The sequence below is a fragment of the Macaca thibetana genome, chromosome 2 (assembly GCF_024542745.1).
Source record: "Macaca thibetana thibetana isolate TM-01 chromosome 2, ASM2454274v1, whole genome shotgun sequence".
In the NCBI taxonomy this organism is placed as follows: Eukaryota; Metazoa; Chordata; class Mammalia; order Primates; family Cercopithecidae; genus Macaca; species Macaca thibetana.
Window position 1 is genome coordinate 86,040,431 of NC_065579.1, and position 72,089 is coordinate 86,112,519.

Below are 72,089 nucleotides of genomic sequence, written 5' to 3' on the forward strand. Positions count from 1 at the left end.
GGCAGGTCATTTCAGCTCTCTGGGCTTCAATTCCATCAGCTGTAAGATGGAAATAAAAATAGGATCTTCCTCAGAGGTTGTGAAGATTAAACATATTCATATACGTGAAGTGCTAAGAATATTGTGAACTCTTACTACGATGATTAGATAGTTTGCTGCTGGTAGAAGTCATGATAGTGCTGGTGGGGAGTGATAGTTATAATAGTCTGTGCCCAACCACAGCCCCAGATCCTTTCTGTTTATATTTAATTAACTTCTGGCTAATTATATTAAAATTTGAAGAACCTAAATTACTTGCATCTTCCCTAACTTAGTAATGACACTAACATCTGTCAAGCATTTTCCATGTGTCAGACGTAATTCTAAGAACATTGGAAGCACTGGCTCACTTAATTCTCACAATAATGTCAGGAGGTAGGTACTCTGATTAGCTCCATTTTACAGAGAGGGCAAATGAGTTAGTAAATGGCTTGTTCAAGAGTACATGGCTAACTGCTTCAGTTAGCTCACATAGTCACTCTTAATTGATAAGATAAACCCAACCATGCTCATTGCTGAATCTTACTAGGGCTCGATTTCTTCCTGCAAATAGCCAATAGCTATTGAATATTATTTGAGCTTCCAAATGCCTGCTGTTCTATGTAATCGCAAGGTGCTATTCTACAAAGCACTTACAAAATGACCAGAGTTTTTACCACTGAAGATCACGGTATTTTGAGAATTTGGCTGAGCATTTCTCTCTGGCCCCTGTGTTGGGATAAGAGGGAGTGCTCCTGTTTGCATTAGCCAAAGGACTGTGAACTATTATCTTACCTTGTTATCTGAGCTGCTGGTGCACAAGGAAGTTTCCTTTGCTAATGGTTGAACTGCTCTTCAGATAAAGGCCTCCCCTAGATCTCTGCAGCACTAATTAATCAGCTGTTAAAACAGTAGTTGATAAAGACAGGCTTACTTAAAGTTCGAATTGCCTGCAATCAGAGATAACGGGTGAGTCCCTTTTGGCAGTGAGATATGAAAACAGGAGAATGATCTGTTATCAAAGTGAACATGGCACTCAAATGAAAAATGTGGTTCAAAAAATAGTTAAAACAATGTTCAAACTGGAAAAAAAATAAACAAATAATTGTTTCTTTTAACCTGTGTCGGGAAAGTGAAAATGATGCAAAACACACACGCACAAGTAAATATTAAAATGTGATCCACACTGACGCTTCAGTGTGAGTCGGGTGAGCAGAACTGGAGCAGGTTCCATCAATGTGGTCACACAAGAATGTGTGACATGTGACCACCATTTCCCTTTGATGGCTCCTTATTTGCCTATACTTATTATTTTTAAAAATCAAATTTTTCTCAGAAGCAAAGGACATGATTTTTAAAAAATAGTTTCTAAAGAGAAATCACCTGACAAAACAGGTGGATGAATGAAAATAGACTTCCCTGAGAAAATGCCTAGATGAAAGGGGGAAAAAAGGCATGTAAGTTGGTAGATGCTAGTAACATTTTTCCAACAGGTGTAGCAGAAAGAAAGGCTCTAACTGGTATAAATGTAGAGGGAAGAACAATTCCACCTCTGGCAGTGAGGTCTAAGGAGGTTCAGACTGGTAGAAACAAACAAACAAAATCCTGTCTCTGAAATTTAGATTTCAGAGTATGCAGAATTTTTAAAAATTGCATATAGACCCAAATCTGAGCCATGAGCAAAAAAAAAAAAAAAAAAAAAAAAAAAAAAAAAAAAAAAAAAAAAAAGCCTGAACAATAAATTATAACTTTCCTAAGTGATGCTGTGTTAGCACCATCACATACATTGTCATTCTGAATTTGCTCGGTTTCATAAACTTAGGATGGCAAAGTGGAAAGATTAGTGGATTTGGAATCTGGTAACCTAATTACAGAATAATAGTTATTATAAAAACTAATAATCAATATAAACTTGAGTAAATAATCTCTCATCCTCAGTTTCCTCATATATAAAATGGGTGAGTACAGTGCGGGGAGGGGGCACCAAACTATATTACTTTCAATATCTCTTTCAAGATCAACATCTTATAATTCTAGATTTTACCATGTATTATTTGTATTCAAATGCTATAAATTTTATTGACAATTTTAAGCTACATACCCAAGAGCATCCCAAAAGTTTAAAAATGCTTGGGTTTCAAGAAGCAGTATGAGCTAAAAAACACAACTATGAATGTGGAAGGCCTTCCTAAAACTCTCTTAGAAATGTTGATCTTTAAAATGCAATGGTAATTCATAATAGCTAAGAACCTTTTGACAAAATTCCACTTACTTACATATTTACATAAGGCTGGCATAATGGGAATTAGATATCATTGATTTTCCATGTCAGTGATCCCATTTTGCATGCTTGAAATTGCCTTTTGCCTTCTGGATGCTTTTTTCCCATACCACTTGATATGTGTGTAACATGATCACCACTGTACCCAAGAGCTTTACCGAATAAGACAGAACTCAGTCATTATTACTGTAGAATGTGGCAGTTCAGGAAGTGCACGTGTGGGCAGCAGATGAGGCAGGTATGAATTGGGTGGGGAGCAAGCTGGGGTCTGAGAATCGGAGCATCAATATCCTGTACAACCATGAGCATGCCATTCCACAGGCCGTCTGCGAGCCATAGTTCTCTCACATGAACCACCGATAATAATAACCTAGCCACAGTCACCACATGCTGCTGGCTGTCATTCAGAGGTGCTTGACCTGATCTACAAAGCCAGAGAAACGAGTGTATAAATTCAGGAAACTATTATTGTTCTACTATCTAAACTATTATGATGTCTTTGCAACCTAAGAAAGAACCAACTGTGGCAAGTAATAATGAGAAAGGAAAAGAAATATCCCTTAACTAGTTACCAAGAAAGTAGCATTTGAGAAAAAGTAAGTGCTCATGATTATTTCTCCGAGATTGACTATAGAGAACCTGCAAAGTAGGATGCTATGCATAAAAATAGTTCAAACCTGACAAGCTTTTATTATATGCCAGGTATCATACTACAAATTTACACATGGCACCTCCTCGAATTCTCAGAAAAACTCTATTTTATAGAATGGGAACTGAGGCACAGAGAGGTCAAGTTGCTCACGGTCACACAGCTGGTATGTTGAAGTCTAGATTTAAACCCAGGTGGGCTGGCTCTAGGACCTGCACTTTTAACCACTACACTAAGTAAAGTTTTGTTTGTTTGTTTTTCACTTTTGTTTTTGTTTTGAGATGGAGTTTCACTGTTGTTGCTCAGGCTAGTGTGCAATGGCGTGAACTCACCTCACTGCAACCTCCACCTCCTGGGTCCAATCAATTTTCTGGTCTCAGCCTCCTGAATACCTCTGATTACAGGTGCCCACCATCATGCCCGGATAATTTTGTATTTTTAGTAGAGATGGGGTTTCACCATGTTGGCCACGCTGGTCTCAAACTCCTGACCTCAAGTGATCCACCCGCCTTGGCCTTCCAAAGTGCTGGGATTACACTGCTGGGATGACCGCGTCTGTAGTCAGAGATAACCAGTGAGTCCGTTTTGGCAGTGAGATATGAAAACAGGAGAATGATCTATTAAAGTCAACATGGCATGAAAGTTTAGAATAATAAAATATAATACTTTACCCAAGATCCCATGCCCTGTAAGTGGCAGACCTTGCAGACAAAAGCAGGTCTTCCTCCAGCAGGAGCCTTCCAGTTGCTAGCACTCTCACCTCAGCACTGTCTCTAGCCCTCAGTCTCCATTCTCCTGATGTGTTAAGCTTTTCCAACCCCCATCAGTGGATAGGTGAGGAAAAATTGACAGGATGGTTAAACCCTCCTCATCTTCTATCTAGGGTAAGTCAAGGCTGAGCCTGACAATGGTATGGCCAGCTAACTCCAGAAGAAGAAAGAGAAGAGAAGAAAGGAGGAGAAAAGAAGTTCCAGGCCAAGAAACTAGAAATAGGAAACTCATTTTGTCAAAGGCCTCCATCATCTCTACCACCCTTTTCTCCCCTCACCCCTTCCCAGACAGTGGCTAGCCAGCACCCCAAGCCATGCCTGGCGCATAGTAGATGTTTAATATGTGTTTGTCTCCCTCTTTCCTTTTCTCCTGCCCTCCCTTCCTCCCTCCGTCCCTCACTCCCTCCCTTCTTTCCTTCCTGCCTGCCTGCCTTCCTTTCTTCCTTCCTTCCTTCCTTCCTTCCTTCCTTCCTTCCTTCCTTCCTTCCTTCCTTCCTTCCTTCTTCCCTAGTGTGGCCACGAGGACTGAGTACTCACAAGTAGACTCATCTAGATTTTTAATATGATCACTATTGGTAGCGGAAGGGCACCCTATGCCAGTTAAAATAAATATTGAAGCTAAGCAACAGCTCCTTCCCTTTTATTCCTGCCACCCACCTGTTAGATGGATAACCCCCACAGAGGACTTGGGATGACTATGCTTTCCTAATCTATTTTTAATTCTCACTCATATTTGCAAGTAGAAGACTCTTATCCAGATGCCATGCTCAGTTTGGGCACATTGTGATGCATGGTAGTACTCAAGAAATGCCATAGAGGCTGTTGTGATTGCTGTGAGCAATTGCCATGAGCAATTAGCTCTTTCCTGGACTGCTCAAGACTTCTCAGAGACAAAAAAGTAAACTGTTTTCTTCTTAAATTCAATGCACAGATTCCACTCATTCACTAATTAAATACCAAAGAAATCTGCCCTTATAAACTACAGAGACACGAGTCATACTTGCCTGGATTAGTTTCCGGGCTCAGATCTCTTAGAAGGATTTTCTTGGCATTATTTGCTACATTTTTGCTCCTGGTGCTCAACAATAAGTGATGAGTGAAGCCAGATCTTCACATGATGCCCTGAATCTGGTTGATGTCTCCTTGGTCCCAAGCACCTGCTTAAACAAAAGGCATGAGTTCCCCTGGCTTTCCACACTATTCCAGTGGCATGCTGTTCTAGCCAGTTTGGGGTTGAGTGCATGTGTGCTTGTGTGCATATGTATCTGTCTGTGTTCATTAAAATATTTACTTGGTTTCTTTCTTTTTTATTTTTGTGTTCCATCTAAATGCTTAACTAATAAGGAAAAGAAAACCAAGAAAACCAAGGTACATGCTTTATGTCAGGGAAAAGGGGAAAAAAGGACTTAGAAAGGTCCTGTTGAGAACAAAAGCCTTTTGTTATCAAGGTGTCTTACTATTAGCATAATGACTTCAGAGGATGAGATAAGGTAAGGAAAGGTAAGATGGAGTGAGATAAGATAAGACTAGGTGGTAACATCAATAAGTAATACAGTGTTAAGGTACAAAAGGTGAACACACTAAAAATGGTTGAATCTGAAGAGAAACTGTAAAATTAACCTGGGTTTTAAGTGGGTCCAATGATACTCTAGTTTATGCTACAGAAATTCAATAACTGACTCTACAATCTCCAGAACGACTTGTTCTTCAGAAAGCTGCTTAAGGAAGCATAGGTTTGGAACCACCTATTTTACTTATGCTATTATAAGGAGGCTGCTTCTATTGTTGAGAAGTGTGCCAACTCCCATTTTGAGGTTGTGCATTAACTCTTCCAAATGCTGCATTGCTTTAGTAAATGCTGTCTCCTATTTGGGTCTAAAAGATCAGTGACACATTGCAAAATTAAAATCAGCCACATTCCAAATTAAGATATGCGTGTGTCCAAAATTTTGTTAGTGTTCCACCTGCTGCTCTATGCCCACCCCCTGCTCCGCCCCATCCTGGTAAAGGAGTATAAATGGCAGGATAAAATGTCTTTGTTTATTACAGTGTTGATCTTGGACTCAATAATGGTTAAAGCCCCAATTTTATGGGTGAAAATACTGAGGTAACTTCCTGAAGGTTATATGCTGCAGAATCAGAGCTGAAACCCAGCTCACACAGGCCAGTGATGGTTCTTTGAACCACACCATATTGCCCACTATCTCTTTGGATTGTTATTGTTAATGGTGAAACTTTTGTTTCTTGGACATGCTATAGTCTAAAGTGCTGCCCTGAAAACTTAGAATGCAGTTCTCTTTCGTTCTACATGAAACACTTTTCCAACACAAAAGAAACTGGATTTGCATGAGATTAGAAGAGGGGATTCACTTGCAACAACTCTTTGCAAAATTTTTCTTGTGGCTAGAGCAACAGCCTGGATGTTTTGTGAGACTGAGGTTGCTTCCAATGTTCCAATTAAATCTACACACTCAATGAGTAAGAACTTAGCTATACTTTTAGAAAAATACCCACTAAGTGCTTAGTTTTGTTGTATTAAAAAATACTGAGCATTCAACTTCATTTTGCAAGGTGGAATATACCCATTTTTAAGAATATTATAGTTGTCGAGATTTGGCTCATTGGCTTACTTGCAAGGCCTTTGGGTCTTAAAATAAATGAAATCTTCCTGAGGCCTCCTAAAGACTTTGTGGGGTGGAAGGACAGCTTTGAGACAGCTTTTTCCAGCTCTTAGTGGGCAACACATAGCAGCAAAATGATTCACCCACACTTTATTTTTACTTAGAGTTTCAGTGAGTTCAAGCATGAGAGTTTCCTGCAGGTTCCAAGACCTGAAACAAGCAGTGAAGCCCCTCATTCATGTCCAGGCAGAACTTTATTTACTTATTCATTCATTTATTTTTATTTCTTTTATTAAAGTTCTGGGGTACATGTGCAGAACATGTAGGTTTGTTAAATGGGTATACACGTGCCATGGTGGTTTGCTGCACCCATCAATTGGTCATCTACATTAGGTGTATCTCCTCATGCTATCCCTCCCCTAGATCCCCACCCCACAACAGGCCCTGGTATGTGATGTTCCCCTCCCTGTGTCCATGTGTTCTCATTGTTCAACTCCCACTTATGAGTGAGAACATGCTGTGTTTGGTTTTCTGTTCTTGTGTTAGTTTGCTGAGAATGATGATTTCCAGCTTCATCCATGTCCCTGCAAAGGACATGAACTCATCCTTTTTTTATGGCTTCATAGTATTCCATGGTGTATATGTGCCACACTTCTCAAAAGAAGACATTTATGCAGCCAACAAACATATGAAAAAAAGCTCATCATCGCCGGTCATTAGAGAAATGCAAATCAAAACCACAATGAGATACCATCTCATGCCAGTTAGAATAGTGATAATTAGAAAGTCAGGAAACAACAGATGCTGGAGAGGATGTGGAGAAGTAGGAACACTTTTACACTGTTGATGGGAGTGTAAATTAGTTCAACCATTGTGGAAGACAGTGTGGCGATTCCTCAAGGATCTAGAACTAGAAATACCATTTGACCCAGTAATCCCGTTACTGGTATATACCCAAAGAACTTTCCTTTAAAAAAAAAATCTTCAGAGAGTGGGAGGTAGGGTAAGAGATGAGCAAGGACTGAAGGAAGTCTCCCCAAATGAGGTTCTGTTTTTTGTGTGTGTGTACTGTTTTTTCATGAACAAGTTTATCTGAATACAAATTTCCTCTGTTTGCAGTCCTTCCTTTTGTGGCCCTATTTTCTTGCTTGGAGTTGGAAGAAGGAAGGGTCTTGGGCAAGTGAGCAGCACTTTTAAAGAAAGAGCAGCTCCTGATCTGTTTTCTTTGCCATGACATTTGGTGATTTTTACATTTCCAAGTCTGGTCTGCTGGTCTTTTTTAGTTTTACACCCTATTTGGCTTCATAAAAAGAAAAAAGAGAGAAAAAGAAAGAAGAAGGAAGGGAGAAGGAAGGAAGGAAGGAAGGAAGAAAGGAAGGAAGGAAGGAAGCGAGGGAGGGAAGGAGGGAGGGAAAGAAATGGAGGTTGGTTGGTCCAATTTCCCAATCTGTATTTACCTGTAGAAATCATGAGGCCATAGTATTTATTTATCAATAGATGATTAATGTATAAAGAGCAGATTTACATGGAAAAGTTCCTTATTCAGTTACACATGGTCAAAAGGAAAGCCAAAAGATCATAGGGAGAGTGTATTCTGCCCAACGCCCTGTAAATTATGTGGTTTTCCAGTCTGGTTGTTGGAATAGGCACTAACCTAGGACAGACTCCGACATGCACACCTAACCCATGACAGTACTGGACACTGTTACTGCTAATCCTTTCTGGTGGTTCCTTCCCAGGCCTCTGACAGCCTCCTCACATGCATGTCCTGATTAGTATTCTGCTGAATATGTGAGGCAGAGCCTCTGCAGATATCCAGCCCTCTCCTCTCTGGTACTTCATCTTGTGAATTCTAGCCACTTTGGTCATCCCAGCCTTTAAGCACTGCTTCCTCAACTCAGGGAATGTACAGGACTCCACCTGTATTCTCTCTCCCTGCACCATAGCCTAGAAACTCTCTCAAGGCAGTAAGATGAGTAGTTTTCTTAGTGTGTTCATGCTTCTATAACAAAATACCTTAGACTGGGTAACTTATAAACAACACAAATGTATTGCTCTCAGTTGTGGAAAGTCCAAGATCAAGGCATCAGCATATCTGGATCCAGTGAGGTCACGCTCCTCGTAGATGGCCCCTTCTAGCTTTGCTGTCACATGTGGAAGGGTGAACAAGGTTTTTTCAACCTCTTTTATAAGGGCACTAATCTCATTCATGAGGGCTCCATCCTCAGGACCCAATCACCTCCAAAAAGCCCCACATCTGAATACCACATTGGAGAGCAGGTTTTAGCTCATGAATTTCGAGGGGGACACAAACATTCAGACCACACCCATAGGGTTTACACCATTTGTTTTCCATCTCACCAGGATCACTGCCCCTCATTACCTAACGCCAGTGTCTCAAAAACTGGGATTTTAAAGTATATTTTATCTGTTTTTAAGTTCCTTCAGGTGGAAAGGTAAGTCTGGTTCCTGTTAGTCTATCTTAGCTAGAACCAGAAGTGCAAAGGAAGCTTTGAAGAATGACACTATCTCTAGACAGATCCCGATAAATCCAGATATGGATAAGTCACAGCTTCCTTCTTTCTTCTCTCCTTTACTCTCTTTGTAGACCAAGGAGATTAAAGAGAGAGTGCCATTTCGGCTGGCTGTAATCATAACATTCTTTTTATGATACTTCATGTGAATTAGGGACTAACATTTACTTTGCATTAACTATGTGCCACGATATGCTCAATGTTTTGTGTCACTTACCTCTTAAATCTTTCTAACTATCTTCCATAGCATAGATAGAAAGACAGACAGATAGATAGATAGATAATGTGTGTGTGTGTATATATATATTTGTATGTGTGTATATACATATTTGTATGTGTGTATACATATGTGTGCGTGTGTGTATGTGTATATATATATACACATATAAAATTTTCAAATAAGAAAGCGGAAGCATTGAGAAGATAGGTTAGCTTACCCAAGTTCATATAACTGATAAGTAGTGGAAGTAGTGGAGTGAAGATTCAGAAACACAACTGACTCCAAAATGAGCATCCTTTGCACAGTGTAATGCTGCCTTCATGGATCAAATTCTGTCTCCTAAACATAACTCCTGCAGTGGGTATTATTCTCTCTGTTTTATGTATTTAAAAAACAAGTTTCAGAGAGATAAAGTGTTTGGCCTTAGAAGGCCCTGCTGCAATGGAACCCAGGCCTTCATCCACCGCCTATGCTCTTTCTAAGTCACTTGACTGCTCCTGGAGGGTTCTGAGGATGCAGAAGTCACCTGCCCTTGGTTTGCTATTATACAACCTTGGGGTCTTATTTAAAGCAATTTTTAAAGATAGTCTCTGTTGTTCAAACTGTAAGGTACATTACAAAGAATGGTGAGAAGTCCACATTGCTCAGCTTTACTAAGACTAGGAATCTACTCTTCTTTTCCTAGACTCATTTGAGAAGGTTATTACTATTAGCTTTGATCCTGATTTCACAAATTCAGACATAAAAACAAAAAGGAAGTTTCCCCCAGGCAAACTAGAAGAATATCCATTTACATTTGTTTTAATTATGTCTATAGTATTCATATCTATGTATAATATATAGGGTAAAATTATGGGAATATGCTTTTTGGCTTCATTCATGGATTTCTTTTTTCAAAAACTAAGTATACCAGTAAATTTCCTTATGTCTTTTTGAAATGAATTTTTATAACGACATCAAGCTCATTTTTATGGCATATTTTGGAAACTAGTTTTAAAATTATAACTGTAAGGTATATAGTCTTGCAAAAACAAAAATTCAGTAGAGCAGAAGAATATAAAGTAAAAGAGTGAAATGCCCTTTTCTCCTTAATTCTTATCATCATTCTCCAGGGGTAGCCACTGAAAACAGTTTCTTCTATGTCCTTTCAGAAATTTTTATGTATAAACATGCTTACAGAAATACATATAAATATGCTTCTTAGTTTTATGAAACGGGATCATACATAAATGTGTATCTATATTCTGTATCTACTTTCTTTTAACTTGATATATCTTAGAAAGCTTTTTGCATCAGTTTATACAGTCCATTGCATTTTTTATCACCTGTATAATGTACATCATACACGCATGAAATGTATAAAAATACCATATTATATTTAAGTAATGTCACCCACTGGAGAACATTTAGATTGTGTTAAATTTTTTGCTGTTATAAGCATTGCAGCAATAAATTCATTTGGTAGATACATCTTTGTTAACATAAATTCTTAGAAGCATAGATACTGGAAAAATGTCTGCTTTTAAAATTTTGTTAGATATTTCTAAGTTGCCCTTCTTAAAGACTGCAACAATTTGCTATTCCATCGTAAGTATTTTAGAGTAGAACTCAGTAAACACCCGTTTAATGTGCATGTGAATGAGCACCCACTTCTCCATGTTCTTGTCAACAATTGACATTGTTGGACTTTAAAAACCTTTATCTGGTAGATGAAAGTGGTACATTGTTGCTTTCATTTGCACTTTCAAAATTACGAGTAAGTTGAACACTCTTTTTAGTTTTCTGCTTATTCACTAGCCATTTATATTTTATTTTCTATATTTGTGCCCTTTGTCCTTTTTCTGTGCAGTGATTTGTCTTTTTCATATTCATTTTATAAAGGCTATACCGTAGACTGAATGTTGTGTCTTCATCAAATTCATATGTTGAAGTCTAATCCCCAATGTGATGTTATTTGGAAGTGGCACCTTTGGGAGCAGGTTAAGTCTCAAGATTGGAACATTCATGAATGAGATTTGCAGCCTTATGAAAGACACCCCAAAGAGCTCCATTTGCCCCTCCCACCATGTGGAACACAGAACCAGAAAGTAGACCTTCACTAGATACCAAAAATCTGCCGGTAACTTGATCTTGAACTTCCATCTTCCAGAACTGTGAAAATTCAATTTCTGTTATTTATAAGCCTCCCAGTTTATGATATTTTGTTATTTCAGTCCAAACTAAAACAAGCAGTTTGTATATTTATTACACTGGCCCTTTCTCTGGCATATATATTGGACAAATTTCTTCCTAATAAGTTGTTATATTTTAACTTTTTCTTTGTCTATACATGAATTTAGTACTTTCATGTATCAGATTTATCAGCCTTTCCTCTATATTGCTAGATACCTGATATCAAATTTACACTTTACACATGGAGTTTTTGTGAAGATATATTTCTAAAACTGTTCTTCTTAATGTTGCAAAGGCTATTCGAATAATATATTAGCTACTTAATTAGCCAAATTAAGAATGGATTTTGCATAATATATTTTCTTTTTTCTGAAAGGTTAAGGACACTAAAGAAAATGAAAGTTCTGCTATTATGATATAAATAAGGAAACTAAAATACATTGAGTTAAAAAATAACTTGATCAAAGTGAGAGGAATAGGGAGCTAGGTGGGTAACTGACCTCCAGACTCAGATGCTAAGGGCATGAAAGTAAAATGTGAAAGCAGAAAAGATTTATGAAAAGAAATATTAGAAGAATAACTGAGGAATAGAAGGAGATAATCCAACAAAGAAGGGAGGCTCTGTAAGAGTGAGAGAAAGGAGTACTGAAAAATGAGGCCAGGGGCAGTAGCTCATGCCTGTAATCCCAGAACTTTGAGACACCAAGGTGGAAAGATCGCTAGAGGCCAACCTGGGCAGCATAGTGAGACCCCATCTATAAAAAATAAATAAAATAAGCCAGGCATGGTGGTTCATGTCTGTGGTCTCAGCTACTAGGGACGCTAAGGTGGGAGGATTGCTTGAGTCTAGGAGTTTGAGGCTGCAGTGAGCTATGATGGCGCCACTGAACCCCAACCTGGGTGTCAAAGCAAGACTCTGACTCTAAAAAAATAAAAATAAAAAATAAATAAAAAGGAAAGGTTCAAAGACAGAGGAAGGTATTTAGTGAAACTTGAAAAAGAGTAATAGATCTGAAAGAAGCGTGGAAGGGGAAGCTCCAGCTGAATACCTCCCTTTCATTTCATTTCTAAGATGTCCCTGCCTTCCTATCAGTACCATTCTTTGGGCCCAGGTGAAAACCGACTTCTAGTCAGCATTATCTGTTACCACCTCCAAATGCACAACTCTTTTATTTATTTATTTATTTTAATAAAAGAAACAAAATTCTTCATCTCATATGCCCCCATAAGGACATTGCTATAGTCTGGACATTTGTCCCCGCCCAAATCTCACGGCGAATTGTAATCTCCAATGTTGGGTATGGGGCCTGGTGGGAGGTGTTCGGGTCATGGAGGCAGACTCCTCGTGGCTTGGTACTGTCTTTACCATAGTGAGCGAGTTCTTCTAAGATCTGGTCATTTAAAAGGGTGTGGCACCCCTCTCCTTCCCTGCTCCTTTCTCACCATGTGAAGTGCCTGCTTCCGTTTCACCCAGCTTCCGCAGTGAGTAAAAGTTTCCTGAGGCCTCCCCAGAAGCAGATGCTGGCACTGTGCTTCCTGTACAGCCTGCAGAACTGTGAGTCAATTAAACCTCCTTTCTTATAAATTACCCAGTCTCAGGTATTTCTCCATAGCAATGCAAGAATGGCCTAATACAGACATCTTCAAGGAGGTAACACTCAGATTAAATCTTTATTCTGTCAATTTTAATTTGGCTGGGTAAGAAAAATTGGAGCATAGAGAAATGGAGTGACTTGATATGGATTTTTCAGAACTAGAAGAAAAATTTTAGTTTTCCTCTGCATATTCTTTTGGACCTCACTGGGCTCAATCTTAGTTGTAAAATGAATCAACACAAATCAGCATTTTCATCTAAAACACTTTTATGAAACAATTCTTAGAAGAGACCCTGATACAGGAAAGTTAAGGGCTAAGAAATGAATCTGATGTCTTATTCCTTTCTTTAAAGATCTTAATTAATTTAATGTTTTTATCACTCTAAGGAAAGTTTTAAATTCCTTGACATTATCCAATCATATATTTAAGGAAAAGAGAATTCTCACCATTTCTGTGGGGTTTTTTGTTTGTTGGTTTGTTTGTTTGTTTAGAGATGGGGTCTCGCTATGTTGACCAGGCTGACCTTGAACTCCTGACCTCAAGTGATCCTCCCATCTCAGCCTCCCAAACTGCAGTGATTGCAGGCGTGAGCCACCACGGCCAGTCACCATTTCTGTGTTTCAAAACAATCCTGCACATTTGAGGTTTGGCTAGACCTGGCATTAGCTTTGTTACAATAGCATAAGCTCTTTCTTTTAAAAATGGAAATACATTCTGTTCCTCTAATTCTTTTCAATCCTCCCCCTGTCCCCTCCCTCCCTGTCTGTTTTTTAACTGTGGGTTTTAGACACTAAAAATATATCAATTTCTCCATTTCTCCGAGGTTCAGGATTTATGCAGTTGAGTCTTATGTGATTTTTGAGATTCTATTTTACTCTTGTCCCCTCTGCACATCCAAGTATGTCTATTTCTTAGCGAGTGATACCTACAAAATATGACTAGTTTCGAAACTATTTCCAACTTCTTTGTTTTGTCTTGTATTTCTATTGTGGCACTAATTACTAGCAATATGATTAATGCACTACTTACTGGTGGCTTTGTTCTTTTTGTTTTTCTGATAATGCTAATTAATCCAATTTTGAAAAAAATACTTTCAGTTCTGCTCATACATGTCAGATTGCTGGTGCCTTGGAAATCATTTTTCTCCCCTTTGGTTTTAAATTAAAGTGAAAAGTAAGAGTAAGCCAATTAGTGATGTGACTGAAAAAAGTGCTCTTACCTAAGTTGTTCATCCGGAATGTCTAGGGCCAGCAGTGTTAGAAATGGCTCTGAAGTAAGAAAGTTTCAATTCACTAGAAAGCTATTTTGGCTTTTACTCATTTCTTAATTGTTGTGTGGGAGGAGGTGGAGGAGTTACTTTGGTTTAGGTGCAACAGACTTCTTCCCAAGTGGAAGCGCGGTTGAAGATGGCTGCCTGAGATATGAGCACCAATCAGATTTAAACCAGAACACATCTGCTCCTCTCCTATCTAAATGTCTCAGTCTTCCCGCAGCTCTCTCTTAGCAGGGGCTCATTAGGTTTAATGCTGGGAGACTCAGTTTTAAACCTGTAGTTGTTACTTGCTGTGCAGTTTGGTTTATGTGCGCAGCACTCATTTTCTTTGACAGATCAATAATACCCAATGGACGCCCTCCATTAAACTTCTTTCAACACTTTTTAAGGGCTCTGCTAAATTACGCTATATATATTAAAATGTGAGTGGTGCCCAGCTTTCCCAGACGCCAAAGATGCAGTTATTTTTGCCCTAAGACATAATGAACTTTTAAAAAAAAATAGATTTCATTTCCCCTCCTTTTTCTTTTTTTAAAAAAGAACTTCTTAGAGGATTAATTTTGTATCTACTTTTTAATGGATTAGGATTAAAAACCTCCCAGAACTTCAGAATCATTGCATAAATAACTACATTTTTATTCATGCTCTTTGATTCAATGTATAGAATTGTTTATTCTGCATATATTTTCAAAAATTTTTAACATGAAGTTACAATGTTTATGCCCAATATGGAATACAAAAAGTGACTGCTGATTTCCTCTTAGATTATGTCTCATTTTGAACCTGCATATTCTAATCTATGTGTTTCTTATAGAATGCCAAGGAGGTTTTCCCAAATGCCTTTAAAAACTGCAGGAAGGTGGGCTATTCCCCTGCCACTACCACCTTTGTTTATTTGTTTGTTTCCTTTACTTCTTCTAAATAAACTGGCAGAGGAAATCTATATAACCTCTCTTATTCACTCAGCAGGGGTAGGTTAAAAATGCACCTACTGCAAATAGTTAAATATTTCTGTTGAAATTCAAGGTTGTGCTTTTAATTTTTAAAATTAACTTTGAAATTGAATTCATTCCAACAAAAGGCAGGAGACTTGGTGAAGTCCCCACCCCTAAAAAATTGGATTAAAGTGCTCATTGTTTTATCTGAAATATCACTTTCAACTAATTAATTCATTTTGCCCTTCACTGAATTGGTTGGAAACCCCAAAAGATCTTTAAGGAAAGAAAGAGAGAGCTGTGTGCCTTGACCTTCCCTCACCCCCCAATCACATCTTTATTTACTACACTAAAACATGAAGCTCTGCCATAAAACAAAAGGTGGGAAAATTATGTAGGCTGAGGGAATACTTCTCCCTTATGATATGCAGACTAATAGATTTTCTTTTTCAATAAGATTCAGTTTATGTTTTTGAATGGCTCTAAAGAAACTATAATCGCATTAATCTAGACTTTCATTTATGAAGCACCAATTCTTCCTTTGTTTTCCAATTGTCCCTGGCTTGTATTTTAGTGAATTTTGTTGACAGATTCCATGCCACCCAAAAGTTGTCAAGTAAGCTTGGCATTTCATGGTATAACACTTTGGAGTTATACAATGGAAGACCCTTTTTTTTTAGGTCAGTTAGAAAGATGGGTGAAATACCCTTATAATTTCAGCATTATACCTTTCTTTATATTTACTCATTATACCTTTACTCATTATACCTTTAGTTATACTACAGAACCGTTCCACTATCTGTTATCTATTTGCATGAGTCTCTTTTAACTGATTTTCAAAAGTGGTTACATATACTAGGTGTTACACTTACCGGTTTGTTTTGTTTTGTTTTGTTTTAATGGAGTTTTCACTCTTGCTGCCCAGGCTGGAGTGCAGTGGTGTAAGCTCGACTCTCACTGCAACCTCCGCCTCCCGGGTTCAAAGGATTCTCCTGCCTCAGCCTCCCGAGTAGCTGGAATTACAGGTGCATGCCACCATGGCCAGTTTTTGTTGTTGTTGTTGTTGTTTGTATTTTTAGTAGAGGCAGGGTTTCACAATGTTGGCCAGGCTGGTCTCGAACTCCTGATCTCAAGTAAAGGTGATCCTCCCGCCTCGGCCTCCCAAAGTGCTGGGATTACAGACATGAGCCACTGCACCTGGCCAACACTTACTTTTTAAAAAGGACTTAAGTGAAATTCTGTTAGGTAGTGAAATGCCTTCAAAGCATATTAAACATCTGAAATACTTTCATGCAAGGGCCCTGAGTATTTGGTAAAGTGTTTTGTGAACATTTGTGTGGGTTTGTGTTTCATAGCTCATTGATTCTTTTTTAGTATTTGATTCCTTTTTAGTTCTTGAGCATATTTAACAAATAAAATGTGTTTCATAAAACTTCGAATTTTCAAAGTAAGTTTCAAAATGCATTCTTTATTGTAAGTTCTAGTTTTTCAGGTATAATTGCTTGTCTTCCTATTTCTGTAATTTATGTATAATGACTAAAATCAATAATGACATCTGTGAATTAAATAACACTGTATTTGTCCTGACTTCTATAATGGTCTCTTGGTTACCTAGTGACATAACTGAGCATTTGAGCAATCACTCCGTGTAGTATGAGTTAATACTGTTTGTACTGAGCATACAAGGAAAAGATATATTAATTTTATTTAATTAATAATATATTCTAAGATCATCAGCTATTGTTTATTGAGCACTTATTATATGCCAGGAAGTCTGCCAAGGGCTATCCAAATGCTGTTTCATTTCACCTTTGCATCAATCCTCTGGGAGAAGTATTACTAGCATTTCCACTTTACAAATGGGGACACTGAGGCTCAGTAAAGTTAACCCAATGTTACACATAACACATTTGTCAGACACCAAAGCACCTGAGAACTGATTCATCTCTATTTAATTCTGGAACAACGCCACTGCTCATTTTGGAAATTCAAAAGGTATTTTTGTTAGGAATTGATTGTTTTGTTACCAAATCAGTGAGGAGTATTCAAACGGCTCGTCTTGGAATCCCTGTTAAGCATGCTTTCAAAAATTTTCAGAAGACAAAGTGAAGAACAATTTAAATTGTCTATAATCTGACTACAGGACCCTGGAACATTCAAGAAATTTCATGAATTCAGTTAAAAATAAAAGTAAAGGAAGGAAAGACGAGAGAAAGAAAGGGAAGCAGTAAGGGAAGAAATAAGGAAAGAAACAAAAAAAAGGGGACAGAAAAAGGAAAGAAAAGCATCAAATTAAAACCAGGTTGATAAAATTTTTCACTTTTCCCAACTGCTTGCAGTGGTACTGTAGAGATCACAGCTTGAAATGGCCTAACCGCTTTAGCAGCCACACAGAATCTTAGATCTTAAAATGTTCTGTTCTTGAAGAGGGACTGGTTTTATTCAAAAGCCACAATCATTTGTAATCTTGCTTTGCTGGAGAATTAAAACAAATGCAGCGGAATTATCCAAACCTTTTAAATTAAATAGAACTATGTAATCAGTTTACTAGACTTTTAGAGTTTTTAAAAATATTTCTATTTTCTATTTTCACATATATAGGTTATCAATTTGGTTCATATATATTAAACACATAAGATAGTTTGTATATTTGTGTGTATAAACTCATTCACTATATACACATTATATATATAATTATATAGAAACACTTCTTAAATTTTGTCCATTTATTTGATCTCAAATAATTATTACCTTACTTTGATTGACAATGGTACATCTGAGAAAACAGGAATGATTTCAGCAATACTCCTTCCATAGCTGATTATCACCCCATTTTTTTACATGGTTATTATCTATAAAACAACATGCATGCAAAAATAGTCCCACAATCTTTTCTATATTTCTTCTTTCATTATATACAATACTTCCTTATTTAAGGAATGGAAATTTTCATGTAAAAGTTAGCCCCCCTCCAAGTTTGTTTGTTTTTTTTTTAGATGGTGTTTCGCTCTTGTTCCCCAGGTTGGAGTGCAATGGGGTGATATCAGATCACTGCAATCTCTGCTTCCCGGGTTCAAGCAATTCTCCTGCCTCAGCCTCCCGAGTAGCTGGGATTACAGGCATGTGCCACCATGCCTAGCTAATTTTGTACTTTTAGTAGAGACGGGGTTTCTCCATGTTGATCAGGCTGGTCTCGAACTCCTGACCTCAGGTGATCTGCCCGCCTCGGCCTCCCAAAGTGCTGGGATTACAGGTGTGAGCCACCGCGCTCAGCCTATCCTCTCTCCTTTTTTTAAAAGATGTTCTTCACAAATACAGAAACTTACTTAAAAAATGGTGGCCAGCCTTTCATACCAGAAATCAACACTAATAATTGTATTAAAAGTGAATAAGGACCCACAATTTTAAAATGAGTTATGAAAATATAGTACATGTAATTACTATTAATGTTTATTTAATAATACAATACAAACCATTGGTAATATTTACTTATCTGTAATTTTTTAGAAGTTGGTTTTCCTCTTCCAGATATTATATTCTAGGGTCACTTTTCCTTTCCTATATGAAGGTAAGTGTTTGAGAAATACAAAACATCTTTCATCCAGTCTAAGCAAAATTCAGAAGCTAAAAGGAAGGAATTCATTCTAAAGGAAAATAAATTTTATTTCCAATTATCCAGTCTGTTCATATTTCCATTAGAGTTGGAATTAAGAGTTGACTATACTTGCCTACATAATCTTGCATTTATCTTTCCTACCTCAAGAATTTTGTAAGCCTGGCAAGGTGGTTCACACCTGTAATCCCACACTGTGCGAGACTGTGGCAGAGAATCTCTTGAGGTTATTGGTTCAAGACCAGCCTGGACAACACAGTGAGACCTCGTCTCAAAAAAAAAAAAAAAAATTAGCCAGACCTGGTGGCACATGCCAACAACTCCAAAGTACTGTTCCAAACCCCTCAAGTAGGACTCCAAGTAGTACTCAAGAGTCCCAGGTAGTCTCAGCTACTTGAGAGCCTGAGGCAGGAGGATCACTTGAACCTAGGAGTTCAAAGTTGCATTGAACTATGATCATGCCACTGCACTCCAGCCTGGGTGACAGAGCAAGACTCCATCTCAGAAAAAAAAAAAAGAATTTTTGCATATATAAAAGTGTGCTACCATCCACCTGATGGATTATTGTGCAGTCACAGAAACTTAGGCTTAGGAAGTATTTATAATTAAGACTTTATAAACATGAAACATGTTTATTTTAATTATGTTGAGGCAAAAAAGTAAGGTACAAAATTACGTATGCAACATGATTACAGCTACGTAAAAGAAAAATAATAGAAGGTAATATATGAAAATGTTAACAGCGATCGTGTTGGGTGACAGAGTTATGAGTGATCTTTCTTCGCTTTTCTCTGTATTTTCCAAATTTTGTATAGAACAAGTATATGTGATTTTCATAATATAAAAAGCCTCATTCAAACTGAAATGTGTGTGAATTTAGTCATATTTTCAAGTGATGTTTAAAAGCATTCTTCCATTTCACTGGAATTATTTTACATCCAGGCAAGAAAATTCAGTTTGTGCCAATAAAGAAGGCTTACCCCCAGTTGGTAGGTGTGCTGGTAAGCATCATCTGGATGCAAAGCAATTGTGTGTGGGAAGAAATAAAAAGAGAGGGAATGGTTAGAATAAAAAGAGAGGGGGCTGACAGGGCACCCTCACCCGTTAGGCTGCTTTCAATCAGATAATAGGAGTAATGGAAGAGTACTCTATTTAATATAGGGGTCCTATTGACTGACTTTAGTTTAGTCCCCACAGATGCTATCACTGAGTTTTAATAATCATTATTAGTAATTGGTTCATAAGTTTTTGTCTCCGTACCCCACTAAATGAAAATGTTTTTCCACCCTATAACAACAATTTTAAAGAATGAGATTAAAAAATAAAACAAAAACATTGGTGACCAAACTACTGTGTTTTTATTTTATTTTTTTCTGGCGGTAGTTATGAGAAAAGACCAACTGCAAAAATGAGAGTTACTAATTGTAACCCTCAGAAACTTAGTTTCTTTTTCCTTGTCAGTGAAATGAAGACGACAAACCATATTTTATAAGGTAGTCTAGAGAAGTGGCCCCCAAAATCAAGTATGCTCAAGCTAGTGGGTGAAACACCACACACACACACACACACACACACACACACACACACACACACACACATGTATGTGCTATGCATTATAATTTTATATACACATACATTTATTTATCTACCACTCTGCTGACTTCAGCGTTCCATGGAGTGATTGACCTGGGGCCACTGCTTGTTGCGTGTGTCAGATGACCGTGTCCAGGAAGGACAGTGAGGAAAGGAAGGCAGATCGCATCAGGGGGCTGACAGGGCACCCTCACCTGTTAGGCTGCTTTCACCACATTGTAAAGCATTATGGTTTTCTTGTGTTCGGCTAAAAGGAATTGTGGATTATATTATCTGGTGTAACTAAAGTATCCTTTACAAATTGAATGAGCAGCTTAAAAAGATCCCTGTAGTAAAACCACATACTGAAATTAATAATAATAATGTGAATTCAAATGAACAAGGAAATGGAAGGCCAGCATGTCTCCTAGTAAAATCGCCACTCTAAGTTAAGGATAATGATAATATGTTTAAGCTTTGATATCATTAATAGCAAGCATAAAAACAAAGTGAACTTAGAGCTAGATCCTATTATAAACTGATTAGTCAGGATTTTCATAAAACATGAAGCATACTCAATTGTCCTTGTTAAAATATTATTAGTTGTATATTTTGAAGGCAAAATATTATAATAAATAATTATAAGCAAAATATTCTAATTTATTTAAAATAAAATTTGTTTTATATTTATCAGATTCTTTTTAAATCCCTGTTTTTGTGCACATTTTATAATGTATGTAATATAGTGGTAGTGTCGAAAATATATATAATCAATCAATGAATATGCATATTTTGTGGATACATGTTCCAAATTGTGAAACTGCTGGGGTGTATGATCAAAGAAGTTTGGCAACCACTGGTTTCAAGGACTGGATCTGAAAATATGTATAAAGTCCCAGGAATAGCACTTGTCACCAGTGGTTGTCAATCTAATGCACTAAGGAAATTCTACTGAGGTGACTGTCAGTGAGAACTAAGAGATATTTTTAAATTCACTTCAGTTTATACCAAGTCTTTATGAACAACCTCATTCTTGGTAGGATATTTATATCACATCTGAGGGCACCAGAGGAGTATCCAGTGATCCATGGGCTAACCCCACTTTTCACCAGTACAGAGAGAACAGAAGGAGGCATGGTAACATGATGGGCTTGAGGCTGGTTGATTTCTGACTCATCCAGATAACTTATCCAGAGAAGTGACGATGATTTCATTTCTAGTAAAGAAAGTGACAAGTGGTATAAAATAAAAATATAATGTAACAATGCTTAGATAAGCCCAATCAGTGTCCAACTCAGAGAAATTTGGATTTTGGCAATGAAAAACTTTAAGTAAATATAGCAATTGGCTTATATAGTTATATAGCAAAATATTTTTTCTCAGATGAATTAAAAATATCATTTATTGGTCCTACATCTTCTCAGGTCAAGTAATAAAAAATTTTAAAAGATGAGCAATAACAGTTATTTCGCCCTCCATTATTAGATGGTTTCAATACAGGATTAGAGAATTTAGCATAGTTCTTCCCCAGCTTTGCTGCAGAACCCCTGCATTCAAGGTTCTGTTACACTGAGTGAGACAGACTGTTGTGAGAAAGAGGGAGGAGAAATTCACAGCTAGAGAATATTCAGGACCCACATTTCAGCTCCTGAAGTGTTATCTCATTTAAATGTTTTGTATCTGTTAGGCATTCGTATTTGTAACCTGTTAGGTAAATTAGCAACCTTGTTTCTTTCTTCCCTATCGCCTCCTTATTTCCCCCTTCAACATATGGACATTTAAAAGAAAATCAATAAATGAACAAACACAAAGAAAAATGCTTGTTTGGAAAATAATTTTGACCCTAACTCTTATTCTTGAGGGATTAAATGATACAAGAGCGAGGGAAGAACTGGACAAATGTGTCTCTCACCTTTTCTCACTTTCCGCCTTTCTTGGACTCTCCTCTCCATCTACTGGAATGTTAAAGAGAGAAAGTTCTTTGGCCCATACATGGCTGGCTCATTCAAATTCCATATGCATTCAGCTGTGCAACTGGGAGAGGCCCTCTGTTTCCTTGGCGCGTTGGGGAAGCCAACATAATTGGATCAGCAAAATTATTGAAGGTGATATTTGAAATAAACAAAAAGCAGAAAGGCTGGGACCTAGAACAAAACAGTGGTTGAGAGATTTCAAAGAATTTCTTCTGACAGATTTTAGAGGGATGTGTTTTCTAAAATCGTAATTCACCCAATGCTTCTAAACACAGCACAGGGCAACAGCAGCCCCTCTCCCTGTCCAAATGCCTGTGCTGCCGTGTGACTAAACACAGCTCCTGCCACTTTCCCAGTTCTGATTTTCTAGCCTTGTGAGAACATCCAGCCATTTAGGGGGTGTCACTCAGGCTTATCCTTTTAATCGGAGGCCTTAGAAGAAATGCCAGTTTGTTTTTGGAGACAGTTAATCTGACGGAAGTAAATTCAAGTTTTGGCAAAGATCTGTGGTAAGATAGAGTGAAAAGCTGCCAAACAGTATTATAAGAAGAAGAAGAAAAGGTACGACCTCCCCAAGTCAAATGCCAGCACACCTACACCAGTTTCAATCAAGCCGTAGAAAAATAAGATATTTTTAGATGTATTAAGCCTTAGTGCTTCTTTGCCCTGAGGGCTGTTTTATTACCACAGAAAGAGCCTGCAATCGCTTTTCCCTGAGGTTTTTATAATTTAATATGAAATGAGCTTTTAGAAAAACTACAAAACAAATCTGAACAGTTACTCCTCCACCTCACCCCACTGACCACAGAGGCCACCATTTTCTCTCACTTTGCTTCATCTCTGAGCCCTTTCCCGCAGCTCTTCAGACAGCTGTCCAGTTCTGCGGGCGTCAGATGAATGAATGCACCTCCTGGTTTGGGTTGCCTACGCCCATCATACTGGCTGAGTTATTGTCACACTGCTGAGCTGATGGCTAAACTGAGACTCCAGACGAACTTGTGGCATCCTGGAGGCAGAGCTGAGTAGCAATCGAAGCCTCCATTGTCAGAGTTACCTGTGGTTGGGATCTAGTTGATGCTCTGGCCTAAGACCCGCTTCCTATAAATAAGGAGACTGAAATTCAGGATGGCTGTGGTGGACTCAACATCATGTAAGTCATTAAGTGTTAAGTAGAGAGTATGGGTTAGAGCCTGGGTTTAGCCCATGGGTTTTCCCATGTCACCTCTCTGGACGTTTTATTCATACCAGAAAAATAAGAGTGCTCATTCAAGGAACATAAAGTGCTTCTTTTTCCTTCTTCTGCCTCTTCATCCACTGACAGGTCACAGGAGCCCTTCTCATGCCACACTGTGGTTTGTGATATTTCGCTCCCTGGAATGCCAAAGAGAATGCTGCCATAAGCATCCCTTTACCGAATTCACTGTGGTCATGGGGCAGAGGGGAGGGAGAGGGCAAGGAAGTTCCGAATAACACTCCCTCCGGCAAAGGAGGAAGAGTGGTGAGTATAGGTGATTGGATTTCTTTAATCCCATGTTACAACTGAAGCCACCAAACGGAGCGGGGTATGCTCACAACAGCAATCCCTGTTTGCCAGGAACTATAATTTGAGCCATATGAAACTACCCACATTCAACCATTTTTGACCTACAAAAACAGCAATCGCATATAATTCGACCTAAATGGTACTGAGCAGCCAACTACATGCCAGGAACTCTGTCAAATGTCCATCAGTAACTCAACCCTTCAAATCACCAGTGAGTTCAATGTTTTGGTTCTTCCTAAGCAGATGAGGTAACAATGGCTCAGCAAGGCAATGAGATTTACCTAAACCGTAGGGCTGGGAAGGGAGCATGGCAGGATTTGGCCAATTTGGGCTCACTCATTCCTTGTTCCTTCATGTTTTCCCGGGTGGAGGAAAAGAGTGTTCCTGCTGCTCACTCCTCACTTCCTCTCCCTCTCACCTCCCCTCAGTCCTTCCTGCTCTTGGCACCAGCCTTTCCTGCTCAGGGTCCATGGTGTTCTGGCATGGAGCCCATGACCCTTACCTCCATAACCCTGCACCATCCATCAAGCCTTCATTGGGAGGTCCCCCTCCCCATTCTCCCATCGCTCTCTTGGGTTTATCCATTCAGCCCTCTGATCCCAGGTCTGGCTCTACCTGAGAAGCTCCCTGCTAGAGAGTTATCCTCCTAAACCCTAGGCATCCACTCCGTTCCTTCCACCTGCTGGCTCCCAAATAAAGATGACCTGGGTCTATGCTTAGGACTGGGCTTCACAGACCTTGCCAGTCAAGTCCCTGGCCACAAGACAGTATAGCCTGGCCCAGGAATCCTTGCCCAAGGGTTACTAAAGAGAATTTGAAAGTTAGGTGGCTTTTAAACTTGAGTAGAAATGACATTTTAATTTTCATGAACTTTTCACTGAAATTTGGCATTTTCTTCCATTTTGAATGGAATAAAACAGTAGAATTCACATACCTATAACTTTGTCACCAACAGAAGTCACGGATATTTTCACTTCCAATTCCAGTTATTGCTGAAATACTGTTACATTCATCACAACTTCCAAATCACGACCTGCCACCAGCTGTTATTATTTTATTTATCAACAAAGAAGCACATCTATTTTAACAACAAAAATTTGCTTTTTAATATTTGGTCATTAAATCTTAATGCATTTGGGTTTTTTTTCCAGCCTATATATTTTATTTTATATATTTTAAAGCAATTTTCTGAGAAGGGATCCATGGGCTTTGTCAGATAGCCAAAGGGGTCTGTGGCACTGAAATAGTTAAAATCCCCTGGGCCACAGGCTAAAGGGGCAGTCAGTTAGGGTTGCATCTGAATCCTGCCCCCACCAGCTGCGTGGCCCAGGAAGTAGCCGCTGAGCGTCTAAGCCTCACAGGTCTGTTGTGAGGCTCAAATGAGATGACACCTGCAACACACAGAGCACAGCACCTAGCAGTCAGGCTCCCAGATGCTAACCCTTCTTATTGTTGGGCCATCCCACCCTGTGGTGTCACTGGCCTTACACAGTCCTCTATAGCATTCAGAGTTGGATCAGAGGCAGTTGGTGATTTCAAGTTCACTCTTGGTACCCAGTGCTCTTAAGGTCCTTCTCCGTACCCACAGACTCTCATGGAATGTTGACTCTCTCAGAAGCAAGGAGTGATTCTTGGGGATTTCCCCCCATCCAAGCCACTGGTCATCAATAAGCAATCCCTGCTTGATTTCCATGGGGCCATTTCTCTATCCAAAAAGGGAGTTTTTACCAGTGGACTTGGAGTCAGACTTCAGTTCTACCAACACTCACATCCTGTCCTGGAATAGACATTAGTCTGGGTAAGTCCCTTCACTTCTCTGCACCCCCGTGGAAGCAGCCAGGAAATCTCTGGCTTGTCCTCTTTTTATAATTTAAATTTTATTTTTTAAATTGACACATAATAATTATACATATTAATGCATAATGTGATACATAGTGATGTATACATCATAGTGATGTGTAGTGCATCATCATATACACTACACATGCATATAATGTGTAGTGATCAGATCAAGGTTATTAGCATATCCGTCATCTAAAACATTGATCATTACTTTGTGTTGGGAACATTCAATGCCCTTGTTCTCTTCAACTGACTGTTGTGCAAAATAAATGAGAGAGAGAGTGCAATGGCCCTTTGAAAACTGTGAAGTGGGATGTAAATGTTTGCCACGCACACCTCCCTCTTCCTCCTCTATGCCTCTGTGTTTGTTTTCTCCTCTGCCAGCAGTACTTTTCTCTAACATATTTCCAGGCCTGACTCAGATGGTGCCTTCCCCAGCAATATGCCCTGATGGAGTCATCTGGGAGATACAATCGTCCTCCCCTTTCTCCTATCACCCCTTTATTTACATCAGTCATTCAGCACTCTTCACTTTCTACTTTACAGCTTGTCTTCCCTGCCAAGTAAGCATGCTGAGGGTGGGATCATTGTCTAATTCCACTTTATATAAACAAAGCATTCTGAGGGCAGAACCATTGTCTAATTTCACGTTGTATAAACAAAACCTGTTGTATTATAGGTCCCTGCCTAAATTTATGAAAAAATATATGAAAACCTTCTTAAAAATATATGGAAAAAAACCATTAAAATATATGAAAAAACTCATTAGAAAACATTTTTCAAGATGTTGAAGATAATTCCTACCCTACAGGAAGGTTAATGGGGAGATAATAAATAAAAACATGGGATAGCTCAAGTGCAAAAGCATTATCCAAACACCATACTCTGAGCTCTGAAGGAAAGGCAAACAGTGAACTCCATGGGCTGGGGATGGAGATATGATATTGTAGGGAGGGCTTGCTGGAGGAGGTGACTATTGCCAAGAGATGAGTAAATGCTGGACTGATAATTTGAATGAAGCAGGAGGGACAGGTGAGGTACTAAGCATGGAGAATTACACAAAGAGAAGACCGAGACTATGGTGCATCTATTCACTCTTTCATTTTCTCTTTCCATCAACAAATCTTTAGCGAAGACCTGTTCTGTCCCAGGAAGAGCCCTAGATAAACTCAGATAATGGAGGGCAACTGATGTGCCATGACAATTATTACTGTGATAGTAAGAGTGTAGCTGTGTCTGTAGTTCCTACCAAGGGCACCACTGATGCAGGAATTCTGGATTGTCGAAATCTGGCAAATGCCATGTTTAGTGGGGGCTCTTCATGAGCAGACCATGTTTCTGCATAGTGATAGGTGGTCATGAGTGACACCAACAGACTTTTCATCCCTGGGTGACTCACAGGACACAGGGACACTCTGGAGGTTAATGGTCACTGCAGCTGTTACCTTTGAACACCTATGGCAGATGGTTTTAGATCCCTCTGAAGAAAGAAAGGCTCTTTCCTAATACACTTGTTTTGGGATCCTTAAATATGCATTTTCGTAACTAGCTGTTCTTTTGTTCCAACTATGCACCAGACATTTTCTGTTAATCATCTCATTTAAAATGCTCAGTGACCCCATGTGAGGTGAATTTCTTCCCCCCACAGTTTACCAACGAGAAACAAAGACAGATGTTAAGTAGCTTTCCCAAGGTTACACAGTTTGTAAATGTCAAGCTAGGTTATGGTGCAAAGCTAGTGTTTTGTTTTTGTTTTTTAACCACATAGTTCTATATCCATGCCTTTTCATGTTACACTACTTATGTTAAAGCTTCTGGACATATGGGGTTGGTTGGAGACATACTTCACATGTACATACTTGTCATACCCAGAGAAAACGTTCCAAAACTGAAGAAGAAAAATGCTGATCAGGTCTATGCTGGGAAAAGTAATATGAACCTAACATTTTAGAATGGATTCTTTAGAATTCAAAAGGACTAATAATAAATATGATGTGGCCATTATTTTTGGTGAGCAATTAGAATAGCATTATCTTGACAGAATTGAATTTCCATGAATGGAAGTAGGAAGAGTACTTCAGAATCTGGCACATCTTCACTTTTATGTTTGAAGTAGGCACTGGAAACAATGTTTTCCTAAAAACTTCAAAAGCCCACTTATCGTTGGAAATTTGTTCACGGATATATGTAGCTGTTCTTTGGCACTGTTTTGTAGAATGCTTTAATATTCCATTTCAGAGGCTCTCTAGCACAATCATACCAATTCAGCCTTCATTCATTCACGCATTTAAAGAATTAATTTAAAGTTGCGCAAAGAACCATTTGAAATCCATAGGACTTGTAGCTCCCGCCAACTGAGTCATGAATATGCTTATGTTTCTTCTCATAACGATGTGTTTGTTGAGCACAGATGTGTGTGTGCACAGGATAGCACAGATCTAAGTCTATGTGCATGCCCACATACACATACACACTTTTGCATTCATAGGTACATGTGCTGTGGAATTGCCTTCTAGAGGTTGATTCATTCATTAAATACGTATTACCTGGCACACTCCATGTGCATCTCTTCTAGACAACTGCATGGCATTCAAAGGATCCTCAGATCCAGTCTATTGATGGAAAGAAGCCAGAGGAAAATAAAATACTAAGTACCCAACTGAGAAGTGCTGTTACTTAATCTATGGTAAGTGAGTGGTCAGAGTTGTAGAAAGAACAATAATAGTACTCATGGCCTCATACCAGAAGAAGCCACGTCTTTAGCTGCTAGTGCTAGCTGCCATCCCCTGAACTCTTATCATGTGCCAGGCACTTTACAGACATTATCTCTGGTTCACATCCTTCTTTCTAAGGTGAGAAAGCAGACATTAAGGGACATACCTAAGGATACACAGAAGCTGAGGACAGAAGCAGAATCCACACCCAGTTCTGCAGGCTGCAAAGTCCTCACACTTTCCACTCCACCCATTGCTCCTCTTCACTCCTTTACTTCTTTTCGCTCCTCAGAAAAAACAGGAGGCTTTCCTGTAATGGAACAAACCGAGGCTCATGGCTGGGGCTATGCTTTCCCTTCTTGCGGCCTCCACAGGACACACACATGGGTGCCAGGAGATGGAGCAGAGTGGCAAGTTTGGGAGAATGCTAATAAGAGGGGAGAAATTCCAGACTGGGAATAAGCTGAGCTAGGAGGGGCTGGGCAGGCATTGCCAGAGAAGCCTGTTCGTGTCAGGGACTTTGCTCTGTGCAGGCACACATGGTGGGTAACGAGGCACTCCCTCAGCCTTGGAACCCTCCATATCTCTCATGGCCCCAGGAAAGACCTAGGCTCAACACAAAGTAAAATAAAAATGTAAGGCCCTGTCATAGGACCTCTGGGGCTATGAGGGTGGACCAGCAGCCTACACAGCAATAGGTGGCTCTCTGATATCCCATATTCACACCTCCCATAGATAGTACTGTCTGTGATTCATAATGTTATATATATTGATGCACACACATTTTCATATACATGTTAGAGATAAGAGTGGGCGACATCATTAGAAGACAGCTTATTTATAAAACAACATCCTTCTGATAAATTTTCAGTGGTAAAAACTGGTGTTGGGAGTACAATTTATTATTTCTATTGTTAAATCAGAATAATGTTAATTTTTCTTGCTAAAGTCCTTAAGTGCCCTTATTTTGTTTTTACTAGGCATATTTTGTTGTTGTTGCTGTCGTTTTTGAGACAGAGTCTCGCTTTGTCACCCAGGCTGGAGTGCAATGGTGCGTTATCGGCTCACTGCAACCTCCGCCTCCCAGGTTCAAGTGATTCTCCTGCCTCAGCCTCCCGAGTAGCTGGGACTACCGGCGTGTGCCACCACATCCGGCTAATTTTTGTATTCTTAGTAGAGATGGGGTTTCACCATTTTGGCCAAGTTGGTCTTGATCTCCTGACCTCAAATGATCTGCCTGCCTCGGCCTCCCAAAGTGCTGGGTACAGACATAAGCCGCTATGCACGGCCTGTTGTTGTTATTTTTGAAGGAGTAGGAGTTGATTTTGTAGGAGAGATATTAATGGTGTCCTTCATATTAAATGATGATTGTTTGATGCCTTAGACCTCAGAAAATTTAAAGTTTAATAATCCAACTTAACACCTCACATCATAAGGTGAGAATGTTTAAGCAGTTTGCGTGAGTGCCCAGTGAAGCAGTGGCGGGACCTCCTGACCAGCACAATGCTGGTTGGGCGTTATGGCAGCGCAATGGTGTGAAGAAAACATGACGGAGGAGTGCTTTTCTCCTCCTCTTTCTCTTCTTCCTTTGCTTTACTCTTATTCTCCAAGAAAAGTGAAGTACTAGGCTTTTATTTTCTAAATAAAATTTTTATTTTAGAATAGTTTTAGACGTACAGAAATATTGCAAAGATAACAGTTTCCATATACCCCACACTGTTTCCCCTATTATTAACATCTTACATTAGTTCATACAGTTGTCGCAATTAATCAACCAATACTGATACATTGTTATTAACTAAAGCCCACACTTTATTCAGATTTCCATAGTGTTTTTTTTTTTTTTTTTTTTTTTTTTTTGAGATGGAGTTTCACTCTTGTTGCCCAGGCTGGAGTGCAATGGTGCAATCTCGGCTCACCGCAACCCCCACCTCCTGGGTTCAAGTGATTCTCCTGCCCAAGCCTCCCGAGTAGCTGGGATTACAAGCATGCACCACCAGGCCTGGCTAATTCTGTATTTTTAGTAGAGACAGGATTTCTCCATGTTGGTCAGGCTGGTCTCGAGCTCCTGAACCTCAGGTGATCAGCCCGCCTCGGTCTCCCAGAGTGCTGGGATTACAGGTTTGAGCCACCACACCCTGCCCAGATTTCCATAGTTTTTACCGAATGTCTGTTTTCTTTTCCAGGCCCCCATCGGGGACACCATATTACATTTGTTGGTCATGTGTCCTTAGGCTCTCATTGGCTGTGATAGTTTCTCAGAATTCTTTATTTTTGAAGACCTTAACAGTTTTGAGGAATACTGCTCAGATATTTTATTGAGTGCCCCTCAAAAGCGATAAGATTTGTCTGATGTTTTCTCATAATTAGAATGTAATTGTGAGGGGAGGGAAACCACAGAAGCAAAATGAAATTCTCTTCATATAGTGAGTCTCCATTTTTAACATAAGTAAAACACCTGGCACATTGGGTATACAGCAAGTACTCACTAAATATAAAGAAATGTCAATAAATGTCAGAATTCTTCCTCTCCTCCCTTTCCCGGGTCAGTTTGGTAACCAGAAAATCATTTGTATATGAAATATCTTTACTATGTGTCAGTTCCTCTCCTCTAGGAAAGGTGAGAACCAGAGAGAAGGCAGGCTTGACCCCACTGTGTGCCCCCAAAAAGGTAATCTCTGTGGTATGTGACAACAGGCAGGCTCTTTGCTGTGTGTTCTTAGTGGGTTTGGTCTGTGGGGCAGTAGCAGGAGTTCAGAGGGCAGGAGGAGAGTGAGATGGGGTATTTGCTCTGAGCTGGGAACCCCCTATGTTTGGTCGACACGGGCTGGCTGCCTCCCCCAGTGCAGGCCCTTGCACTCAGCCCTATTCACAGCAGCAGCCCTCCCTGGTTCTTTCCCTGCTCCTCTCCTTCCCCTGCAGGCTGAGGGGCATGATGGTGCCTCCACGCTGCCTATCCAGGGATCTGCATTTTCTGTGACTGGTTTCCACAAATCCTGCTTATAACCCTGTAAACTGTTTCTTTATTTAACTCTCCTCAATTGCCCATTTTGAGTCATTCTCTCACCAGGGTCTTGACCGATAATGTCCCCTATATAAATTTGGATACAGAAGAATTGAAGGGGCTTCTAACAGGTCAGGTAGTCAAATAGCATCTATTGAATTGTGACCTAATAGGATGGTTTCATATGTTTAGAGGATGAATCACTGGGGCAGAAACATCTATGCTACTGTTCTCTGTCTTTCTAATGCTCTTCAGAATGACCTTTGCAGGCTTTTCCATTTATTTTAATGATGCTGCCATTACACAAAATATTTTTGGAATTCTAGAATCTCTGCTTGAAAATTATATTTAGAGACAGTTTAACTTATAGTGATCTTACCAAACTTGATTCCTCCTTTCTTCACCAACCTGAGTTTTGCATCACTTTCAACTATTTCCAAAATCAAACTCAACTTCAAAGAGTGAAGATTTTGCTGGTGATATTTAGACCAACACGGCATAGTTTCCACAATATTTTTTTTAGAAATGAAAGAAAAGAGAGGGTTCTGGAAGTGTTAAGCCACGGCAAAATTTGAAATAAGTATAGAGCATACATAGGTGGCTACTTTAGGATGGACTGGATTCATTTACATGCATAGATTCTTCTGTGTTTGTTTAAAAATTTGTCATTAGACCATAATAACATAGTGTTTTATAATTCAGGTTCTGAGGTCTGACTGTCTAGATTTAAATTCTGGCTTCATCTTTTATTATCTGTGTGTGACCATAGGCAAGCTGCCTAACCTCTCTCTGCCTGGAGCTTCTCATCTGTAAAATGCAGACAATAAGAGTACCAATGTTGTAGGGTGTTCTAATAATTAAATAAATTAGTATTTGTAAAGCATTTTAAATTGTGCTAGAATATAGGAGGAAATCAATTATTAGCTATTGCATCATAAGTCTTGATTAATGACCATTAATTTGCAGCAAATTGGTGCTGTAACTATATTTTTATATTCTTAAATCTTATTAGTTTAGTTGATGGTAGTTATCTTCATTAGCCACTACTAACATGTAAAAGCAAGATTTGTTCAGAGATGAATAAAGTGAAGAAATATACTTATATTTACTTTTTTGTTTTTACGACCAAAAATTGAGTGTTCTTTAAAAAGAAAAATGTCTCGGAAGAGCTAAAATTTCTGACAACATTCGACTAAATAAGCCCCAAGGCTGGGAAAGGAATTAGCGTTGGCTAATTCACCAATTGTTATGGACCTCAGTCCCCCACATATGCCCATGCAGAGGGAGAAAAGTGAGAAATATCATTAACAAGTGTATTTGTTACAGTAAAATGACATACGTAGAAATTGATTTTTTTCTAAATATTTCAAATAAACACAACATTTTATAATTACTCAATGACAGGTTTTACTTTTAAATTTCTAAGCTATAGCACACTCCTGGGATATAAGTAAATACACACACACACACACACACACACACATATTTTTAACTATTATACAGTCAAATTAAGTTGGCTGGAACTACTGAGCAACCCCATGAATTAATGAGGTAAACATTTGCCCCCACTGGGATGTGGAAGACTTCCAGGACTCCCAAGCTTACACCTGCAGAAACCGATGATTCACCTCTGAGTCATTCGGCAAACGTTAGCAAGGAGAAGCCAGCTGGGATACAGAGGATGCACTTGGCTGCTGGCTCTCTCTCGCTTTCCTGGAATAATGACATTAATGACACTTCCAAACAGCTCACCCAGTCACAAAGTGGGAGATTACAAAATCCATGTGGCAGCTGATTTCCTAATAGGATGCATTAAACAGGACATTGCATGTTTTATGGGCTAGGGTTGATTAAACTAGAAGACTTAAAATATGTAGCTAAAGTGGTTGAAAAATAGGCCTTGGAAGTTCAGATCAAAGCATTACAGAGGGGTGATTAGATAAATAAAAAGTTTAAGCCTAACTGAGCAAATAATTGCACATCCCCTGAAAAGCTCAGTTCACAGGGATTGATCAAATGTGAGTCACCCCAGGCACAGATGTCTTTCTAAGAATATTTCTTTTAATTTTTTTAATGTACATCAAAAGAAAAAAAAATCTGGGCACTGACCAGCAAATACTCCTGTTTGTATAAGAAAAGCCTCTTTAAGATACTGACAAATATATATGTATTCCTCATGGTTTAAATAGGCCATTTTCTTTCCTTTCTCTTCCTTCTCAGTCTATAGTAAAAGGTTTTTCCTCTTTTAACATAGATTAATAGAGCTCATCTAAGAAAATTCTAAAATATTTCTGGAGTCTTATCTTGTCCATTATTACATAGAAGTTAGATTCAGGTTTATGTTAAAAGCATGTCCCGATATTTTTTTTCCTAAAGAAAAACATACCACTGGAAACACTTACCTTCATCTAGTTAAAAAACAAAAACATTTTCTAAGCTTATTTGTGCATTGGTATGTGCCAGACAGAACTTATCTCATTTAATCCCCATGACAATGCTCAAAGGCAGGTTTTCATATTTCTATTTTATATGTGATGAAATGGAAACACACTTACAGATTAAATAACTTGTCCAAAATCGCAAGGTTGGGAACTGGCAAAGTGAAGTATGAGCCAAGACCTAACAGTGGGCTTTTCCCACCTAAGGTCACTTCTTACAGTCATTCTCTAGCGTCCACAAATGTGCAGTACTACCTAGATTTCAAACATTTCTATGAGCTGATCTTCACTGATTTTTTGAGGCAAGATCCCAGTATTATTTCTTATTTTGCAAAAAAAAATCTGATGTAGAGATTATGGCTTTCCAAAAACTGCATAATAATATCAGACAGATGAGCAGGTTGATGTGCACTCACAGCCATTAGGTTTCAAGTCTGTGATTTGGCCATCAGTTCCCTGTGGCCGGGTGACCAGGGGAAATATTTTGGTACCAGGATTTCTTGGTGAGCTCTTGTTCCTGCCCCAGAATCAGCAGTTTCTTTGGGAGCAACATTTGTCTTATTATAATATACCCAAGAAAAAGGTGATCAAAATTATTATTGATGACATTTTATACCTTATTTACATACCACTGATAGCCAACACTCTTTTTTTGGTATTAACACTTTATTTATTAGAAATTTTTTACTCAGAAGTTTTACCAATGTTAGAAACCAGAATTTTGATAATTCATTCCACCAAATCAAAGAAAATAAACATGTCTGCTTTCACATACGTTCCCATGAAGATTTGCCAAGAAATATCTAAATAACCTCAAGAAAAATTAGGGGAAAAATAAACATATTTTGAAAACTTAATTGTGGTGCAATTCCTTTCTCTTTTTTCATTTTTATTATTATAAAATATCTAAAACAGAGCCATGTACCTTTAACTCATACCAAATCAATAACAGATACCGTCTTTCAATTTTCTGCCTTACCTACCTCTTGGCTTAATATGTTCTGTACTTTGCTTCCCATTCACAGAAAGGGTGAAGGGCTGGGTTTTGTTTCTTTGTTTGTTTGTGCAGAGATGACCACTCATTGGGCTACATGTATCCAACAGTTTTGATAAAGAACCAGAGAAGTAGCTGGTCAGCCGCCTGTGGTACATATGGTCTCACTCACATGAGCTGGCTTTCTACCAGTTTCTAGAACTGGAAATACTCAAAGACAGAGCAGATCAGTGGAGACAAGCAGAATGTAGGTTGGTGTTCCTTGTAGGGCTGCACCCCAAAAGATCAAGCAGAGGACTCAGGTGAAGAGGGAAGCAGACCGATAAATGATGAGAGACACACAGAGATGAGGGGGATCGTGCGGTCTCCTGGAAAGAAATGTTTTCTTGATTACTGACTACCTTCTAGGTGCCTGTTCTATGAGACCAGCCCATAATTCCCACCTATGGGTCCAATGACATTTCCTGTATTCTCACACTAACAGCACCCAGGAAAACCTTGATTTTTCTACTTGAAAGCTAGTTTGGGTTCTAATACCCTTTCTGAAGTTTGTTTACTCAAATATTTCTGCAACAGGTTGTTGCTTTATATTTCAATTCCCCCTCAGACAGAAAAGGGCAAGGAAACAGCTTAGCACAGAGAAACAGCCCTTCCCTCAGGGAGTCAGACTAGCCTGGTCCAAATGCCAGCTGTGTGACTTTGAGAAAGCTGCTAAGTTCCCTAAGCCTCAGTTTCTTCACTGATAAAATGGTATTAGCTCATAGTGTATTGTCTTAGTTCACTTGCGCTGCTGTAACAAAACACCACAGACTGGGTTGCTTAAACAACAAAAATTTATTTCTCACAGATCTGGAGGCTTGAAGTCCAAGATCAAAGTACTGGCCACTTCAGTCACTGGTGAGTGCTGTCTTCTTCCTAGCTTGCACATGCCCATCTTCTTGCTCCATCTTCACATGGCAAGACAGAGAGAGAGAGAGAGAGAGAGAGAGAGAGCGCACTGTGGTCTCATTTTATAAGGGCACCAATCTCATCATGAGGGCATCATGTAAACCTTATTACCTTCCAAAGGTCCTGCCTCCTTATACCATTGCGTTGGGAGTTAGGGCTTTAACATGGGAGTTTGGGGGAGGACATAAACAGTCAGACCATAACAGGTACTATCAGTAAAGCAACTAGCAAGAGCTCCATAAATGTTAGTCATTATTATTGTCACTCAGATACCAAACTTAAGGAAACAGATAATATTACAATAAAGAGTGTCTGTGTACCCATCTTGACAAATATTGAGAGACAAGCATTTATTGTGCCAGAGGCTGAAAGACACAAATAGGAATAAGGCAAAGTTGCTTCCCTCAAGGAGCCCCTGGTCTCCTGTGCTCTTTGGAAGACTCTGCTCTAGAAGACATCCTGCTCTCCTTGAGGACCACCCTCTGTTTTGCGGGGAAGATGACTAGCTATGGAAAAACATCCAAGACAGGCCTGGAACACACACCTGTTGCACAACTATACAAACCATAAGACAGAAGTCATTAGACAAACATTCAAATTCCAGCTGTTGTAGTTGCTGCCTGTGACTTTGGCCAAGTCACTTAACCTTGTTCAATTCAGCTTTCTTTTCTGTGGAATAGGAATAATATTTATTTATTTTTTACTTTAAAATCTTCATGTTTTTATTATCATTGCATCAGAAAAGATGCTTATCTTGCACTTTACAGTGTGGTGTCTAAGAAGGAGACAGCTGTGCACAGCATCGCGACTGCAGAGTCCCTGGGGTGAATGGGGAATCATCACCACCATCATCATCATCATTGTGTTAGTCCGTTCTCACCTGCTATAAAGATACTACCCGAGACTGGCTAATTTATAAACAAAGGAGGTTTAATTGACTCACAGTTCCACATGACTGGGGAGGCCTCAGGAAACTTACAATCATGGCAGAAGGGGGAGCAGGCACCTTCTTAACAAGGCAGCAGGAGAGATTGTGAATGTGTGAAGGAGGAACTGTCAAACACTTCCAAAACCATCAGATTTCACTCATGTAAGAACTCGCTTACTAGCCCGAGAACAGTATGAGGGAACCACCCCCATGATCCAATCACCTCCCTCCCTCGACCTGTGGAGATTACAGGTTCCTCCCTTGAGATGAGATTTGGGTGGGGACACAGAGCCAAACCATATCAATCATCATTTACTGTATATCATACCCCATATATGTCATATCTGACAACTACAACCCTAATTTGCAGAGTTATTGTGAGAATTAAATGAAATGTACATAAAATCAGCTATCTGTAGTTATCTCATACAAGAACTCAACAAATGTTCTTAAAATAAACATAACTAAAGCAAGCATAGTCCCTCCTTGTCAGGAGGGTATGTGAGGAGAAAGGCTCTGCCCTATCAACACATTTATCTGTAACAACGGGCAGAGCTCAATAAATTGCCATAATATACTGAGGCTGTGGCTCCATGAAGACAAACTTACAAGCAGAGTGGCCGAGCGTTGTGAACTTCTGTCCTTGTCCTCAGGGATCCACCAGCTGGGGGTCCTTGCAAGTCCCAGTGTTAACATTTAATGTGCTCTGGCACCAAAGATAAAGCAAACATGAAAAGTTTTTCCAGTGCTACCTAGGTTTTCACTGATTACTTTAGAAATCATTCACATATTAAAAATGAAAAACAAAACACAGCAAGCCTAAAATAGGGTTAGTTCCTTTTCCCCTAAAGCATTTTTCCACATTCTCTTTGTCTCATGGAAATGAAGATTCAAAGGAAAGTTTTAAAAGTGATACATGACCATTTTTTCCCCCTAAATTTAGATTTAAACCTCAATGAATATTAATGGGGAGAGTGAACCAATATAAAAGTGTTTTTCAAAGACTGATAGAGCATCCTTCTCAGAATCAATTGAGGTCTTTGTTAAAAATGTGGATTCCAGACTAGTTATCTTGACCCTCTGGGGATGAGGCCCTGGAATCCCCATGTTTAACAGGCTTCCCGGAGGACTGACTCTCACACACAAAGATACTGGGGAAACTCTGATAAATGAGGATAAAATTTTCTGGACTTATTTTGCCTGCAAACAACACCAGCTAATTTTTAAAACAAACAAAGCAATAACAGGTTGATTTTAAAATGACAAATGAGAAGAAGGAGTACCTAAAAACATTTCTGACTTAAATTCAGTTGTCCTTTGATATCTGCTGGAGACTGGTTTCAGGAACCATAGCATAGCAAAACCTGAGGTTTCTCAAGTCCCTCATAGGAAATGGTGTAGTATTTGCATATCACCTATGTACAACTTCCTGTATACTTCAAATCATCTCTAGGTTACTTATAGTATCTATACAATATAAATGCAAATGTAAATAGTTGTTACACTGTTTTTAATGTTGTATTGCTATTTTTATTTTTAAAATATTTTTTATCTGCAGGATCTGCAGAGGCAGAACCTGAGGTTACAAAACCATGAGTATAAAGGGACGACTGTAGTAGCAAACTCCAATTTGCAAACAACCATTTTACCAAGTTTGATCATAGGGCTAGTCTAAGCTTACCAATGCGTTAGGGACCATCTAATAATTTAGAAAGAAGAAAGTGTGTGTGTGTGTGTGTGTGTGTGTGTGTGTGTGTGTGTGTGTGTGTGTGTGTATTACCATCAAGTAGACCAAAATGTTAAATAACTACAAAAGAATAGGGTCACAGAATCACGAATTACATCTCTTTGATGCATAAAAGTGCCAAAATAATCTCAATACTCCGGAAGACTCACCGTATATTAACCAATATTGTGTGCCCACCCTGTTGGACACTGACCTAGCCCCTAACATACAAAAATCAATCAAACATAGTTCTTCTCTCCAGCTCACTAGCGCCGTGATTCTTAAACAGTACAGGCTTCCACAGCCCTTTGAGAGTCTGGTGAAACTTAAAAGCTTTTACGCCCGAAAAAATGGACATATGCACAAACACTTGATTTTGAATATGGTTTCAGGGGACTGGTGGAGACTTCACTTAAGAATCTCTCATCAAGAACAGGCACAGAGTATGAATCGAGGAGTCTCTGAATTCTGGAAGGTTGATGGTGTTCCCTTCCCACAGATGTTTCAAAACACAATTTAACTGTTTTAAAGACATAAAAATGAAGTGTTCTACATTAAAATTGCATCTTTCGAGGTCTTCTAATTGCCCATTTCTGCTTTTGTTTGTTTGTTTTTTGTGTTGATGGTTTGAGTAGTTTGTTTTGTTTAACGCCTCTGCTTTGCCAGAGCCCAAAGTGTGTATTTAAGTTTCCTGTGGATAATTTAGCAATAAGCAGGAGGGAAGCACTGGTCTCTCCACATATTTACTACGTTACAATATAGGACGCTACAAGCTCTGAGAATGATCTGGGAGTACAGAGCAGAGGGCATGGGAAGAAAGTGTCCACACAGTTATCCAAATACAAGTTCTGAGCTCAAATGAAACGTTCTATTAGTGGTGCTAAGGGAAGGAAGTGACTCTCAGTTAACAGACAGTATCCCCAGGGTGCCCTCAACAATCCCTTTGGGCTAACCAGTTAGAAAGGGCATATGTGATGCTGGTATGGAGAACAAAAAGGGAAAGGCATTTGGGTAGCATCAGATGTTCTGTCCTGTTTTCCAACAAAAGATACCATTGAACACCTACTAGTGGTGAGGACTGGGGCAAGGTAATGTGTGAGCCAACATGAAGCTGTGGGCAAACAGAGGAGAGCAATGGGGAAAGATGAATCAAGTGAGAGAAAATTCCTGCCACACAATAAAGGAAGGGAAAGGGAAGTGGACGAGGCAAGGACAGAGAAAGTGGCCACACTTGGAGGACTGTGCTTTGCAATTTACCCAAATGTTGCTAACAGAACAAAGAGGCTCCCAGAGCGAAGACCCAAGTGACCTGGGTTCCCATTCAAAAAAGATTTCCATTCTTATTGTTCAAGTTATTTACCTCATAAGACATTTGTTTTTAACTCTCTCACACACATTGACCCATGTCTTCTCAATCACCACCTGCTTTCTCCCAAACATCCAGAGAACAGTTGACTGTTTGTTTATTTATACTCGGACTATTTCCAAAATGGATTTATGGCAGTGGAGCCAAGAGGTAAGTCAAATTTCAATGTTAAAAATTCATCACTCTAAGATTTTTTCGTATCTTTAGCTAGACAATACCCTATCATTAGAATGTTATGTTAGGACTTCCAACACTTTATATTCAGGTGCTTCTTTCTGCTTACGTAATAGAGAAAAGAGATCTCTTGTCCTCAACTCTGTGCCAGTTGCTTTTAAATATTTCAAGGCAGGGTATCAGGAACCATATTTTCAGATGGAGAGCCAGCCATGCATGTGAAGTTCACGGTGATAATAACTACCATTTCAAGTGTACCTGCCATTTTAACATAGAACCACATTGAGTTCTCACAGCAATCTTTTAAGGAACTGATTGCTAAAATGTCTTCATTTATTTTATTTTATTTTATTTAGTTCACATTCTACAGATGAGGAAACTGAGGACCAAAAAGGGATTTATTGACTTGCTGAGGCACATTGCTAATAGGTAACAGGTTCCAAAGGCAGGCCTCGCTGGATTCAAAGTCCTGTGTTTTGCTTGAGAGTGCTTTTCCTTTCTGAAAACAGGGAGAATTTGGCAAAGGTGTGAAGCATCAGAGGTAGCCCTCAGTACCTGTGGTCCTAATGTAGAAATGGATACTTGCACAGAGCATTTCTTCTGAAACACACCTTTGCTATTAATCCATCCCAAGGATTTTATTCACTCTGTCCACCTAAATGAACAAGGTTTGCTTTAGCATCACTTAGGCAATGCAAACATCATCTTCCCCCATGGGAATCTTTTTCCTGTTTGAGACTGTTGGTTCAGGCCTGGATTTGTGCATGTTTTGCCTGGCAGATCATTGCCACGAACAATTTAAGTGACAGTTCAACAGAAAGGTAAACATACTGTTTTCAAACACCAGTGTTTTCAAATACCATTGCAGAAGTGAGATGATTAAATTAAGACCCTCAGCTGCAAATTTTATTTTTTATACAGTACTTTAACTTTTTTAGGGGGTAGAGGCAAAGTCTGGACGTAATTCAAAGGGAAATGGGGATTTAGCAGGATCCAATCAGGAGTTAATTAGCCCTTTATATGCCAGAAGCCTGTGAGTATTCTTCAACTAATTCTTGGTTCTGTAACTTGTGCCTAGAGGAATTTTGAGTCCAGGGTAAAAGTCAGAGATTCCACCAAGATTCCAGGATGAATACTCCGACCTGCGTTAGCAAATCAGCTCTTTTGTGGAATGTTCCCCTGTTTCCACATGAATTGACATGGCTTTGTATTTCACCAGCCATTCTTTTCTAAGTTAGTGACTGAGCAATGGTTCTCAAACTGTTTCTAAAAAATGAAAGGGGGACTTCCACTCCCCTCACCCCATGCTTGATATGAATCTTTTCCTCATTATCCATTTAAGGTCATCTTTATCTCAATAAAAATAGTGATGTTTTCAACAAAAGATTATTTTTGTTCCCAACCATAACCAACATCAACTCAAAGTCTACTCCCTATGGCTTGTGAGCCTGGATCAAAGATGCTCCTTTCAAAAACAGATCACCAAAGCCAGGAATACATAGGTTGACAGAGCCGGAAACTTGAAGACAGGCGGGGCCGCACACAGAGACAGGCACTCCGTAACAGTTTTAGTGACAAATATGACTGACTGAGATGGATTGACTGCCTTTTTTCTTTCTTTTTTTTTTTTTTTTTGCCACTTTTCATTTGTTTATGGAAAAATCTTAAAACATAAGTTAATGTATATTTCTTACAGAAAATTTAGAAAACGGAGATAAAGAGAAAGAAAAACATGAAAATTCTGTGTTCTGCTACACAAAGGTAACCACAGTTAATATTTTGGCATATTACCTTCCAGGCTTTTAAGATACACATAATATGTATTTTATATGAAAATAGATCATGTCATAGGAGATTTTTTAAAAATCCAAAGTTTTCAAAAATCACTTTATAAAATATCATGAGTATCTTTCTATGCCATTAAAAGTTATTTTACAACATCACTTTTCTGTCTTTATAGTATTCCATTTTGCATTATTATTCATTTTAACAGGAAAATATGAGAGTGTCTATTGTTTTCATAACCTCAAAGACAGAGTATTATCTCTTTTTAGTGTTTTCTAATTAGGTAGGTTGACAAAAGGGAAATATGATTTTATTTCTCATGACTTTGATTCTTAGTGAGGTTGTTTACTCCTATATGTTTGTTTGTGTTTCCCTCTATAATTGTCACGTTTGCATTTCTCACTATGTATTGCTTATTTTGTTTCCTGACTTTTCAATGGCTTTATAAAAGCCCCTTTGTAGTAAGACTACCAATCATTTTTTCTACCATCTGTATTAAACATTTTCTTCAATTTGTTCTTTGTCTTTTAATTGTTTATTTGTTTGTTTTAAACTTTTTATTTTTGAACAGTTTTATTTATGGGAGAAGTTCACAAGTAGTACAATGAGCTCCCACATATCCTTTATCTGGTTTTCTCTGTTACCTTACATAATCACAATGCCATTATCAAAATTAACATTGGTACAATACCATTAACAAAACTATAGACTTTATTTAGATTTCACCAAGTTTTTCCACTATATTTTTCTCTTCCGGGCTCCAATCTGAATACCACATTGCATTTTGTTGTCATGTTACCTTAGTCTCCTCCAATTTAAAACAATTTTAATCTTTCCTTAATTTTCATGACCTTGACACTTTTGAAGAGTACTTGTCAAATGTTTTGTAGAATGTCACTCAGTTTGAGTTTCTCCACTGTGAAGTTACCGTTTTTCTCTTTCCATATTCAATTGTTAAAAGGGAGTCCCTAAGTCTAACCTGTACTGAAAGAGGAGGTGAGCTGATTTCCACTTTCTAGAAGGAGGAATATCAAAGAATTTGTGGAGATATGTTAAAACTAGCACATTAAGTAATAAACATTTGGGAGTGGAGATAATTTGAGGCTATGGAAATGTTCTGTTTCTCTTTAAAGTTTCACCCACTAACTTCAGCATTCAGTACTGGATCTTGCTTAGAGAGATTATTACTGTGGAGTTCTAAAGGTAATTTTCTATTTTTCCTCATTGCTTCTACATTTATTTATTTATTCATTTAACTTTTATTTTAAGTTCAGGGGTACATGTGCAGGTTTGTCACACAGGTAAACTTGTGGCTTGTGGGTTTGTTGTACAGATTATTTCATCACCTGGGTATTAAGCCTAGTATCCATTAGTTATTTTCCTGATCCTCTCCCTCCTCTCACCTGCCACCCTCTGATAGGCCCCAGTGTGTATCGTTCCCCTTTTTGTGTCCATGTGTTCTAATCATTTAGCTCCCACTTATAAGTGAGAACATGAGGTATTTGATTTTCTGTCCCTGTGTTAGTTTGCTAAGGATTATGACCTCCAGCTCCATCCATGTTCCTGCAAAGGGCATGATCTTGTTCTTTTTTGTGGCTGCATAGTATTCCATGGTGTTTATGTACCACATTTTCTTTATGCAGTCTATCATTGATGGACACTTAGACTGAGTCTATATTTTTGCTGTTATGAATAGTGTTGCAATGAACATATGTGTGCATGTGTTCACATTATATTATAATATAATAATTAAATATAAAATATTTTATATTATATTTTATATTATAAATAATTAAATATAAATATAATAATATAATTAAATATAAAAATATAAATTATAATAGAATAATTTATAATCCTTTGGGTATATATCCAGTAATGGGATTTCTGGGCTGAATGGTATTTCTGTTTTTAGGTATTTAAGGAATCATCACACTGTCTTCCACAATGACTAAGCTAATTTACACTCTCATCAACAGTGTATAAATGTTCCTTTTTCTCCACAACCTCATCAGCATCTGTTATTTTTTGACTTTTTAATAATATCCATTCTGAGTGGTATGAAGTAATATCTCATTGCAGTTTTGATTTGGATTTCTCTAATGATCAGTGATGTTGAGCTTTTTTTCATACAATTGTTGGCCACATATATGTTTTCTTTTGAAAAGTGTCTATTTATGTCTTTTGCTCACATTTTTATGGGGTTTTTTATTTTCTTGTAAATTTGTTTAAATTCCTTATAGGCGTTGGATATTAGACCTTTGTCGGATGCATAGTTTGCAAAAATTTTCTTCTATTCCGTAAGTTGTCTGTTTATTCTGTTGATAGTTTCTTTTGCTGTTCAGAAGCTCTTTAGTTTAATTAGATCCCATTTGTCGATTTTTGCTTTTGGTGTCTTCATCGTGAACTCTTTACCCATGCCTATGTCCTGAATAGTATTGCCTAGGTTGTCTTCCAGGGTTTTTGTAGCTTGGAGTTTTACATTTAAGTCTTTAATCCATGTTGAGTTAATTTTTGAGCATAGTAGAAGGAAGGGGTCCAGTTTCAATCTTTTGCATATGGCTACTCAACTATCCCAGCACCATCTATTGAATAGGGAATCCATTGGTCTATGTGTCTGTTTTTGTATAAGAACCATGCTGTTTTGGTTATTATAACCCTGTAGTATAGTTTGAAGTTGGGTAGCATGATTCCTCCAGTTTTGTTCTTTTTGCCTAGGATTGCCTTAGCTATTTGGGCTCTTTTTTGGTTCCATATGAATTTTAAAATCGCTTTATCTAGTTCTGTGAAGGGTGTCAATGCTAGTTCAATAGGAATAACATTGAATCTATAAATTGCTTTGGGCAGTATGGCCATTTTAATTATATTGATTCTTCCTATTCATGAACACGGAACATTTTTCTATTTGTTTGTGCCATCTCTGATTTCTTTGAGCAGTGGTTTGTAGTTCTTCTTGTAGAGATCATTTACCTCCCTATTAGCTGTATGCCTAGGTATTTTAATCTTCTTCTGGCAATTTCAAATGGGAGTTCGTTCCTGATTTGGCTCCTGGCTTGACTGTTGTTGGTATATAGGAATGCTAGTGATTTTTGCACATTGATTTTGTATCTTGAGACTTTGCTGAAGTTGGTTATCAGTTTAAGAAGCTTTTGGACTGGGACTATGGGATTTTCTAGGTATATGATCATGTCATCTGCAAACAGGGATAGTTCGACTTCTCTCTTCCTATTTGGATGCCTTTTATTCCTTTCTCTTTCTTGATTGCCCTGGCCAGAACTTCCAATACTATGTTAAATAGGAGTGGTGAGAGAAGGAATCCTCGAATTGTGCTGGTTTTCAAGGGAAATGCTTCCAGCTTTTGCCCATTCAGTATGATGTTGGCTGTGGGTTTGTCATAGATGATGGCTCTTATTATTTTGAGGTATGTTCCTTTAATACCTAGTTTATTGAGAGTTTTTAACATGAATGGAATTTTATCAAAACCTTTTTCTGCATGTATTGAGATAATCATGTAGTTTTTATCTTTAGTTTTGTTTATGTGATGAACCATATTCATTGATTTGTGTATGTTGAATCAACCTTCCATCCCAGGAATGAAGCCTACTTGACCATGGTGGATAGGCTTTTTGATGTGCTGCTGGATTCAGTTTGCCAGAATTTTGTTGAGGATTTTTGCATCAATGTTCATCAAGGATATTGACCCAAAGTTTTCTTTTTATGTTGTATCACTGCCACGTTTTGTTATCAGGATAATGCTTGCCTCAAAGAATACGTTAGGGGGAGTCCCTCCTCCTCAAGTTTTTGGAATAGTTTTGGTAGGAATGGTACCAGCTATTCTTTGTACATCTTGTGGAATTCAGCTGTGAATTCACCTGGTTCTGGGCTTTTTTGGGTTGGTATGCCATTTATTACTGCCTCAATTTCAGAACTCATTTTGGTCTGTTCAAGGATTCAGTTTCTTCCTGGTTCAGTGTTGGAAGGATGTATGTGTCCAGGAATTTATCCATTTCTTCTAGATTGTCTAGTTTACATGCATAGAGGTGTTCATAATATTCTCTGATGGTTGTTTGTATTTCTGTGGGATCAGTGGTAGTCTCCCCCGTGTCATTTCTGATTATGTTTATTTGAATCTTGTCTCTTTTTTTCTTTATTAGTCTAGCCAGTGGTCTATCTATTTTATTACTTCTTTCAGAAAACTAGCTCCTGGATTTGTTGATCTTTCGAATGGCTCTTTGTGTCTCTATCTTCTTCAGTTCAGCTCTGCTTTCGGTCATTTCTTGTCATTTGCTACCTTTGGGATTTGTTTGTTCTTGGTTCTCTAGTTCTTTCAGTTTGATATTAGGTTGTTAAATTGAGATCTTTCTAACTTTTTGAAGTGGACATTTAGTGCTATGGATTTCCCTCTTAACACAGCCTTAGCTGTGTCCCAGAGAATTTGGTACATTGTATTTTTGTTTTCATTAGTTTCAAAGAACTTCTTGATTTCTGCCATAATTTCATTATTTACCCAAAATTCATTCAGAAGCAGGTTATTCAATTTTCATTCTATGTTTATTATATGGAATCCTTCTATAAGGAACGTATGTCCCTTCTCTCTCAAAAATACATTTTACTTCAGTGGCTAAACAATGTCCCCAAAGGCCTAACCTGTTTATCTGCTCTGCTTTCTGTGCTGTCACTTTTCCTGTGATGGTACAAAGGTTCCCATGGTATATTAGTTTTCTACTGCTGCTGTGGCAAAGTACTAGAAATTTGGTGGCTTTAAACAACACAACTTTATTATCTTACATTTTTGGAAATCAAAAGTCTGAAATGGGTCTCACTGGTCTAAAATCAAGGTGTTGGCAGTGCTGTGTTCCTTCTGGAGGATCTAAGGCAAAATTCATTACTTTGACTTTTTCAGCTTCTAGAGCTCACCACATTCCTTGATTCATGGGCTTCATCCTCCATCTTCAATGTCAGCAGTGTCTGGCCAAGACCATCTCATACTGCAATCTATCTGGTTCTCCCCTTCTGCCTCCCTCTTTCACATATAAGGAAGACCTTTGTGATTACATTGGGTTCACAAGGATAATCCAGGATACTCTCTCCATCTCAAGGTCAGCTGATTAGCAAACTTAGTTACATCCGCAACCTTAATTCCCTTTTCCTGTATAATGTATCATAGTCACAATTTCAGGAATTAGGATGAAGATATCTTTGGGAGACATTATCTGTCTGTTACACAGAGCTATAAACTTTTTCATCTGTGAGCACCGGGAGAAAGAATGAAATGGAGAAAAAGAGAAAGAGAACAATTCTATCAGCCTCAGCAAGTGTAATACAATAGAATTAGTTTGTATATGGGACCCTGATACATAGCTCTGGGCCCTCTTTATTTTGGGGGTCAAATGAGTTCAGTTCTGAGACATTATTGAGAATGATCAGATATTCAGGGCCTAGGCTCCTTAGGTACAAGTAACCCTGAGCCAAAATATCATTCTTATATTTAAGGGCTACAGACTTCAATTAATTCAAGGACCAAGGAAATAAACTATCATTCCAAACTGACCATTAAAAACAGATTTTTGAGGGGAGACCTTACTAATTCACATAACTATTCTTGATTAGATACAAGCTATTCCAAGGTTCTCTTGAACCTAAAGCGAGGTATTCAGAAACTGGCTTCTCTAGTATTAGTTACTTTGACCTTGTTAGAAGCTGTAAACTCTTATTCTCCTTTGTACTAGGAATTTTCCCTTTCTTCTCTTTTAGATTTAGTGAGCAGTACTAGGTAACAGGGATTTTCTTTTTCTTTTATATTGTGAGTCTCTATTTTTTGTATAAAAGTTCACTTCATCCATCTTCCTTCTACCCCTCTTATTGAGGGCTCTTGTTCTACTCTACTGCACACAGAACTAGAGGAAAATGTTCTATTATTCTAAAAGACAACACAAAACAAAACAACTGGGCTCACCTTCTCTATTGCTTATAGCTCCCTCGAGTGGTATGACTTTTCAGTACTTGGGAAGAACAGGTCTTTGGAACCATCTAGACCTGATTTCAAATTCTGTTTCTGCTTTTTAACAACTATGTGCTTTTTGAAAAATGAAATCTCTTGGAGCTCTATTTTCACCTATTCATAGGCTAGAGTGGTCATTGTCTTTGCCATGAAGGCTAGTTATCAGTCATTGTCTTCTATTATTCATCCATCGAACACCTACTATGTGCTAAGTTCTTGGTATGAAGAACACAAAGGTAAACATAATCTATACAGTAGATTGCCTTCATGTTGCTTCCAATCTAAAGGGGAAGACATACTAAAAATCTTAAGACAGTGTAACAACCATTGTGCAATGGTGACTTAAGTAAAGGGTGATAGACAAGAATTTAAGGGAATCAGATGTCTTTTTAAGTTTGCTAGAGTTTGTTGCAGTTGTAAATGTACATGTTTGCCTCTGCTGGTTGATAAGTTCTTTGAGAGCAAGAACTCAGTCTTCTTCATTTGCATAAATCTATCCACCAGAGAAAGCAAGAACTTAATGGAAATCTGTTAAGTCTAGGTTTTCACGGTGGATACTTCAAATTTTATTGCTAAATGAAATGAATTCAACTGATCATCATAAAAGGACTAGACGTTGGGCTGTTTCATGGCAGTCACTGCTTCCCTATAATCTTGATACCCTTAATATCTTGTTTAGGGTCAAATGCATAGCAGCTACACAAAACATTATTGTTGAATAAATGAATGAACAAACTTGGAATCTAAAAGTACCTTTGTCTATCACTAACCTTCTCATTTAAATAAGTGAAGAAACATTCTTTATGAATGTTTGGGCTAACTGAACACTCAAAAGTCATGATAAATATCATCTTGTTCTTGTATGTCTTAAATATGCCCCGCATGAATAAGGTGTGAGATTTACAATCTCATTTCTCTATGTAAAAGCTTTTTATTTGGCTTCAAAGTCTTCAACTTCACAGCAAAATTTCATTATGTCCCAGTTGAGTTCTGTTTAATGGAATTAAATTTCACCCCTTCTAATTATCTTTTGGAACAGACAATCTTTACAGAATAATTAGTAATAGAAGAACATAATGGATCATTGTCTTTATTACTGCAAAGAAATCCTAGATGCTGCTCTAAATCTTAAAAAAAGATCTCATGAAATATAAAATGTATTGAATCCTTCCTCTTAAATTATATAACATTTAAACTTTGTCAACATAGCTTAAAGATTAGGGGAGGTAATTATTTTCTTGCTTCGCTTGAAATTATTTTATGAAACCACCTTAATGATCTCATTCAAATTAATTATGCTTACAATTTATTTTCAATATTTTTATTGGTAGGACATTTTATTATCCAACACAATTTGACTGCATTGTTTTCACTCATTTTGGGCTTTATTTTGCTTCCATGGACTTTTTTTTCTTGCCTCTAACGTAAATTCATTAGATTATATATATAGAATACAAAAGAGGGCTAAAAACATAGCTACTCCAATATGAAAAACAGATAAGATCTAATTAAAAGTAATTCCACTTACCCATCTGAAAAACCATGGTACCATTGGAAAAATTTCATAAAACATAGTTCAATGAAAAATAAATATCCAAACATGGTTCTTTTATTTAAAAAAATTGAAAAGCACCAACACACACACAAAAAATCTCCTTTTCCTTTTTCCACATTGAAGCAATTAAAACACCTTTAAAAAAATGGAAGATGAAAAATGTACTTGAAAAATGAGTAAGGTCCTTCTTGGACTTGTAGTCTTTATAGTTTAATTTGTTGAGAATTTAAAATTACAGTAATTGCCCTTAAATAACTGACATTATTTGACACTACAACAACAGAGGAGTGGAAATGACTGACAAACACACAAAAGACTTTTGTTATCTTTGTTTGTCTGCCTGAATAAATCTTAACAAGTATTTCAAAGATTTAAATTTATAGCATACTTAATCGCCATTAGATGGCCAATCCTATTGGCTTTCAGCTAAGTTTCACTGACACTCAACATTTTTCGTATCAACTTCTTTAACACATCTAGTTAGTCTCAACAACTGTTTTTAAACTAAATTATTACCTCTAAATTAAACATTTTGATAAAATACAGGCAAACCTTAGAGATATTGCATATTTGGTTGCAGACCATCATAATAAAGTGAATATCACAATAAAACAAGTCACACAAATTTTGTGGTTTCCCAGTAAATGTAAGTTATGTTTATACAATACTGTAGTCTGTTAAGTGTGCAATAGAATTATGACTTTTTAAAAAGCCAATGCACATACCTAAATTAAAAAATACTTTATTGCTAAAAAATGTTAATGATCATCTGGGCCTTCAGTGACAGTGAATCTTTTTGCTGGCGGAGATCTTACTTTGATATCAGTTGATGGCTGCTGACTAATCAGGGTGGTGGCTACTGAAGGCTGGGGTGGCTGTGGCAATTTCTTAAAATAAGACAGCAATGAAGTTTGCTAGATTAACTGTCTCTTCCTTTCACGAAAAATTTCTCTATGGCATGGGATGCTATTTGATAACATTTTACTCATAACAGAACCTCTTTCAAAATTGGAATCCTTTTAAACCCTGCTGCTGTCTCATCAACTAGTTTATGTAATATTCTAAATCTTTCATTGTCATTTTAACAATGCTCATGGCATTTTAACCACCAGTAGATTCCACCTAAAGAAACCACTTTTTTTGCTCATCCGTAAGAAACAACTCCTTATTCATTACTTTTATCATAAGATGACAGCAACTAAATCACATCTTCAGGCTCTATTTCTAATTCTAGTTTTCTTGCTATTTCTACCACATCTGTGGCTAATTCCTCTACTGAAGTGCTGAACATCTTAAAGTCATCCATGAAGGTGGGAATCAACTTCTTCCAAACTTCTGTTACCATTGATATTCTGACCTCCTCCCATGACTCACAAATGTTCTTAATGGCATCTAGAATGGTGAATCCTTTCTAGAAGGTTTTCGATTTGCTTTACCCAGATCCGTCAGAGGAATCACTAGCTATGGCAGCTATATCCTTTCAAAATGTATTTCTTAAAGAATAAGACTTGAGTAAATGTTGTGTTAGCAGGCACAAAAACAACACTAGTCTCCTTGTACATCTCCATCAGAGTTCTTGGGTGACTAAGTGTGTTGTCAATAAGCAGTAATATTTTGAGAAGAATTTTTTTTTTCTGAATAATCAGCCTCACTAGTGGGCTTAGAACACTCAATAAACCGTAAACAGATGTGCTGTCATCCAGGCTCTGTTGCTCCATTTACAGAACCCAGGCAGAGTAGATTTAGCATTATTCTTAAGGGCCCTAGGATTTTTAGAATGGCTGATGAGCACCGGCTTTAAATTAAAGTCACCAGCTCCCCTGGCTCCTAATAAGAGCCAGCCTATGGCTTTAAAGCTTTTAAGTCAGGCATTGACTTCTCCTCTCTAGCTGAGGAAGTCCCAGATGACATCTTCTTCCAATATAAGGCTGTTTCATCTACACTGAAAACCTGTTGTTTAGTGTAGCCACCTTCATCAATGATCTTAGCTGGATCTTCTGAATAACTTGTAGCAGCCTCTCCACCAGCACTTGCTGCTTCACCCTGCACTTTTACGTTATAGACATAGCTTTCTCCCTTAAACTTCATGAACAAACCTCTACATCTTCCTCACCTCTTCCACTTTTACAGAATTGAAGAGAGTAAGCGCCTTGCACTGGATTAGGCTTTGGCTTAAGGGAACGTTGTGGCTAATTTGATCTTCTATTCAGATCACCAAGTCTTTCTTCATATCAGCAATAAGGCTGTTTTGCTTTCTTATCATTTGTGTGTTCACTGGAGTAGTACTTTTAACTTCCTTCAAGGACTTTTCCTTTGCATTCACAGCTTAGTTAACTGGTGCAAGGCCTAGCTTTTGGCCTATCTCAGCTTTCAAACTGCCTTCCTCACTAAGCTTAATCATTTCCCGCTTGTGATTTAAAGTGAGAGATATGCAAGTCTTCCTTTGACTTGAACACTTCGAGACCACTATAGAGTCATTAACTGGCCTAATTTCAATATTGTTGTGTCTCAGGGAATAGGGAGGCCTAGGGAGAGGGAGAAAGATGGGGGAATGGCCAGGCGGTGGAGCAGTCAGAGCACACACAACATTCATTGATTAAGTTGATCATCTATATAGGGGTGCAATTCATAGCACCCTGATAGTAACATTTGATCTTACAATAGTACTATCAAAAGCACTGATCACAGATCACCATAATAGATATAATAATAATGAAAAAGTTTGAAATTCTGTGAGAATTGTTCAAATGCGACACAGACATGAAATGAGCAAGTGCTATTGGAAAAATGGTGCTGATAAACTTGCTTGACACAGGGTTGCCACAAACTTAATTTGTAAAAAGCATGTCTGCTAGGTGCAATAAAGTAAAGTTCGATAAAATGAGGTATGACCATCTGTAGAATTTAATAGTATTAATTGAGCTAAGTAGAGTCTCTTCTTTTATCTCCCCCTATACTGAGGACTGACTTGTTAGGGGAGGGGTGTTGAAATGGTGATTTTGAAAAATATAATTGACTGTCTACCTTCATGTAAGTTGTTAGGTTGGTTAATATTTGGTTTGATGATTTCTTTCTCAGAAAATCAAGTACATTTAAGAAATCAATGCCCAAGCCATTTATTGTGATTTAGATGTCAAGTAGAAGTCACTTAAAGAAAATCAAGTCTGCCACACAATTTAAAATTCCTATGAAGAATATAGAATTCAAATGACACCAGTGAAATATAGCTTTATTTTTTCATTATTTTTATTTAAATATTCAATTCTTATCTTTTCCTACTTCTGAATAAGACATAACCTACAAACAGACATAAAGCATTTCTTCTTGAAGCCATGATTTTATTTCCTAGTGAAAATAAACATTTAAAACAATTAAATTGCAATATTCCCTTAATTGGTAACACATTTGACATTTAAAAAATGTTTTCCCATAAATTCATTTAACATTTGCCTGGCTGTAAAAAAATTCATCTCCTTCTTGTATTTTAACTTTGATGTCAAGTTCCATCCATACCAAACAAGAGGCATAACTGCTTCTATGTGCATTACAGTATAGTGACTTTCTGTAAGGAAATACTACATATGACATAAAGAATGGTCTTTTGGCATGTGAGCACTTGTAAAATAGCAACTGTATTAGGTTTCTATTACATTAGGTCACGAGTATGAATGGGGCAGAGGGGGCTTTAAGTTCACTAATGCATGGTCCACCTCAGAAGAAAGATTATCTGGTTTTCTTTTTGGATGTGCTCCTCTTTGTCCATGATTACAGCCTATTTCTTCATGAAATTAAAAGATGCTAGCTTGTTTATTATCAGAAAACAAGTTAATTGTTTGTACTGTTTGTGTATATCTATAGAGGCTAAGTACACACAATTACGACAACTCAATTTTTCCTTTAGTTCTCTTCTAGTGCCTTTATGAAGTCAATGAAAGCACACCCTACCTATCCACAGTTCTAAGGACTTTTCTGCTGGAGCTATTTGTTGCATACTAGCTATTTACACTAACTGCCTAATTAACCAGCCGAAACTCTGATTCATTCCTCTGGCCAAATAAGGCAATTTCCTCCCCTCATTCTCATCTGGTACACGTGAAATGTCCCATAGCTTTAGATCTGACATTGTCATTGCAATGATACTCTTTCCTTTCCTCTCTTTCCAAATGCTAAAACCTGGGAGCATCTTTTTCATAATAGCTAATGAAGATTTCACCCAATTTCACAGGAAACAAGTCTCTTTTCAGATCTAAAGTCTTTCAACAACTTCTTAATGTGAAATCACTGAGATGCTTTATTTTCAATTCAACTGTTGCAACCCCATTCTCCTTTGAGCTGAGAATGTTCTGAGAATCTTGATTATGCATGATGAATTCAAAATTATGGGGTTTGTCTCACAGACCAGGAAACATCACCTTAATCCATAGTTACTCTAATATTTGAGCCAGTATTTAAAGAGAGGCAATTAACAGTTGGCACAAGGTGGAAATTATTTTGGCAACTCAAGGGTTAAATATTAATTGACCTATTAGTTTTCAATATTCAGTTATTTAAACTCATTTATACACCATGACAAGCAAATGAGTCTGATGGCAATGTCTTCACCCAGCTTTCAGAATTGTCCTTCCTGTGAACTTAGCTGCTCCTAAGCTGATAGGATCAGCAAACTTCCTGAAGCCTACCGGGAGATTGGTAATGTTCAAAGAGTTGTCCAGGAAAACAAGAAAAGCAAATGTTCTTAATCTTTAGGGCAGAAGGAAGGGTAGGGAGAAATTTTAAAATACAACAAGGAATTATTTCCCTGTTGATTGCATTTTGACAGGAAAGCAGAATGTATTCTTACATTGTTTTTTTCTTTAAAGATTTATTTAAGGTAAATCTGTGTTCAAAATTGGGCTTATCAAAAGAGGGAAGATCTTGTGAGTGGCAAATACCGAAACATCATCTGAGGAATTATAAATTGATTGGTTACATATTAAATTAATCTAGCATTTAAATTTAGACTCAGTATGGCCAATTATTCAGCTATAGTTGTAACAGATACTCTTGATTTTATTGTTAGTGTTTGAAAATGTGTAATAGTGATAGAAGAGATCTACCAGTTTCATTCAGGTGGTCTCCAGTAACAACATTAATTTGGAAAGTGATGCACAATTTTGCCACATGTTTACTTATAAAATCTCTATTCATTTGTGTTCTATTCAATGCAAGTTATATGGTTTGGATGTTTTTGCTAGTGACATCTTGACTCTAGGTTGAGATTATTTGAGAGATAACTTTTTACCAGCCTATAGCAGGTATTAGTGGGTTTACTTTGTCCTTATCAGACTTAGGAGAAATAAAATAAACTTTCTTCTATAGTTACTGGTGCAAAGATTGATCTATAGTCACTACTTATCTTCATGTTATAAATTCTTAGGGCAAAAACAGAAACGTTTACTCACAGTTTGCTTGATACCAGAGCTAAAGTAACTTGATTATTCTTTTCTGGTTTAAAACATGTTTTAAATGACCAAGTGAAAGAAAAAAGCAATTAGTACTTTTTTTTTTTTGCATTACACAATACTAGATGAGTGATATGTTAAGACTTTTGTACATATATGTTTAGAAGGACACTCATTTGTAATAATTAGTTAATAGACTATTTAGCAACAAAATGTTCTGTTAGGACACACTTTAATTTTTTCCAAATCTCATGTTCATAATTGTCCCCCACTGTTACCAAATACATTATATTGTTAGAGCAATGCAGTAAGAAACACAACACATCTTTGTTACTGAAAACATTTAACAGTCAAGTTGAATTTCATAAAATATTTTATGACAAAAGTTGAGGGAAAAGGCACAAAGAAACAACACAAATGAAATTTAAATTTAATGAATATTCTGTTGCTGCCTACCAGAGGGAATAAACATTTTCACATTTATTTTCTCTTTTAAGTATACCTGGTAACTGTGTAGCTTTCCCCTCCTCACTTCTATTTGGTTCTCTTATTAATTCATTAATAGCTTTACTTAGATAGAGGACCACACAAACATACCAGCATTTTGCTAAGTTGCACACAGCCACGTTAGAGGGAAATAGTAATTGATCTGTAGCTCCTAGATATCTGGCTGTTGATCTCAGTCATACACAGAGATTCTCAGTCATACCCAGGAAACAAAAGGTCCAGAACAGTAGGGCTTTCTTTCGAAAGTAGCTGTATGCTGGCTATTAAACGTTAAGGCTGGTTCTATGCAAGGAAATAGTTGTATTTGCTCCTCCAAGAAAACCCCTTGTATCTGTCACATTCCTACACTGAGAAAAGCATTCTGGTGCTTTCTGAGATAATCATATGCTTCTCAGGGTTTTGTTATGATTTTTCTATTAAGGCCAACGACGCACAATATTGGTGGGGATGGCTTAGATCTGATCAATGTTGTGGTAATACACAATAATATCTAAACCCCTTTTAATACCCTGCTGTAAAAATGGGGATGAGAAATACCATTTACTGAAGACCTGCTCTGTGACAGGCACTGCATATATTGCAGATACTGCAAATACATTACATAAACTATCACACCACAACAACCTCATGAGCTAAATACCATTATTTTCCTTCCCATTATGCAGATAAAGAAACTGAGACTCAGATGTAGTAACTTTCCAAAATTGTTTGAATTGAGACCTTACACAACTCTGATTAACTTGCCAACCGATACCTAAAAATAAAAGCCTCAGTTGGGTGGAAAAGCTCTGAAAAACATTTTCGTTCAGGACAGTTCAACAAACTATTGTAACTGGAGAATTTTTCAGTTTGAATAAGTCACTTGTTTAAAACGTGGGATGATTCCTGGCCTTGCTTAAAGTGCTAATGGAGTGGCCAGCCTGTGTTTTCGGCTGCTATACCAGGTAAATGGAAGTCCACTCACCACTCACTGTGTGTGACAGTCTATTTTTCTCCCACTGTGGAGTTTTTGTGTTGATGCTTCTCTAAAACTCTCTTTTTTCAGAGTGTGAGCAGGATAAAAATATAAAAATACAAGGATACAATAGTGTTTTTAGAAACACCCTATTTGTTGAAATTTTCAAAGTATTTTCATGGGTAGCAAATACAGCATGTTTTGTTAAGTCTTCCAGAAACATCCAAGTCCTGGATTACTTATATATGAAGATTGGTTATATACAAGTATACACTTCTTATTTGATTCACCAGTAAGACAAAATAATTTGATTCCCACATAGACAAAATTATCCTAAAATGCAATTCAGGATAATCATTCCTTCTCAGATTTTATTTTTTCCATCCTGTTAAAACCAAAACGCAAACAGGATTGGGGGAAAATTCTTTAGTCCAGATAGAAATGCAACATGCAAAGAAAACGCTACTAAAAATGGCACCATACATAGGTATACTTCAAGTAAAATTTTTTAAAAAATTAAAGGAAAACAAAACCAGAATAAATATTTTCATAGCACACTTAAAAAACAAACAAAAAAAGGCACCATAAAAAATCAAGGCTCCTAGAGGCAGATAAAACCTCAGACTGGGTTTAGTCAAGCAGGATACTGAGAATATTTTGTCACGGTTTAAGTAATTTTACTTCCTTTTTGTCTGCCTACAAAACTTCCTTCTACCTTAAAGAGTGTTTATTATTATTACTATTATCATTTAATATAATTGACACAGGTATTCTTTTGAAAGAATAATAATGAGATGGACATGTGGGTCTCTGGCTTTTGGAGAGGGTTATTAGTAAGTCATTTGACAGTAATAGACTGGAAAAATAATTTGTGGCCCATGTAAGTGACAAAATATCCTTAATTTGAAGACATTGCTTATAGCAAATGTTTAGGAGTTGAGAACCCACAGGACTGTTAGGTAATGATATTGAGTCTAAATGCAATGGTAATAAGTAATCCCTTATTATAATGATACCACTTCCCATTTATTGAGGGCTTACTATGCACAAAGCACTGTTCTAAGCACTGACATGCATTATCTCTTTATAGTTCATAACAATCTCTATGAGGGAGTACTATTATTGACCCCACTCTACAGATGGTGAAAACAAGGCTTAGAGAGATCAGGTCACTTGCTCAGTGCTACAGAGTAAGTTGTTAAGCTGAGATCTAAACCCAGATCTCTTTTACCCCAAAACCTGTTGGTTTAATCTACAACACAACTTTGCCTTCTGTACTCTGAATCCTAAAATAGTCAAGCTGAAAGCAACCTCTGAGGCTGCAGTCCAGCCTCTTTCTTGTACGTATGAGAAAACTGAAGTTTTAAAAAGGAACTATGTCTTTCCCATCATCCTAATAACAAATTGGTGACTGAGCAGGCCTAGAACTCAGGTCTCTTGCCTTCAATTCCAGATAGAATGCCATTCTATCATTTAACAAAATTTGCATGATCCAGGAGACTAGAAGACTAGCTCTGCAGTTTAACACACACACACACACCCCAGATAAAATACCAAAGAGCTAAATTCAGGTTGCTTCTGTGTTTTCTAACTTGCAGCTGCTTCATTGCAGGATCATACAACACATGATGCGACAGGGACTTAAAGCCACACATAAAACATATTAAATGTAGTCAGCAGTGATGAGATTTGGTACCAAATAAGAAGCTTTAATTAATTTTAAATGGTGCTTTTCATAGTGTCAAAAGCTCAGTCCACTGAAGTGGAAAAGGGGGTTGGAATGGCCAGATCCTAGCAACCCAGCTAATCTGGGCCCTTCTGAGCAAGCTCATTTGGAATTCTTACATCAGTGCATCGGCACGCCGAGGTGGGGCTCATGGGGACAAACAAAATAGCAACCCCAACTCCGACACTACTCAGAATCCCGCATCCCGGGGAGGCCTGAGAGTTCAGCTGTATTAAGGGGCCGTTGGAGTTTCCCTGTTATTTGTCTACTTTTTGAGGATTAGAACTTCCGCTGGGCTGTGTTCATCTGTGCTGAGAATTTAAACTCGGTGCATGCAACAACAGGAACAGCGAGATCTGCTAGAAATGTTCAAAAAGAAGTCTGTTGTGACTTTTAAAAGCTGTTAGATGCACAAAGAGCAATAAATTGAAGGGTTTCCGATTTCTTCTGGGAGTCTATATTGAGTAGTGATTTCTTTTTCTATTTCTTTCCCCTCACATCATAAGCCTTTGTTTCAAGGCTGTGACCATACAGATATTCACCATGTAAACCTATGTGAGTAGTATCATTTTAGAAAGGCTGATACATTCATGTGGTTTGTACACCCACACACCCCCCCCAACACGCAGATGAACAGGAACCTTCTTTTTCTCTCCATGACATAGAAACAGAAACTATCGTTATGGTCCTTCTTCCTAGAGGCTGCAGAACCATGTAGTAAGAAACAAATAGTAAGGACTAGTTGAGATTTTCTGTGACCCAATTTCCTGGCTTTACAGGTGAGGAAACTGAGGCTCAATGTGCCATGACAAGAATGAGGACATGACTCCAGATTTCTCCATTTTCCTGTTCCTTTCATTATTACTCAGCTCATCATTTGTAGGTATTTGTTTATAAGAGCAGAATCTAAATAAGAGCCAGGTACCAGTTGGGAATGTGACAGACTTACTATTTTTAATGTAGGAACTATGTTATGTATCATATTGATGACAATAACGAAAAAAAATTGTGACTAGTTCTTAACAAATGAAGCACTCATTTGGGTCAACAATCATGGATCAAAAATATTTTATTTCTCCCTATTACTTTATCTTACATAAATGCACGGCTTGTCATGTGAACATAACTAACACAAAATAATTTTTTTTTTTTTTTTTTTTTTTGAGACAGAGTCTCGCTCTGTCACTCACGCTGGAGTGCAGTGGCCGGATCTCAGCTCACTACAAGCTCTGCCTCCCAGGTTTACGCCATTCTCCTGCCTCAGCCTCCCAAATAGCTGGGACTACAGGCGCCCGCCACCTCGCCCGGCTAGTTTTTTGTATTTTTAGTAGAGACGGGGTTTCACCGTGTTAGCCAGGCTGGTCTCGATCTCCTGACCTCGTGATCCGCCCGTCTCGGCCTCCCAAAGTGCTGGGATTACAGGCTTGAGCCACCGTGCCCGGCCAAAATAATTATAAGTTTCTGAAGATCATCCATTTATTGACAAGATTTATAAGCTTTTTTCTTTTTCCCCAAACTCAGACTTGATCTGTTTTGTCCTCTACAGAAAGAAAGAGCAAAACATCACCCATTCCTCACCCATGCTCTCTGTCCCTGTTGTATGAACAGGGGTCTAGAATCAAGACCATCCTGCAGCCTAGGTGATTTGCTATTAGTGGTAGGAATGTGCACAAAACAGTTTAGGCCAGCATCCAAAAGCACATATCTGTTCAGTGATCTAGTTCCTGAAAAGGAACTAGAAATGATCAGGTTTCCATCACAGGATTTTTAGAAACTTGATATTGGCAAGATTGGAAATATTTTAAGGAGATTATTTTTAAGGCATTCCCGTTTTTTCTACATTTCTAGCCTATATCAAATTAGAGTGAGAAAGAAAAGGAAAGAGCTAATAGAATAACAATTGTACTTTGCATTACATTGAAGAACACTGATTTTCTAGCATTCATTTTTAATATTTATTAATGAAAAGTCACAGAAACTCAGGTAAACTCTTTACTGATGGTTTTAAACATTCTTTTTTCTTGGTGTACTTGAGATATCCTTTACAGTTGTTTAAGTCATTTCATTAACTCTGTATTGAGTATCCCTATAGGTTTTTCCCCTGCAAACAATTGACTTTTCTTTTCTATTTGTCCTTTTGCCTCCTTAAACACAATCCAAATATGGGATGTTGGTATTAGTGTGGTTATTACTGGACTTTTGAAAGCATCTCTTTGGTGTCATCTACCAATCATTCCACTCAGAAGAAAAAAAGTAAAATTGAACGGAGCCTGCTTATCTTGTTAATAATAGTAGCTCTCATCCTAGAAATATTTTATACAGTACTCATTCAATATCTTCTGAGAGATGTGTGTATGTGTATAAAAATATTTTTAAAAATAAGAAAGTTCTTGGCATACATGAAGTATAAAACTACCAAATATTAAAATAACAGAATCAATAGAATTTATAAATAGATATTTGCTTTGCCCATCTATACCACAAAATGCAAATAATATATTAGTTAAAACTTAGAATGGAAAGAAAAATGAAGCTTAAATGCTCATCTGAAAACATTCTTTGTTTGCATGTAGGGATGTGCAGTATGAAACTGTCTCTCTCAGCTCAGCCACTTAATAACTAAGTAAGGACTAAGGTAGCAGGTAATAGATGTTGTAAGTACAGAAAATGGAGGGAGTTGTGGGAGTGAGTGTGGGGAGAAATCCAAAAAGCGTTTTGGAAAAGCAGTAACTTTGTACACACTTTTAATCATTGCTGAGAAAAGGGTAAAGAACTTTTGTTAGCCTTATATAAGTTCAACAACAAGAGAGTAAAGGTTAAGAATCCTACTTTCAGTTCTAGTGTGGAATTAGAAGTCCATTTGCCCATCAATACACAGGGGATTTGCACATGAGAATGAATGGGAGTTACATGATCAAATCCTTCAGAGATCTGTGAGAAAATAAACCCTAACAAGAATATTTGAACTATCTTTTATAACAGATGGATCATCATAATAGACATGCATATAGGAATTTTAATATTTCAAGAGTAATGTATAAGTACATGTCTGAATATATAGATGTGTATTTATACCTCTATAAAATATACGTATATATTTGAAATCTGCATGTATCTATGTGATTATGCACTAATTCTAGTCAGTAAAACAGCTCATTAAGTGCTCCTAGTATTTTGTGTGTGTGTGTGCTGTTTTGAGGACATGATTACAGCATATAAGATTTAATTTAAACAATTGAGATAATACTATGGAAAAACTCAAATGCACTTCATATAAATTTTTCTTTTGCTTTCTTTTTTCTCCCTGTTTTTTTTTTTTTTTTTGGTAGACTCAACCATAAACACACAAAAATATGTTCATTACAATTTTTCTCAGAGGAGCCTTTTCAACAATAGATAAAGCATCTCTATTTTTCTTTAAAAAGGCCAAAAGAAGCAAATTTTCCCTTTTCCCTTACAAGCAACATTGTGGATTTTCACATGCAGATTTTAGCATAAAACATCTTCTCACTGTGGGAAAAGTGGTGCATTCTAGTACAAATTAAGATAGATAATTCTTATACTAATATGCATATTATAATATTAAAACATATACGGAGGTGGATGGAAGGCTAGTGTTTATTAGACTATTTCAGTTCTTCATAATCTGTTTGCTTACTCCTATAGCAACTTGTTGATAATAGGAAGTCTTTTGTGAGAAACGGCATGAAAAACAATAAAAAGCATCAGATTTAATAAAGTATCTAAGGAAAGTCTTAAAATGACACCCACACTATGAAGGGAAAGCCAAATTTGCTTTTTCTGAGGGGAATTTGTGTTCGTCAGGAAGGGTTCCTGGAGGCTTTGTTTTGAGGCCTTGATGTGTGACCAGTGCGCTACGGGCCGCCCTTCACCCTTGCCCTTCTTCTACCACGGCTCTGCCCACCCATACTGACACCGCAGGGGGAAGGGTTTCAGAGCAGAAAGAATCAAAAGCTGAGGGACGGGGGAAAAAAAGTGCTTTTCAGGGTCTGATGTGTGGGAATCAAATGAGAGGCCTAGCTCAAATCCGGTCGCCAGGCAACCAAAGTGATATGCTGAGGGAATATCATTAAAGTTGGAAAGTAAGCAGTCTCTCTGAATTAGTAAACCAACCACAGGATCGACGATGCACCGAACTCTCTCAGTGCTGGAGTGCAATTTCTCCAAGGCGGACAAGCGGGGGGCTTTGCTAAGTGTAAGGGGGAAAGGAGAGGGAGAGGGAGTGAGAGAACGCAGCTGATTTGTAGAGTTTTTTCATAAAAAAAGACAATGGCTGTCCAGACATGGAGTTGGTGGTGAAATATGGTAACTGCCACGGCTGCAGCTGGCTCTCTGACACAAGATTAATAAGTTGCCGTTTCCTAGCCGACCAGAACCTAGTGGGAACTATCCAGCATTTTATCTTGAATTGTGGGTAACAGCCTTACTGCAAGCTGGCCTAGTTTACTGCTCTGTTTTTTCCACATCTCCCAAAGTGCAGCAAACATCTGTGACTCTAATGAGGTCATCATTGAGGGTGTCCAGCGAGCTGGGCCCTGAGAACTGACCTCACCTCTGCCTGAACATAAAGTACAAGTGCTGTGGGGAAGCAGGACAAATTAAATGGGGGAGCTGGCACTTGGCTGTGAGTTAAGCTCTTAAGAAACTTTTTGCTGTGATTAAAAAAGAGAGGGAGAGAGAGGGAGAAAGAGAGAGGGAGAGATTGAGGTTCAGAAATGACAGTACAACAAAGCAGTAGCAAGCCTACAGAATTACATTTAGGCCTCACTGATGAATATTATCACTGACATGAACAAGCAAAGCTTATCTAGGCCTTCCTTCTTGAAAGGCTGAATAAAATTGAATTGCCAACTTCTGCATTTTACCACATTTTGGTGGAAATGTCTCAGAGACCTACATGATTTAAAAAGAAACCTGGGTGAATTCAACCACAAAGTGTATATATATGTTTCTGACAGCAAAATTTCAAGCATTATAAACCATGTCATATCATTTATAAGTAATTTGATTACAGACACAGAAAACAAATCAAACTTCTCCAGATAGGTCTGTTTTTGCCCTGCAGTTATTCCAACAGAGGAATGGTTTTTATAAATAACATGACCAGGCAAACATGCAAACACAACCCAAAACTGCATTCAAACCAGTGAACTATAATAATTTTGTTTAGTCATCAGAGGAAAGAACATTGAAGACATGACTCTACCCACTGCTTTCTTAAAACAGTCCATTTCAATGGAGTGAGAAATGTAAGCTTTCAAAAGGAAGAAAAATGTTTTAAGTTTGGAAGAAAAAAAGCGTATTTCTGAAAGTTTTCTCTATCATTTAATATATAAGTGTATCGGCCACATGTTGAATATGTATTGTTCATTTTAGCTACATCTGTTCTCAGTGAGAACAGTCATTCTTGATTCCTAAAAAAGAATGGCTATGTGGATAGAGTCCAGAAGGAGAAAAAAAGATGGAGGTCATCTTCAAAACTCATCTAGAAACCTTCATTCATATGTATTAACTCACTATGTATGCAGATGTATTTTTCCCTGAGAGCAAATCCATGAAGCCCAGAATGACATGTCATGGTACTTTTACAAAGATTTGATTTTTAAAAAGTAGGCATATGATGAGATTAAATCTGGCAAGTTTTTATCTTATTATTCTCATATTATTATCAGGCTCACTGCAGCCTTGACCTCCCTGGCTCAAGAAATCCTTTTACCTCAGCCTACTGAATAGCTGGGACTATTGGCATGCACCACTATGCCTGGCTAATTTTTAAAAATGTTGCCCAGGCTGGTCTCAAAGTCCTGGGCTCAAGTGGTCCACCTGCCTTGGCTCCCTAAAGTGTTGGGATTATAGGCATGAGCCACTACACCCAGCCTCAGTATTATTAGACCAGATCTGATGCAAGAGATACAGAGGACTTCCAATAGAAACATATCCACTTTCTCAAAAGCTAGTAAATGTTATACAAAACTTTCGTTTGACTAAATATGTAGTATAGGTGGCTGGAGACTGAGAGGGCAGGAGCAGATAGGCTAGATAACAGAAAGTGTTAGCTATTTCTGATTGATATGAGCCTTTCCACTATGATATCAAGAAGGAAATCAAGGAGCTGTCTTAATTTATAAATAATGGATATTATGGATTGGGAATGATTGTGAACACGTGCTTTAACTTAGGACATTTAGGATGAAGGGTTTAAACAGTAATGCTAGCAAAAAGTTCTAGTGTTACCTGCAAGTCCCTCAATTTGGACAGCAGAAATCTATCCCATTACACTTTTTCTCAGTTTTCAGGAAGGGCCTGCCTAATGCCCATTTCAAGGCTGAGTTTATTTTTTAAATGCAAATGAAGGAAGTGTTGCGTTCAGCTTTGCAAACAGTTTTCAGAAATCCTGTTGGCCTACATTTAGCTGGGAAGCAGCACCCAGTACCAAGTGTAGGGGCTCAAACAATCAAGTAGTTGTTTGCCTCACTCACATTCCTGAGGCAATCTGGTTCCAGCTGAACTCCTTGGGAACAGTCTGGGCTATGTACCCCTGGGGCATCTGCCCCAATTAGCATTGACCCTTGTGGGCCTCCTTGCTGGCTCTAGGTTGCTCCCAACCTCTTGAACTCTGGGTAAACCAGATTGCTTTAAGAGCCTCCAAGCTTTCCACAACCCCAAGATGAACTGGACATCCAGGCTCACCAACAGAAATTCAGTCACCCTGTAGTGGCCAAACCAACATGGCCTCCTCCAGGTTCTCTGAGCCAGAGGAGAGACCCATGTGGTGGGATTATTGCTATGACTAAGGAATAGCAGGAAAGAAGGCTCAAAGAGTGCTTGGCCAGGCTAAACTCAGTAGTATGTGGAGAGAGTACACAAGGCCTAAAGCCTCACAGAACTGGGTTGGACTCTTGGATCTTCTCTAACTAGCTGGGTGACCTTGGCAAGTTACCAAACCCTATCAAGTTTCAATTTCCTCATGTGTAAAATGCGGACAAAGATATCTATCCTGCAGTACTTTTGTGAAAATTAAATGGTTTAATGCATGTAAACATGTTCAATAAAATGTCTGGCTTATAGACAGTCCTCAGGAAATGGGAGTTAGTTACAAAAAATAAAAAATAAAACCCATCATGTTTGACCAGGGCAATACTACTCCTGAGAAAATTCAGGCCCACATAATTCTTGAAATCCCTCTTTTTTGTTGTGGTTCATGATCCATTTGTTACTACCTCTTCCTTTCTTAGAATAAAAATAACCCACGACTAATTTTTGTACCTCTCTCGCCTAGCACTTCCAGGAACTGTGAGGCTAACAGAAGGGATATGCAACAGGTTCTGCATCCTTGAGGATCTGACTGCAAGAACAGCACAGAAAGAGCATGACCCAACTCAAGAGGGGTCTAGACATCGAGTTGCACAGGACTGAGTGTGCACAATGGGATTTGAGAGAAGTATTGGCATGGGCTGACGTGATCAGGGAAAGCTACACGGAAATGTTGGGTTTGGTGAGTGTCTCACAGTGAGTGACTACTATGAACCAGATACTGAGGCAGAGCTAAGTAAGGTGCAGCCTTTGCTCTAAGGAGCTTAGAACTAGTGAAGAAAGACGTATTAACATGCAATTTTTAAATGGTGCAGTGAGTGAGTGCTAGGAATGGCTTTTGGGAGGAGAATATTGTTAAGAACATGGAAGGAAAAGGGCTTAAGTTGGCTTTGCAGGATGAACTGGGTCTAAGTAAGTCCTAGGCAGGTGGATCAGCATGAACAAAGGTATAAGAGTGGGGAAACAAGCCAGGTACCCCTGTGTGTGCATGTGTGTCTGTGTGTCGGGATGGGGTGGGGGCGGGGGAGGATAGGGAGAGAGGACAATAGAGTATATAAGTGGAAGAAAAATATAGGTCGAAAATTAGATCCAAGATTTAAAAAGGAATCGATTCCAAATAGTTTTCTTTCTGTTTATTGATGTGGCAGATGATCACACTCTGATGGTCCATGGCCGGTAGGTTATAAAGGCTAGAGATTTTACAGTATGGCTTTAGTGAGTGAGCTATGCAGTTTATTCACATTTCAATACACTCTTATTTCCCAAAGAAATTTCACAGGCTGATGGGATCAACCAGAGTGGGGATGGAATCAGGAGTGATTGTTGTGAGTTGGTTTTCTGATCAAGGCTTTCTCTTAGAAACTAGCCCAGAAAGCAGAAATCTGGGCCCGAGTTTCTGCAGCAGAACCCACTGGCCAGGCACTGGGTCTGGGGTAGGAGTAAAAGGACTGTGAGGACTGGGACACAGACAGCACTTTTGGAATTGGCTAGGAGAAAGGAACTAGCACTAGATACTGCTTTGAGACTCTCTGAAGACCCCTAAATCGCAATCCAATACCCAGCAAGTCCTCTGCTTCTTTGGCTTGAGTCATCTCTTGCATTGGCTGATCCCTGCTGGTGTGGCTGTCTGCCATGCATGCCGGGGCCAAAACAGGAACGGTGTTGAGGTTCTGGATCCTTCCTGACAGGGTCATCCAAGACTCTATCTCGTGGAATTATCCATGTTTATTGATTATAATCTCTGAGCTCTAGTAGTTCAGAAGGTCTTCAGTGATATAACAAATGCTCCTTTGAAGGAAAAAAAAAAGTAAGAGCCATCATGAGCTTCTTCCCTTAGTGACAAGAGACCTGGGGACATCTGCTTCTCCCACCACTGGGATTGAACACTACAAAACAGTAGTTCTGCTGTGTGACTATTTAAGTGGCACTGGGAAGAGTAAGCTATTGAAGTACAAGCACTCCACTCATTTGGAGTTTCCCTTCTTTTATCCAACATTTATTAAGCACCTATTATGAGCCAAACAAAATGCTAGGCACGGTTTCCATCTTCAAAAGCTTGGGGTTAAGAAGAGTGAGAATGCTGGTAGAAGCAAGCATAAAACATGGATCGAGGCCACAGGAGTTGGCCTTGGGATCAGGAAAGGCTTCACGCAGCGGAGACAGAAAACACCGTGGAACTGTTGACAGGGTTGCATGTGAGGACACGTGGGACAGAGAGCTAAAGCAGGATAGGCAAGCAGGCCATGAATGTCTTATACAGCAGGCCAATGAGACAGAGTTTTATCTTGAAGGAAATAGGGCATCACAGAAGGTCTTAAGCAAGGAAGTGGCATAATCGGTATTGTGTTTTAAAGCAGTCTTTTGGCAGCTGAAAAGTGGAAGCGGTGATGGGGCAGGAAGAGACTGCAAGTCTGTGAGGCAGACAATGAAAATATTATTAGTTACCATCCTATGGACGATACATTTTAGATGCCTGTTAGTTTACTTGACCAAATTCTCAAGGCTCCCCAGTGGAGTTTCTTGAGGACAGGGACCCATGTTTTATACTGTAGTGTGCTTTCCTTTGCCTAGACAATCCTAGTCCATAGCAGGCACTTGCAAATGGCTGCTGAATCAATGGCAAATCTAGGGTGAGGAATCAGGTTTCCAGTGCTCCGACTAGAGCTTTTTCTACACCCACACAGTGGTTTCCCAACAAGGGTCTTATTTTGGAAATGATTAAAGGTGGGGGTAGCAGCTTTGTGTATTAGAGCCCAGTACCATTAGACCCTTTGTGAATACTGAGTGGAGCAGGCCAGTGTTGGAGAGGGGAGCTAAAGAGGTGAAAAGTGGCCGGGCACGGTGGCTCATGCCTGTAATCCCACCACTTTGGGAGGCCGAGGTGGGCTGATCACCTGAGGGCAGGAGTTCAAGACCAGCCTGACCAACATGGAGAAAACCCATCTCTACTAAAAAACTAAAATAAGCTGAGGGTGGTGGCACACGCCTGTAATCCCAGCTACTCGGGAGGCTGAGGCAGGAAAATTGCTTGCACCTGGGAGGCAGAGGTTGCAGCGAGCCGAGATTATACCACTACACTCCAGCCTGGGCAACAAGAGCAAAACTCCATGTAGAAAAAAAAAAAAAGAGGTAAAAAACGAGTGTTCCCTTTAGTCTCCAGTGCATTGTTAGGGTGTGAGGCATTTTAGTAGGAGCTGCAGCCAGTAGATGGCTAAAAAGGAGGACTTTGGGCAATCCAGATCAGAGAGAGGTCATTAAGCTCTTGGGAGAGGTGGGAGGGAGACAGAGAAGTTTCTAGGAAGTAGTTGGAGACTAGGTTAGGAGAGAGACAAAGCAGGAGGAGCCCTGCTTTGATGTTTTGTTGCTGGCCTGCACCCTCCCCAACCCTCTACCCTGAAGGCAGAGAGGAGCTTTTGAGCTTCCATCTTTGTCTAGTCAGTTCCTTTTGCCATTAGGCACCCATCAGCTTCGGCCCACCCAGAATGTAGAAGTGAGGTATAAGAATGCAGGTAAAGGCTGCACAGCACACGGCTGCATGGGCTTTTGAATCTGAGCTCTGGGATATTTTGGCCTCAGTTTTCTCATCTGTAAAATGGAAATAACAGTACACACTTCAGAAAGTTGCTCTGAGGATTTAATAGATGATATTTGTAAAGAGTTCAGCATAAGTGTCTGACACAAGTTAGGAACTGAAAAAAAGATTTGCACTGGTTATTTTCAGGAGCTTAGGAGGTGAGAAGGTCATGGAACCAATAATTGATGACCCCAAGATGCATCTCTCAATAACGACATTAAACTTTACAATCGGCCACCAGATGGCTCTTGAGAAACTTCCCTTATGTCCATATCTGCTCCTGGTGGGGCTGAGGGATCGGGCTCCATTGTAACAAGCAGAGACACCCAGAGCAGTGTCAGAGGGAAGGCCCTGATGATGGCCAGCAAGGAGAACCAACAGAAGGCCTCGGGAAACCCTGGGGTGGCCACCCAAGAAAGCCACAGCCAGCGGCTGGAAGGAATGCTTAGAAGTTTGCCTACATAATCATTTTTTAAAACATACCAGACTAACCCAAACTAGGAAACAAAGGAAATACAGTCATATCTTCAAATGCAGCCTATCCAGTGCACCATCCCTAACTGTGACCCAGGAAATTTGAGGAACTGAAGTACAAAAGGGGCTGTATTTCTTCTATCATCCTATTTATCATGGACATCACATACAAAAGTAAATAAAGCATTCAAAAAATATTAGAAAAACAGGCAAATTCTTATTTACTTTCAATAACTCAAAGAACCTTTATTCAAAAGAAAAAAAAATCTATAGCAGATTTCTCCAGAAAAATTTCTGATTGAAATATTGACTTATTAGCATTTGCACTGATACATTTTTCCAATTATTATAAGAACCTTGGTATTTCTCATAGAAACTAAATCAGTAGAAAGATCAGCTAAGAACATATATAATAAAGTGTGAAACTGTATTTAAGTTATACCTAAAAAAACAGAGCAAAAATAAAAACATTTGATATTCACTTTTTTTTTTTTTTTGAGGTGGAGCCTCACTCTGTCGCCCAAGCTGGAGTGCAGTGGCGTGATCTCGGCTCACTGCAAGCTCCGCCTCCCAGGTTCAGTCAATTCTACTGCCTCAGCCTCCCAGGTAGCTGAAACTACAGGCACATGCCACTACACCAGGCTAATTTTTGGGTTTTTAGTAGAGATGGGGTTTCACCATATTGGCCCGGATGGTCTCGAACTCCTGACCTCATGATCCACCCATCTCAGCTTCCCAAAGTGCTGGGATTACAGGTGTGAGCCACTGCACCCGGCCAAAATTCACTTTTAAAAATCTGGCCTAAGCCAATGGACAGAAATTAAACCAGTTAATTATGTACGAAGATGAATATTTATTATAGAATTATTATAATGGCAATCATTAAAACTAAACTAAATGTCCAACAACAGGGGACCTGTTAAGCCCATGCAATAGAATGTTATACAGTTATTAGAAATGACCAGCCTGCCCAACATGGTGAAACCCCATCTCTACTAAAATACAAAAATCAGCCAGGAGTGGTGGCGCACACCTGTAATCCCAGCTACTTGAGGCTGAGGCAGAAGAATCACTTCAATCTGGGAGGCGGAGGTTGCAGTGAGCCAAGATCACACTACTGCACTCCAGCCTAAGTGATGGAGTGAGACTCCATCTCAAAAAAAAAAAAAAAAAAAAAAAAAAAAGAAATGATGTATGTTAATGATTTTAAAGATATGAGAAAATGCTGAAAATATAATAGTAAATAAAAAGGATGCAGAACTGCAAATGAAGTATGATATCACTTATGTGCACCGTAACAAGACTGGAAGTTACCAATTAGCATACTAAAATGTTTAACAGTGGTTATCTTTGGGTGGTAAGATTATGGATGATTTTCATTTTATTTTCTATTATAAAGATTTCCTAACTGTATATATTATATTCATGTAATACTTTTTAATTGGTTTAAAAACACAATAAAATTACCCTGCCCGGTTACAGTTGTTTTAGGCCTTATAAAAGGAACTAATTATTTCTGTTCATAACAAATTCCACTAAACTTTATAATAGATATAAAATATGAGTTTTGAACAGAGTCCACTCCCACCCCCAGATCTCCCAGTCTCCAAGAGATTCTGATTTCTAAAGCTATTCACAAATCGCACCACCTGCCCCACCCACCCCATTTTTTTCTCCATCCACTGGTAAATTTCTGTCTTAAAACACACCTTATTCTTTCTCTCTTATATTAATGAGGTAGAAAAAAAAGATAACAAACAGCCACACTGAGTGAGAAGGTACATATGGGTGCTTTGTGGCATTTTGTTGTTGTTGTTGTTTTGTTTTGAGACACAGTCTTGCTCTGTCGCCCAGGCCAGAGTGCAGTAGCGCAATCTTGGCTCACTGCAACCTTCTCCTCCCGTGTTCAAGCAATTCTCCTGCCTCAGCCTCCCCAGTAGCTGGGATTACAGACATGCACCACCACGCTCAGCTCATTTTTCTTGTGTTTTTAGTAGAGACGAGGTTTCACCATGTTGGTCAGACTGGTCTCAAACTCCTGACCTCAGGTGATCTCCCCACCTCGGCGGATGCTTTGTTTTGAGTCAAAACAGTATTATAAAAAAAAAATACATGATTTTTAAAAAAGCAATCCCTTGTTTTACAAATAATTCACATTCATACATTCACCGTTAGAATCTACAGTAATGAATTTAAAATACAATTTGATTTGTTTTTTCTTTTTTTTTCCTTTTGAGATGGAGTCTCACTCTGTCACTCAGGCTGGAGTGCAGTGGCACCATTTTGGCTCACTGCAACCTCCACCTCTGGGGTTTAAGCAATTCTCCTGCCTCAACCTCCCAAATAGCTGGGATTACAGGTGCCCACCACTAAGACCAGCTAATTTTTGTATTTTTGGTAGAGTTGGGTTTACACCATGTTGGCCAGGCTGGTCTTGAACTCCTGACCTCCAGTAATCCGCCTGCCTTGGCCTCCTAAAGTGTTGGGACTACAGGCATGAGCCATGGCGCCCAGTCACAATATGATTCTTGAAGGTATGAGTTTCCCCAGCTTCTTTTCTCAGGATCCATTGCTTTCTCCATCTCCTGTCAATCTCCAGGTTCCCCTTAGACAACTTATCAGGCTCTAATTTGTAAAGAAGCTCAGGCAGAGCTGCAGTGAAACTGACTGGAAAAGGCTGTTCTTGAGGTTGGGATTAACTTAAGGCAAGTGAGACACTTGCTTTGGGCACAAAATTTAAGGATTAGGAGGTGGGGAAACAAAAAACTCATAATCAAGCTCAACACTATCTCAATGTAATATTTTTAAGCATCAAAATTAATGCAAAAATCAATGATAACCAAACATCGAAATTTTGAATAAAGTCCAGTACCACACCAAGACACCAACCCACATTGGAGCCTAAGGAGAAAAAAAAAAAAAGTACACCACCTATAAACATGTTTGTATCTACTTTTTTAGCAGTTAATTTTTCCTGGAACATTAAAGTAGTTTAAACCTTTTGAAACATTGAAATATGGGTGTATTTTTATTCCTAAAGGAATGAAATAATACAAAAATCACTCCTTAAATTCAGTGATTTCCTCAAAAGCAACCATAATGAAAAGGCCCAAAGCTCTGGGCCAAACACTTAACAAATATAGTGTCTTAAGTACACTCCATTGTGGGTTAAAGTTCCTATCCCAGGTTAGGAACTGAGAGTCCAGATTCAAGGAGAAGACATCCTGCAACTATGCCATTTGGTTCACAAACATTTACTGAACGCCCACTGCATGTACATCAGTGCATAAGACAGATTAGAGGCTGATATCGTGGGACTCATGTTCTGCTGAG